Source organism: Miscanthus floridulus, chromosome 18 (genome assembly GCF_019320115.1).
Source record: "Miscanthus floridulus cultivar M001 chromosome 18, ASM1932011v1, whole genome shotgun sequence".
Lineage (NCBI taxonomy): Eukaryota > Viridiplantae > Streptophyta > Magnoliopsida > Poales > Poaceae > Miscanthus > Miscanthus floridulus.
Genome location: NC_089597.1, coordinates 128549211 through 128610158, shown reverse-complemented (window position 1 = coordinate 128610158; position 60948 = coordinate 128549211). Strand labels below are relative to the sequence as shown.

General features: G+C 45.6%; 4 protein-coding genes across 5 annotated transcripts; 3 read left to right on the top strand and 1 right to left on the bottom strand.

Annotated features, from left to right (window-relative positions):
- Positions 1–19110: 19110 nt before the first annotated feature.
- Positions 19111–24190, top strand: LOC136520858 (uncharacterized). Of its 2 annotated transcripts, none has more exons than XM_066514525.1 (4): positions 19111–22181; positions 22266–22438; positions 22725–22786; positions 23834–24190. In XM_066514525.1, exons 1-2 carry the CDS (start codon positions 19462–19464, stop codon positions 22324–22326), a joined length of 2781 nt encoding a protein of 926 aa, XP_066370622.1. In that variant the 5' UTR covers positions 19111–19461; the 3' UTR covers positions 22327–22438; positions 22725–22786; positions 23834–24190. The 2 variants fall into 2 exon arrangements, with proteins under 2 accessions (XP_066370622.1, XP_066370621.1); XM_066514524.1 differs by having other exon boundaries at positions 22263–22438; positions 23834–24189.
- A 1250-nt stretch (positions 24191–25440) lies between these two features.
- On the top strand, positions 25441–28074 carry LOC136521392 (uncharacterized). The gene is made up of 3 exons (XM_066515128.1): positions 25441–25885; positions 26471–26577; positions 27200–28074. Exons 1-3 carry the CDS (start codon positions 25469–25471, stop codon positions 27939–27941), a joined length of 1266 nt encoding a protein of 421 aa, XP_066371225.1. The 5' UTR covers positions 25441–25468; the 3' UTR covers positions 27942–28074.
- Positions 28075–28182: 108 nt separating this feature from the next.
- On the bottom strand, positions 28183–31845 carry LOC136521391 (probable methyltransferase PMT24). Its single transcript, XM_066515127.1, has 7 exons — positions 30409–31845; positions 30171–30320; positions 29791–30061; positions 29595–29705; positions 29043–29490; positions 28769–28963; positions 28183–28686 (listed from the first exon to the last, which is right to left on the bottom strand). Exons 1-7 carry the CDS (start codon positions 31771–31773, stop codon positions 28467–28469), a joined length of 2760 nt encoding a protein of 919 aa, XP_066371224.1. The 5' UTR covers positions 31774–31845; the 3' UTR covers positions 28183–28466.
- Positions 31846–42500: 10655 nt separating this feature from the next.
- LOC136522084 (MADS-box transcription factor 16) lies at positions 42501–49816 on the top strand. Its single transcript, XM_066515871.1, has 7 exons — positions 42501–42908; positions 43039–43105; positions 43297–43358; positions 43532–43631; positions 44180–44221; positions 49038–49082; positions 49211–49816. Exons 1-7 carry the CDS (start codon positions 42721–42723, stop codon positions 49388–49390), a joined length of 684 nt encoding a protein of 227 aa, XP_066371968.1. The 5' UTR covers positions 42501–42720; the 3' UTR covers positions 49391–49816.
- The last annotated feature ends 11132 nt before the right edge of the window (positions 49817–60948 follow it).

The following is a 60948-nucleotide window of genomic DNA, read 5'->3' as shown; positions in this document are numbered from 1 at the left end:
ACAACTGTGAGGGCATGGGTAGCGACGGTCGTAATGGCATCGCGGTTGAAGGTCTTAAAGTTCTCCCATGCTTCCTTGCACCTCTGGATGACGGTGTCGGGATGTTGCCGCCTGCCGTCGTGCTGAGTGGCCGGTTTCAGGTCGACGCAGTCAAGCACCGGCTTAATTGCGGCGATTACAGCGTCGAAGTTCTCCTTTCGGACCTGGGCCTCCTGCACTAGCATGTCAAACTGTGCTTTGGCTTTATGACAATAGCCTGCAAGTGTTACAATGATCCATTATACAAGGAAGCTACTTCAACAGTAATTCCGACAAGGAGGAATTCACCTTTCAGCTCCGAAGCAAGTTTGTTCGCCCACTCTGTTTCCTTTGCCTTCTCCTGGCGAAGTTGATCGACGGCCTGGTGCATTTGGCCGAGCTCAGCGTCTTGCTCTACAAGCGCAACAGTTGTCACCGAAATATGGCTATTTAGCAATACAAAACTACATTCGTTGATGTACCGTACCTGCTTTCTGTTTGGATACACTATTAAGTTGTTTGGTTTTCCTCTCCAGCTGCTCGGAAGCACTTTTTAGTTGGCCAAAGACAGCGGACAGCTGCTTAGACTAGCTCCGCACCTGCTCGGACACAGCAGCTAGCTTTTCGGTCTGGACCCCCCATTGGTATTCTAGGTCCCGCGTGTTGGACTCCGCAAGGTCTCGTTCGCGTTGGGCCCTCTGGATATTCTTCTCTGAGAGGTTCCTAGCCTCCTTGAGGTTTTCGTTCTCCTCAGCAAGGGGCTCCATTCGCTTTATCAGCTAGCGGCGCTGCTCGACAACTCAAGTTATTTCCTACAGATGCACAATGACAGTATCATTATCCAATTCTAATAAATAACTAGGACCTTTCCAGACGCAGTATTAACCTTGATCTGTTTCATCACACTGGTAAGGGCAGTCTCCAATCTCTTGAACTCCTTAGTGGTGTCCTCCTCTTCGACAATCACTATTTCATCGCCGTGTTTTTGGAGGATCCGAGCTGCTTGGGGTCAAGGTTCATCACGCATGATCTCCTCCACCTCGTCTTCCTCTGTTGCAGCCGGGGGCACCATCTGGGGGCTCGGTGGTTGGATAGCGGGTCCGACCATGCCCTCCGAAGCATCAGGGACTGTCATCTGATCCTTCGGCGCCGAAAGCTTTTCCGCTCTAGATTTTGCCGTTGCTGAAGGTGATGTCGTCGACATTTTCACCATTGTAGATAGTTGTTCACTGCCACCAAGCCCACTAGGGGTAGCGATTGGCTCCCCTGCGTGCTCCCGAGCACTCGGGGACTCCAGGATGGGGTCTACTGGCATCTCCCCCTCTCCAGCTCTAGTTTCTAGTTGCTGCTTAGTCTAAGCGGGTGGGGCTAGATCTGTTGTTCACCTTGCACTGTATCAAATCATGTATTCAGTCACCACAGAAGTAAAGAAAATACAGCAAAGTAACTTCAGCATAAGGACACTTATGGTTTGGTCTGATGGTTCAATTTCTTGAACCGGCGATGCCGGCCTAAGCCTCTAGGTGTAGTCGTGGGGTCGACTCCCATGCTCTGCGTGGGAATCCCCTGCTCTTCCTCGGTCGACCTTGGTTCCGCTTTCTGCTCTGGGTCCGCTTCCGCTTGTTGCTCGGGGACTTCTGTTGCTCGCCCCATAGGGTTTTTTGTCGTCTGCTGCGTAGAAATTCCCTCCGCCTGCTGCTCAGGGACTTTCCTCGTCGGTGCCTCACGGACTTCTTTGCCTACCCAGGGTTGCTCCCTAGCGCGTGGGCTACATGGAGGCTCTTTCATGCTCAGGGGAGGAACCGTGAGAATTTCATCGTCGTTAGACCAATCGAACACCTCAGCCCTTCATGTTCGATTGGTCTGATCATCACCAAGAGAGATGCCGCCTGGTTTGCGAGAAGCAGTAGCCGCTATTTTCCTCTTCTTCTGGGCTGGCTCATCTACCGCCGGCCTCTTCCCCTAGATTTTCGCCGACATCGGGGGAGGACTCTCCGTCCGACCAGCATCCACACCTCCAGACTTCGAGGAATTGCCAACAGAGCTTTCTTTAGGTTGAGGTGGTGGTCGTGCATCTACTGCCGGCGGCCAATCGTTTCTCAGCACGCCCGAGAAATACACTATCCTATCCTATGAATGGATCTTCACATGAGTAGGATCAGTTTATTGCTCGGCAATGACAACATATAAAAAAATTTCTCAGAAACACACAGTCGGGATATTCACTTGAGGAGGTAGATTCTTATAGTTGAAGGGCTTTGTGTACCCTGACAACCTGAATGAGGCTAGCGGAGCGAACAGCTCGGCAGTCCGCTCTTCAACGACGTTCCTGGATAGTATTTTTGGCCTCTCTCGGGTACCATCGGTCTCCCCTTTGAATTCAAAGCCTAGGTGCACCCTCTCTTTACAGGGCTGAACGCGGCGCACTATGAAACTTGCCGCCACCAATCCACCATTGGTCTTCACGCCTTTTATTAAGCCGAGGAGTTCATTTAGTTGCTCCATATGGTCTTTGCTCGATAGCTCTAACCAACTCCTCTGGCTTTCTGGGATGTGGTCGGCGTTACAGCAAACCACTGGGTGGCTTTGTTTCATGTAGAACCACCTGGTGTTCCACTCCTTCAATGATGTGTTAAGCGGTACGGTAAGGTATTCGCTCGCCATTCCATCCCACAGCTAGAGATACACCCCGCCGACCACCTTGGAACCAGCGCTGCCTCTCTTCTTCAGCTAGAATAGGTGACAAAAAAGATTGAAGTGGGGTAGGATTCTGAGGTATGCCTCACAAAAATGGATGAAGATTGAGATGTGCAAAATGGTATTGGGGTGGAGATTGCATAGAGTAACCCCCTAGAGCTCCAACAGATCCCTCAGAAATGGGTGAACAGGAAATCCTAACCTGCGCTAGAAATAGTCTTCGAATACCACTGCTTCGTCAGTATGGGGTGTTGGAAAGGACTCACCAAGGGCTGGCCACCATCCGGTGGTAGCACGATCGGGGAGAACGCTGGCTTCCACCAATCAGTTTAGCTCCGCTTCTCCTATTTGCGACGGCACCCACTCCTCGTCGCGTCGGGCCATGGCATCCGTCTTCTTGGAACTAATCTTCTTCAATTTTATAGCTCCTTTCTTCGGCGCCGTCTCTCAGATCTGGTTAGGGTTTGGCGGTGGAGGCAAATATGGTTATGGATTCGGGGTATGCGGCTACACTATTATATAGGATTTTCCCCACCGTTCCGCATTCAAGGGTTTTTTGGGAACCGTTCCTGTGATCTGCGCCGCTCCAATTTCTCCGATGCGGCATATGGGCTGTTACCTAGGCTTCTGCGCAACCGCAGCCAATGTCGCTCATTTATCACTGCCATCAATTGCCACTCGCCAAAATATCGCCGACTTCCCCGCCATTTATTGAGATTCAGTAACTGACACTTTACAATCGTTACTCTAGTTTTTTTGCCACGGTTTGATTTCTCCGATGTCTTCACCTGTAGCTCAGGGACTGGCTGCTTGCTCTGCTGGTCTTTGATTGTTTTTATATTTTTGACCCTAGCACCATATGACTACATCATCTGCTATCTGGCTCGGGGACTAAGTGGGCACACTTCACCATGCGGTGAATGTGCTTTGTCTCTTTTTGGGCCACGCCCGGGGACTGGCTGCCTGCTCGGCTAGTTTTTCTACTATTCTTCTAGTTTCTAACCCTGGCACCATATGACTACATTATCTGCTGTCAGGCTCGGAGACTAAGTGGGCACACTTCACCTCGTGGTGAGTGTGCGGAATTTTTTCTTGAAGAGTACATGCCTATAGAAGAAGATTGACTCCTGCTACTTTGTTTGGACTCTAAGTGGGCACACTTGGTCTACTACGAAGAAATTTTTGATTCTGAACTTGAACTCCTTACACCCTTATGGCAAGCCGTACTTGGGTCACACTGCTCGGCGACAGGTCATGCTGCTCGGCAATGGTTCACACTGCTCGGCAATAGGTCATGCTGCTCGGTGACGGTTCACATTGCTCAGCGATAGGTCGTGCTGCTCGGCGACGGTTCACATTGCTCGGCGATAGGTCATGCTGCTCGGCGACGGTTCACGCTACTTGGCAATTCAACACGGTGATTGGACCATGAGTTTGACTGTTCAACGTTATTCGCACCTGCTCGACGAGCTCAAGATGGCGTTGCGCAACAGGTACAAGGCGCTCAGGGACTAGCTGTGGGGTGTATGACCTTAGATACCCATGACAGGCCACATGGGCTGTGCCCCTAGGGGTGGCCCAGCCCACAAGACGAAGCCTTGCGGGGCACGATTCTGCTCAGCGCCTCCCGTAAGACATCGGGAAGATACTACGAGATCTGTGAGGATATGTATGATCCTAAGATTCCTATAATCAGTTATTACTTTCTGGTTATCTCTTAGATCTAACCGACTTGTAACCCTGCCTTCCGGACTATATAAGGTAGGCAGGGACCCCCTCCAAAATCACAGCATATCATACGATAGCTAATACAAACCAACAGACCACAGGAGTAGGGTATTATGTCATACTGACGGCCTAAACCTGTCTAACTCATGTGTCTCTGTTGCCTTCTTATTCTTGATCTCATGCTCCTTTGCCGATCAATCTACCTTTAAGGGATACCCCTTGGAGGACTGCCGATGATATTCTGTCGACAGGTTCAATATGGATGAATGTAAGCCAATTGAGACACCAATATCATCTAATGGACATCTCGACCTAGATGAGGGAGGTAAAACAGTTGATCAAACTCTCTACCACTCAATGATTGATAGCTTGTTATATTTAACCACATCTAGGCCCGACATCATGTTTAGTGTGTGTATGTGTGCTAGATTTCAAGCTAATCCTAAGAAAGCTCATTTAAGTGCCGTTAAAAGAATCCTTAGGTACCTTAAGACACACCAAGCATTGGCCTTTGGTATCCCAAAGAAACTAGATTTGAATTAATTGGCTATTCCAATTTGGATTATGCCAGTTGCAAAGTTGATAGGAAAAACATATCTGGAGGGTGCCATTTGCTTGGTAGATCACTTGTGTCTTGGTCCTCTAAGAAGCAAAATAGTGTGGCTTTGTCCATCGCCGAAGTGGAATACATTGCCGCGGTTGCTTGTTGTGCACAAATTCTTTACATGAAGCAAACTTTGCTAGACTATGGTGTAGTTCTAGAAAAAGTACATCTTTTGTATGACAATGAGAGTGCGGTAAAACTTGCTAATAATCTGGTTCAACACTCTCGCACCAAGCACATAGATATCCACCATGCTTGGACATGATCTGTACAAACCTTCCATGGAACCCTTTTTTGATCAACACATAAAGCTCACCGACTGGATATGATCATAAAGCACCACACAAGCATCCATGCAATCATACACGAAGCAAATAATAGAATTAAATTAGAACAGTACACTAAACATATGAAACAACAAGTAAAAAGGTTTTAAAGATGTTCTACACATCGCTATGAACACGCAGACACAAAAAGCACGCTAATCGAAACTACGATTGTAAAAAAACGACTACAGAGTTTTATATTATAAAAGAAAAGAGATGACTATAAGCTTGATTTATGTTAATTAAGAAAAACTATGTGAGTAGCATTAATTTAGATTAAACAAATCATATTTATACTTAAAAACTGAGTTGAAGCTAATCATATTTTATTTATAAATATTTTGATATCATTTATGCCAATTCAACTTTAACTTGCAAATACAAACTGACATGTGAGAACATCTAATTAAATTTGATATGTGTGTTTAGACTAAACATATTATAATTTAGAAACATGTTTATGTTAGCAACTAGTCATGTTAAAACTTATTTACAAAAGAGCATTGTATATAATTATGTTACTTTTATTTATAAAAACTAGCTGCATGCATATTAATCAAATTAATATTTAAGCATATATATAAAAGTCACTTGACATGAAAAACAATGACACTAGCATGTAGATCATATCGATACGAATCTAACACAATTAGAACGACTCGAAACGGACTTAAAACGAATATACGACGATGATATTACAAACTGGTGATAATTTTGTAATTACCTTGTCATCATCCTTTGGCCTCCCATACAGCCACCACACGGCCATGGCAACAGCAGCTGCGTAGGGGTGGGCTTGACTTGTTGCATGAAAGAGAGGATGGTCGGGCTAGGCAATGCGGCGACGACGACGACGACGAGAGGAGGAGAAAATTTTAATTTACTATACGAGGGATTTTTCAAACTAGGGGCTCCCCTTACGGTAGTTTTGGTGTACTTTGCTCAAGGGGTTGGTGCATATTTATAGGAAGAAAAACTCTCCATATCTACATCAACTGGCAATATGGTACTAATTGATGTTGCACCCTCCATATTTACTAATGGACCTAAATAATAAGTAAAGCCCATTAGTAAATAAATGCATGGGTCTTTGAGATTTATTAGGATTATTGCACACGGACTTTAAGAGTTGGTTGAAAAATGAGATATATTATTTATTTTCGAAATTAATTAATTTCATGAATAAAATAATTCTAAAAAAGTCCAGAATTGGTATTTAAGCCACGAAAAATATTCCGAGATCTCTGAAAATTGGGGGAAAATTCTAGAGACACTTTGGAATATGATGAACCCAAATAAAGTATTCGAAGCTTATGAAAATATTGTTGGGAACTTGAAACATAAAGATTAAGGTGAAGGAGGTAGGAATTAAATTCCAGAAAGAAGCTGGAAAATTCCTAGAGATAGATATTCGTCTCCTAAACGTATTTAAAAAACACATTTTGTACATAGAAACACAAGGTGCGACCGGCATGAATGCAACAAACACATTTCTACCTAAAGATAAATTTTAATCTAATGAAAATTTATTATTTTTCCATGTTTTCATGAGCAAAAAAATACAATATTAAATCATTTTAGCTCTATTCGAAGAGAAGCAAATTTTAGGGTGTTACAAAGAATAAAGTTGATCATCACCATATATTAATTAAGTTCGGCATAAATAAAGTACCCTAGTTTGCCAAAATTACAGTAGGTTTTAAGTAATGAAAACAATGTTGTCTCGTTGCTTCTTCCACCAAATCCACTAAGATGCGAGAGATCTGATGATGGTGGAGACTGCGGTGCCGGCTGCAGGGGGCTACATGTCGAGCCCATGATACCAGTGGTCACGAAGGGGTCCCCGCCGGCCTCATACTAGGCGAAGTCCATCTGGTCGATGGTGGTGACGGTACGGCTGCCTCCGATGAACTCTACACGTCGACGAGTCTCCATTTCGCAAGCAGCAAGATGTTGCGATGTGCTGAAAACACATGTTGAAAGCGTCTATTTCAAGTGTTTCGGATGTTTCAGAGATATTTTGCAATTATTTCAGATGAATGTTGCCAAAGTAGATCAAAATATTGCATATATTGCAATGATTGTACATGTATGTTGCAAAGGTCTGTTCTCAATGTTTCATCTGTGTTTTTGGACGTATTGTTTCAAGTGTGTTTATCTAGATTGTGCATACGTTTCACACATATGCTGCAAGTGTTTTATCTTGCGTATGTTTGCAATGGTTTTTCAAGTGTTTTTGCAAGTGTTTCAGAAGCATGTTTCAAGTGTTTTATTTGTCTTCACGTATATTACAAGTGTTGTATTTGGATGTTTTAAAAGTAGATCGGATGTTGCACATGTTGCAATGTGCATGAGAAGCGGAGAGGACGCGAGCGGTCCCTGTGTGCGGTCTAGTGGCGCCGGCGTCACGGGCCCCGCTTGGGCACGTGAAACCCATGCGTAGATGGGGGCGTGTTTTTTTTTGTGCGAGCGCGGACGTGGATTGCTGGTGCGAGCACGGAAAACTACAGCGCGAGCGTTCGAACGTTGATCTCGGGCTGGGCGCTAGTCGTCCTGTATTTCTAATCATATTTATGAGATACTCCCATAATGGTGGACGTTTTGGATGTATAATAGATATACCTGCTCAAAGTAAAAGTCCTTTTAGTACCTATAGAAATAGCGACAGAGATGTATTGGAAAAAAATATACTTTCTCTGTTCTCTTTTATAAGTCGCTTTGACTTTTTTGGAATATCTATTTTACTATGTATTAGACATAACATATTTCTAGATACATCGCAAAATTAATCTACCAAAAAAGTCTAAAGTGACTTATAATTTGAAACGAAAAGATAGTATAAGATTAAGTATTCTGGGACGAAGTGAGTAGTATAAAATATGATATACATGCTATATATACCTATTGTGGGTTTGCGAAGAAATTGGAGCTCTCAAAATTCAAACTTCTTATCTACTGCCTGAATTTTTAGTACGGGATTGCTAGCTGTCGAATCGAGTAGGACAAAACTTGGCATTTTCATGTGCGGATTAAACGAATCGCAGAGCTGCTGCGGAGGCTCCCCTGCGCGCCGAGCCGGCGGGGCCGAATTTTTTATTTTTTAAATTTTTAAAAATATTCACATCTAGTATACTTCAACGGTTTTAATTTCGTTTTTTTTTTTTGACGCACGGCGCCGAGGCAACCCGCCTCGACGCCATGAGCGATGACACCGAGGTTGGATGCGTCGGCAGCCGAGCTATCTTATCTGCAACTGATGTGGCACCAATATCGGTGCCGACATCTATGGCGCCAAGCGCACACGGCTGCGTCTTGGTCCTCGTATCCATCAACCTTTCCATCCATCAACGTCAACAGCTATTGTGCCCAGTCAAAGTTGCTTCTTTCAAAAAAAAAAAAAAAACGTGAAAAGTTGCTGCTACTATACTTCTAATGTCCACACCTAACTGGCTCGAAATTATTGCGATGAACTGATCGTACGTACCACTCCTACAGTCCTACTTAGTACTTGGAAGCAAGTATGATAAGTTTAGAATTGATTGATACAATTTATCAATCTCCAAATTCATCAAAATAATATTTCTAAATAATATTCTAAATAATACAAACACAAACACAGTGTCTAGTTCACATCATGGTTTTATTATACATTCTTTTGCACCATATTCCTTATTTTTACGCGTGGGGTCCTTTTCCTGGTTTTTGTTGTCTTCTACTCCGTATGGCAGTACTACCTTTGAAATGTAGGAATTTTTACAGAAATTATATAGAAAATTTATAGAAGAATGGGACATAAATCATGCGTTCCAAAGGGGCCTAAAAGATCTGAATAATTCAATATTCGTTTTTTAACATCAATATAAATATGGATTATAATGGGGTGTTCGGCTGCGGCATTTGCAGTGCAGAGAGTGAAAAAGCACAGCTACAGCATCAACTGCTACTCAGGCCCATTTGGCGGGGCTTCTTCACCAGCTTATTAAATTTAATTTTCTAAATAGACATACATGAATTAATTTTCTATTATTTTTATTTATCTGATTCTAGATCCTTATTTAAAAAATGTAAAATATTCGACATTGAAACTTTGTACTAATTTAACCTTGTGCGTAGCTAGCAACAAATTTATTAGTGCTGATTTAGTTAATGCATGAGTTACGTAAATGTATGGTTATCTCTCACCATTATGTAACTTTGTGCTAATTTAGTTAACGTGGGCGTCACACCTTTTACTCCATGCATGCCCCAAAGCAGCTAGTACCAGTAGCAGCTCAGAGACTCAGACATCGGGTCACGTAACCATCCAAGGCCACCATAGTAGCACAGTTGATGTTGATGGGTGCGAAAACAAAAAAAATAGCGCCAGTTGCCAGAGGTCGACGCTAACATTTGGGTGCTGTTTAGTTGCACTTCATTTTGCAAAATTTTTTAAGATTTTCCATCACATCGAATTTTTGGATTCATGTATGAAGCTTTAAATATAAATAAAAAATAAAATTAATTACATAGTTAAACGAAATTCACGATACGAATCTTTTAAGTTTAATTAGACTATAATTGAACACTAATTGCTAAATAACAACGAAAATACTACAGTATCATTTCCTAAATTTTTCGCGACCTAAACGATGCCTTGATCAGATAGTTTGGCTGGCAGCGGATCGCGCCATGACTCACGACGCCGAGACACGATACCTCGAAACAGGGAGTTAAAAATGAATTTAAAACCGTTAAAAATCTAAATGTGAACATTTTTCAAGAAAATAACTAAAAAATAAAAAAATTCGGCCGGCCTCGTGGCTCGCTCGCTCGGTCGCTGTCACCTGTTCTGATCCAGTGATCCCTTTCATCACGTACTACGGAGTAGTAGCGGCACTAGCGGTAGCTCCCATTCCCAAAGCAAGCAGGCAGGCAGCAGCGCCACAGGACGGAGACGGACACGGCCACGGCGGCTGGATCGATCGCCGCCGTCGAAAGCACGTGTCGACCGGAGGAAACCGCCGGCGGCCGCAGCGGTAATAACATGACCCAATATGACATGATCTACGGGTAGCCAAGCCAGCGTGGCCACTCGCCGGCGTGTTTCATGTCAAGGAAAAACACCGTTCGGGCCGGGCCGGGTTTGTTTTAGGCTGACTAGTGGGATGTGGGGCATGTTTGGTTGCAACCTGGATTATTTATTTGGGACAAGACGCTGCCTGCATGTTGCCCGTGAATGCTTTTGGTTTTGCCTGGTCAGGCAGCTAGAGCGATGCTTGTTTGGTTCAAACGTGTTGCCTGGAGAGTAGGACCGTGGGCCCCCCTAGCTCATTAATAGAGAGTAGTCATATTAATTGAAGCCCAGGCAAACGTACGCAGCACCAGGCGATCGATTTTGGTTGCCTGGTAGGAGAAGGAGTTGCCTGGTGGAGGCTACTGTCCAGGACACCAACCAAACAACTTCCAGGCAGGGTACAGACAACAACCAGTCCAGGCAAAATTGATCTTGCGTTGCATCCAAACATGCCCGTGATGCGTGGGGCTGTCTTTGCTGTAGCAGCGCTGCGGCTGCAAGCACTGCTCAGATGTTCATGACTTCATGCAAAGCTAGAAAAAGCAGATGCGATCGAGCAGGGCCAACAGCTCCAGGCAGTCTCCATCATCATCTGGACCAAGCCAGCCGAAAGATTCAGATGATGATAATCCCGACCACATCACAAGCGCGATCGACGAAGCCGAGGAATAGTTTGTTATACAGGTTCCAGCTGCTGCTGCTTGATGAGAATTGAGATGAGATGCCCCAGTACAGCCCAAGGTGGCAACTTGGGCAATCATGCAGGAGGAGTTTTCATGTGTGTGTGTGTGGTGTACTATTATTCTGCTAGCTCCAAGTTGCTCGTGTTATATATTCATCGTGGAGACCACAGAATTATTCCCAGATCGATGTTACTAGTAGAATTGTACTAGGAGCACTGTCTGTCAGCTTTGGTGGACATGACTGCTAGTGCTGGAGCTGTGTACGTATAGGGCTGGACATCCTAGTTTTGGTTATTATTATAGTACAAAAACAATCCCATCGACTGTATAATCTGAATTTTAATGTGGCAGTGCAGTGGTAGTTATACATGGCCCTACCAAATGTCACATTATTAAACTTATCTTCAAATAGAAAACGCAACTGCTGTCCCATCTGAAAAATAACATTTTGTCTCTTTTTTATCACTGGAGTGAGCAGGCAAGCATAACGTGCTCGCACGCACCCAAGCCCAACATCCTATTGCGTCCAGTGTCAGCTTAACTTTATTGTGGTTGGGCCAGCCAAGGTACTCGGTATGACAGTATCTAACAAGCCCAGCCCAGGACGGTGTCAACCTGGGTTCCCCACTCGATTAGCTCACAGGCCGCGCACCAAAGTAGGCCGGCCCGTCCTTCCAAACAGGCTGGCTGCCACCTCGCCAGTCGCCTCGGGCCCAAACCGAACAAGGCCGCAGCCCGAAGACACCGTCGGGAATCTCTGGGAGTGGGGAGGAAGTCGCACCGAAGTCGCGCCGGTCCAGCCTCGCCTCCCGACTTCCGACGACCGCCGATACAGCGCACGCGCACTGGAGCTGGAGGTCTGGAGGGTGGAGGGTGGAGGCGGCCGATGTCGCAGAGGCTGTTGGTGGTGCCGTGCGTGCTGCCCATGCAGGCGCACTGGGCCACCGCTACGGCGCTGACGCAAACCAGTGTCAAATCAGCAGTCAATTAGTAATTCCTTCAAGCGTCATTTGCTCATTTTGTGCCATGAATCGTGGCTGAGTTTTAATCATCGCTGTATGTGGCTTGCATCAAATGTGTCCTTGCTATGAACTTTCATCAAAGATCCTTATATTCCATCGTAATAATGCCAGGTGTATAGTTAATTTCTTTTTCTGACCAGATCAGCACTCGCAATTTGTAGTGGTTCCGTAATGAATCTGCAATCACCGTGTTCTTGCAAGTTGCAACCCCTTTTCTTGTGTGTAGTAACAATGTGAAGGGTTTCAGGTCTTCAGGACCAACGCAAACAGAGAATTCAAGCAACCATACTCCATCTCAGAGCATGTGCTTTCATTGTTGAATTGAAAAGTTTTCATTGGCAGTCTAGTGCATCTTTTAGACTCTTTTTACCAAATTCTTTTGGCAACCGCCATGTATGTTTTACTTGGTTTTGGACATTTGAAATACACAAGTGCAAATAACACTGTATATATCCTGCCATTATTTCTGTTGTGCAGGGCCGGCCAGGTTAAAGGTGAGAGCAAGGAAAGTATGTCATGTTGGGTGGTTCATAGTAGAGCTCTGATCTACGTTCTCCCTCCGTCCAAAAAAGAGTGTCGTTTTTTACTTTCAGAAATTTTGTTTGACCATCCGTCTTATTCAAATTTTTTATATAAATATTATATATTTTGTTATGACTTATTTTATCATTAGAGATAATTTAATAACGATTTATTTATTTTATAATTTACACAAAAATTTTGAATAAGATGAACGGTCAAACACGATGTCTCAAAGTAAAAAACGTCACTTTTTTTAGGAGGAAGGGAGTAGATGTTTATGCATGTTCTCCTTGTCCTTCCATGAAAGTTTTTTTGGCACCTTGTTGCAGTTATGTTTGTTCTATTCTCCACCCCACAAGGTTCTCAGCAGTCGCTGTCATGCGTCCGTTGGCACATGCCCAATGTGCTTTCTGCGACAAGGCTGCACTTAGAATCTTGTTGGCAAAAGTCTCTCATGATGTCAGTTTGACAATTTTATTTGTCAGTCTATTATGTGAGACGCGTTTTTTTATTTCACGTATTTACTTCTTGGTTGCCAATTCATGACATTATTAGTACACACACACACAAAATGAAGAAGAATCTACACCAGTAGTGACGAAAACACCCCTGAAACGCTGTGGCTTTTGCGTAGCGGAAAGAGCCCAATAAAATGGACGGCTTGGAACTTGCAACTTGGAAGCTTTTGCGTGTACCATACCAACCTCTGAAGCTGAGAGCTGAGACATTCTTCATTTCTTGTTTCGTTCAACTCATCATCAACGGGAAGCCATTTTGGGCCGTGCATAGTGGGAAGCCCAGCAGTGCCCATGCGTGCCACCTCGGGTCTTTTCCAATTCTTTTTCCTTTTCCTTTCAACGAACACGCCAGACGCTGAGCACATGGCGTGACGCTGACGCAGATGTTAGGCTGCCCGAATGTGGAAGCTCCATGTCCATGGAGCCACGGGGCCGGTTGCTTTGCCCATTTCTTGTAAATCTTGTAGTACTAGTACTGTATATACACTATAAACTAGCAATAAAGGACAAACCAAATTTTCCATCATGCTCGTGGTTTCCTTCAGCGGTACCTCTCCCCGTCCTTTTTTTTTTGACAAACATCTACGAAAGGCAGACTAGGACCGCGTTTAGTTACTTCAAAAAAAAAAAAAACTTTACGCCTATTGGCATCAAATATTTGACTAATGTATAGAGTATTAAATATAGACTAAGAAATAACTAATTACATAGATTACGACTACTTTGCGAGACGAATCTTATAAACCTAATTAGTCCATGATTTGACAATATAGTGCTACAGTAACACGTGTGCTAATGACAGATTACTTAGGTTTAATGAATTCGTCTCGTGGTTTACTGACGGATTCTGTAATTTATTTTTTATTAGTATTCGAACACCTCATACGACACCCCCATGTAACATCCGATGTGACACCACAAATTTTTACACCCTGAATCTAAATAAGGCCTAGGACGCACACACATTCACACCTATTGATCTCTTGACGAAATATTAGATTGACAAAACTATTATACGTGTATAAATATCTTGCTATCGACAAACATTTCACCTACTCCATCTACCTACAAAGAGAAGGACCTTTGGATTTCATTTATCCTCAAATACACCTAATACTTAGGAATGTGGCCAAATCTAAGTTGATATATAGATGCCTCGTAGATGAGAGAGACATCAAAAACTTGAGCCAAGCAGGAAGAGAGGAGCCAATTTCTTTGTGCATAATATGATAATAATATATGAGAGACATAACTCCTCTATCTCTCCACATCCTGTTTGTTTGGGCTTGTTTTACTTATAAGCTATACTTTTTCAGCCAATGAACAGTATTTTTCTCTCGCACCAAATCAGCTAACAGTATTTTTCAGCCATGGCTTATCAGACAAGCAAGAAGAAGCATAGCAGCATCGATTACATGCGCGAGTAGCGCAGCCTAACGCAGTAGCACTGCGTAGGAGGAGAATCAAGAATGGTTTATTACTCACTAACTAATGAACTACCTGGTTGGGCAAGGACTTTCCCTCCTGCAAGTAACCACAACGTGCATGTGTCTTTGATTTCAACAAGGCATAATTAGGTGCTGGACAGTAAGAAAAGGTGGCATTTGCCACAACACACTAAAAAACACATGTCTTTGCCCAAACACACTAAAACTCTATGGCAATAGGGTGCTAGACACTATAACACATATTATAACATATCCTCATCAAATAGGTATCAATACATTTATAAAAGACAAGTATACCCCTGCCCCTTCAAATGAACATTTCATATAGATAAAAGGGCATGATGATAGCATGTTCTTCACCATTCAGCAAGCAGTACACAAATACAAATAGCAGGTTCAGCCACATTTGGCTACAATATAGACCCTAATGACATGGTTTAGCAAAGGGGAATGATTTAGCAGGCTTAGCAAAAGAAAATCATAGATTCAAGCCATATTTGGCTATCTTGATGCTACCAAAACCATGCATGCTACTGATCTGGCACTCCCTACTCTTTCTTAGACCTGACAACCTTCAACTTCTTTGCCTTTCCCTTCTCCATGAAGGCTACTGGAGATAATGCTTCACATGCAACAGGCTCCATGGAGCCTTCAAATTCCAGCAACCTTTTTCGACTGAAATGGATATAGAAGCGTGTCAACAATTATTTTAAAGAAAGATAACAACCAGGAAAACATAATTGGAGGACTTATACCTCCTTGACATAGGGCTAGGTGTTTGCACAGGAGTGATAGCTCTAGTTGGTGTAGATGGATTTTACTGCAGCAGCCTCCTTGACATACTAAATGGAGAAAAAAGTCAAATTCAGTAAGAAGTAATACAATATGGCAAAATTTTAGAAGTTGCATTTGTACCTTCTTGTCATAGGGCTTGGTGTAGAAACAGAAGTGATAGTTCTTGGTGGTGTAGCACTGTAAATTGTTTAGATATGCATGTTAGTGGTCTGCTATGTAAGATATGTTTCAAGTTTGAGTTGAAAGCTTACAATGGTTCATCAAGTGATGGTTGTTCCTGTATTGGATTAGTAGCACTACTAGATGACACACTGGAAACATCCAATTGTTCCCATCAATAGCAGTAGCAGATGCAAGTTGACCCTTCCATTTCCCAGTCAAATGAGTGGAGTCCACACCAAGGAAAACAGCAACCATTTAGAAATCCATCCACATAAGACTTCAATGCAACAAACATTCTAGTGAACCTTATCTTCTTCCCAACTTTCTCATATTCAATGTCTACCAAACTGCCAGGATTGGTCTTCTCCACCTCTGCCTTGAAACTAAAAATACACTCAAAACTATCATCCCACTTCCCTTTGAGTTGCTCCAAAGCCTTATTTCTTCCATCCCAACTACCCAGTATGACAACTTCAGATGATACTGCTCCTCTAGCCTTTTCTTTAATTCTTTAGGCCCAATTTTATTGTTCTTTGCAAGTCAATCCAGAACTCGATCCTTGACCCACTGATTTGTTGCCATGTAGTTCTTCTTAACCTTTCCTGTGCTTTGACAAGTGTGTTCATAAGGCATCTTCTTTATCTAAAACAAGCAAGAATTAAATTCAGTATAAACATACAGTAAAAAAATAGTATAAAAAAATCTAGAAAAAGAACAAGTACCTCCCAAGTCCTTCCATCCTGCAATTGTGAAGCATGTATACGCCACCTGCACCGTTCAACTTTGCAATAGCCTCTATACCTTGTTGCCTCAGAATAGGGAGCTGCAATTTCATATTCACCTTTATTGCATATTGCCTAATAGCTTTCTTGAAAGTATCACCATCCCCAAAAGTTACACCAACTTCTATTTTTGAATTCTCCAAGTCAGTTGCATGGATAATTGTCTTACAACCCTATGCATCCTCAACAACTAATTCATCCTCCAAACCAGCATAGTCTACATCACTATCTGGTTCAGGCTCTGATAAATCAGAAATTGGATCCTCATCATTCAGACCAATGTACTCTACGTCATCATCCACCCAAGCCACTTCAGTAATTTGCTGAATTGGTGGCTCTACAAGAGATGAGTCAGTTTCAAGTGAAGGTTGTGCAATTGTTTAGTTGGCTGGGGCATCAGTGCTTCCCTGCAAAACACAAGGCATGCTCTCTAGCCGGCCAATATCATGTATGTGATCCTCATCGTCTTTTCTTATAACACGCACTTGCACGGAAAGCCTCCTTATATCCCAATACATGTCAATTGCATGAAGCAATTTCTGGTCAGAATCAATCTCTCCATAGCTACGACTCATATTATCCCAATAGGTGACACGTAGTTTTGTTTTGAGCCTAGCTTAATTTCTGTAGCAAATTCAAGAAGCAAATCATTCTAGTTTGTGCTATCCCTGTCTAAAATCTTTGAAATGTTACATGCCTTATAATATTCGTAACCATCATCATCAGTTAATTTGACATAAGCGCCTACTCGAACAGCAAGCCTGTAGGACGAATTGGGATCCATCCTACATATACAGGGGCACAAAGATGAATGGGATGAACAAGGGTACGATTTACTTTGCAAAATCAAGCCTACAGTTAGCCTAACCCTAGGGGAAAATCACAAGAATCTTACCTGTCGGGAACCCATGATAGATCGGCGTGGTTCTCTGGGAAAATGTTGCTGAAGAATCGTGGAGGAGGTTCCTCCATCTCCTGCCACGAGCGGGCGCCGCCACCGTGACCGCCGCCCAGGAGGGAACAGACCCGGCCTCGGGGCGCTGGCGAAGGGCGTGGCCATGCGTCTGGAGCAGGGCGGGGCAGCAGCAGGAGACGACCGAACGGAGGGAGCTGGCGAGCGTGTCTCGGGAGCAGCAGGAGCGGCGCAGCGAGGAAGTCCCGATCCGTTTTGGCCATCCCGTTCGGCAGCAGGGGAAACAAGAGAATAGGCTAGAATAATTTCGTCTTTTCGTGTACCTTTCTATTAAAAACGATTATAATAAGAGGTAGAGTGTCCGGGACCTAATTACCAAAGAGTTTTAGTGTGTTTGGACAAAGACAAAAAAAATTTATACGTTGCAGCAAAGGCTATCTTTTTTAGTGTCCAGGACCTAATTTTGCCTTTCAACAAACAGTGCCTGCATCGGTCTTCTTTGATCTCTGAACACCACTGCATTTGTTTGCTTCCAAATGCACCAGAGAGTTAAGATTGCCAGTGTATGTGCTCTTTTAGTGCCTACCGTGGCCAACTGATAGAACCATTCCTCCATGTCGTGCTTAGCCGTCCACTAGGAGTGATGTAGATTTGGATCCATGGATCCGGTGATCTCACAAATGACGCGATCTTAAAATCTAGGTGTAGTTGTAAATCTAGGTGTAGTTGTAGGATCTGTTTGTGTACTTGTGGTATGAGTGAGTATGGTATGAGTGTGGCGTTGGTGTGTGTCTGTTCACGAACAGATACTGCAGTTGTACCTAGATGAGAGGCGCAAAAAAAAAAAGATGTGTGGCCGTTTCCAAATTCCTTTCGCAGAGTGCACGTAGTTATTTTTTCATTCCCGGAGTTGCAGACGAGCCGTTGTCCAGAGCTTATCAGCCGGCTTATCAGCTAAAATCTACAGTATTTTTCTCTCATAACAAAACAGCTTCAGCTGGGTTATCAGCCGGCTTTAAAACCAGTCGAACAGAGCCGAACAGCTTCAGCCGGCTTTATTTTGTAGCAGCAGCCACATGAAAAATTTGCATCGTGGAGGCGCCCAGGCTCTCTCTCTCTAGACATGAGAGAGAAAAATATATAAATAAGAATACCTTATACATGAGACATATAGGATGCGATGGTATTTAAAAGTCAATATATTCATACTAATTCAATAATTTTACATATGGTTTTCTGTTTAAATAATGGCTCCTATACGGACACAACCAATAGTAATATCGGAGCGGCACTAGATACACTAGTAGTAAAAATAGAAGAGGCACACTCTTTTTTATTTCATGTGTGTTAGATCTTCTTGTCACCTTGCAACCAAACCCTCGTAATAAAAAGAATCCTCTATATATACACAACAGTTGTTCATAACTAAAACATTTTTTGTTTCAACATACTCAGGAACTCTTAGATTCATAGAAAGAAAAAAAATACAAAGAAAGTATAAGGTATGTCTCTTAAATCTATAATTTTATATATGGTTTTTTGTTTTTATGTTCGCTGTTATACTACTGATACACTAGCGGTAGTATATCAGGTGGTTCTTGATACACGAACATTAACTTTATAGATGGTTCTTGATACACCAATAATACACATAGAAAGAAAATTATGTAAAAAACATAAGATATGTATGTTAAACTTTAAATTATATATATATGTATATGGTTTTTTGTTTTCATAGCTGTTCCTCTAACACTGGCGGTAATATCATGTGACCCTAAAGCCTACATACGCCCGCAGTAAAAATGAGAGGGTGGGCTGGTGGCACTGGATCCAGCAGTAAAAACCGGAGGCAAGAGGCACACTCCCCCTCCTCTGTCCTCTTCCTCTTAGCTGTGTCGTCGGCCCCTTCTCCACTCGCAACCAAACCCTCGCACACAGCCGTAGCACCAAATCTCGTCGCCGCCTCCGGGGCTCAAGCGCGCCGCCGCCGCCGCCGCTGGCGGGGACCACGAAAGGACGCGCCGACTCCGGATCTGCGACTCGCCGGGCTCCGAACGCACGCCACTGAACGGACGCGGGGCTTGGCTGCTCGATCGCACCGCCCGGAAAAAGGGAGAGGCAGAGCCCCGCCGGATTTAACCAGACACAACGAACGCGCAGCTCCTCCGGGCCAGGGGCCGGAGAGAATCCATGCAGCCGAGGTCCCGCATTCGGGGCAGTGACCCGCCGCCGCCACAGCCGTCGGGAGGACGCTACCGTCGCCGATCCCCGGCCCCGCCGTCACCGCGCCACCAGCGCCGCCCGCGTGACCCGCTCCCTCCCCAGCCGAAGAGGCGCAGCTCCGAGCTGCCGCCGCCGCGGCGATACGAGGAGAATCCGAATCCCCTCCCCAACAGCTTCGCGGCCGCCGCCGCTGCCGCCGCCGCCGAGAGGCGTTCGCGCGGCGACATCCTGCTCGAGGCCGGCCGCCTGGCCGCTCACTACTTGGTCGCCAAAGGCCTCCTCCCCGAGCACGTTCTCCTGGCGAGGGAGGACCCAAATCACAATCCCAGTTACCGCCCCGAGCCCCCCGCTCCCGTTCCTGCTCCGGTTCCCGCTCCCGCTCCCCCTCTGGCTCCGGCTCCGGCTCCCTCCAACTACGGGAGGAAGAGAGAAGAGAACGACGGCCCGAGGTGGCGGCGGAGTGGAAGTGGAGCCGGGGACCTGGGCCGTGTCTCAAAGTGGGACGACGACAGGGAATCCAAGAGGTCGGGGTGGGACAGGAGGAGCCACAGCTTTGACGGGAGGCGCAAATACAACGATGGCGGTGGCGGTGATGCTGACCGGGGTGGCCGCCGGACACGTGACTACAATGAGCCGAAGAGACCACCAATGTCAAGGTCCTATTCCTATAACGATCGCCGGGCTTCGGCTGATGGCAGAGTAGATCGAAGGAGGAGTAGTAGGAGCAGAAGCAGGAGCAGGAGCAGAAGTAGAAGCAGGACCAGGAGCTACTACAGTGGCAGCAGGAGAGATTCAGATTTGCGAGCAGGCACTCGTGATTTGGATCGCACCAAGGTGCCAGACTCCGGCGTTGTTCCTGCTGGTGGTGGTGATGGAGGCGTGCACAATGCGGGTGTCGATCAAATACCAAGGCAGCTGAAGGTTCCTAGTTCAGTGGTGGTTATGGAGATGAATGACAGTGCTGTTGAAGCTGTGGCTATTGAAGATAAGCAGGTGGACTCTGAGACTGCTGGACTGTCTGAAGGTGAGGACGGTGAGTTTGCAGAAGAGATTTCTGAAGACGAGGATGGTGAGTTTGCAGCCTCTGACTTGAATGATGAAGATGGTGATGAAATGGATGACACCCAGAGCCAACCGTCTGATGTGCATGTTCATTTATCTGAATCTATTGAGGAACCTGTCCATAGACAGTCCCAGCTCAGCAATACTGAGGAGGGAATGGAAACTGGCAATGCACACATGGATGCATGTATGGTAGAGCCATTGGCAGAGAACATTGTTTGCTCTGAAACAAGGTATGAAATGGAGGCTCCACAAAATGGAGCTGAAACTGCTGTTGGTGTTCTTTATAGAGATGAACAAGAGCAACCATTGACAGAGGATAATGGTTGCTCTGAAGTAAAGTATGAGATGGAGACTCCACAAAATGGAGCTGAAACTGCTGTTAGTGATCTTTATAGAGATGAACAAGAGCAACCATTGACGGAGGATAATGGTTGCTCTGAAGTAAAGTATGAGATAGAGGCTCCACAGAGTGAATTTGGAACTGGTGTTGGTAATCTTGATAGAGATGAACAAGAGCAACTATTGGCAGAGAATAATAATTGCTCTGAAGTAAGGTATGACACGGAGGCTCCACAAGGTGTGGTCGAAACTGGTGTTGGTGGTCTTAGAGATGACCAAGCGCCACAATTGATGGTGACCGATGGTTACTCTGAATTAAGATATGAAACAGAGACTACACAAACTGAAGTTGAAACTGTTGTCGGTGATCTCAGTAGGGATGAGCAAGAGCTGCCAGCTTGGTACAAAATTTTCGATCTCAATGTCATTGAAACTCCAGTGGGCTGTGAGGTTTCCGAGATTTCTTGCGGTCATCCAGCAGATGATCTTTGTGATTCTGTGCCTGATTTAGTTGGTCTGGTGAACCAACAAGCAAACGATGATACTTCAGAAATTCAAGGTCAAGATGATCATGCAGGGGCCAATCAAATGTTGGAGGATGAGTCTGATTTGAATAACTATGATCTGAACAATGAGGCCGATGAACATGCACAGGATGATACTTCAGGAAATCAAGTTCAAGACGAGAATGCAGAGGATAATCACCTACTGGAGGATGGGCATGATTTGACGAAGTATGATGTGAACAATGAGGCTGGTGAGCATGCACATGATAATCACCTGGTGAACAATGCGGAAATACTTCTAAATCATAGTATGGTTGTGCGTACTTCAGATAATTGCCATATGAACAATGAGAAAATGCTTCTAAAGCAAAATGTGGATGAGCAACAGATGGAGAACGAGCAGATGCTTATAGATCAGGTCAATAATGTTCAAGTTCTGGATAGTCACCATGTGAACAATGAACAGATGCTGCTAGGTCATGGTGCGGATGATCATCACCAAATGGAGCCAAATCCCATGGCTTTTCCTTTGGGTGCTCATGATTTGGATAACTACTATCTGAGCAGCAAGCAAATACTTCTGAATAATGATGCAGACCAACATGCAGGAGATATACACCATTTGAAGGATGGGCAAATTATTTTAGATGAGGCTGCAGATGGACAAGCTAGAGTTCACAATATGGGCAATGGGCGAACAATCCCTGTAATTGATCTGGAAGATGATTATGCACAGCAATCTGCCAGCAGAAATGCAGGAGAATATCTAGAATCCATGTAAGCTTTTTTTTAGATTCTTTCTATGGTAGTCTTGATCGGGAGGAAAATCCGTGACACCTGGACATGTTTGCTGTACAGAAGTGATACCTCGCATAAATACGCGGATAATGTTCTACAAGAACATATGTGTTCTCAAGACTAGCAAACCTCAAGTTTTCCTGACAATCTTCAGGCTAACACACAAGCAGCTTCTTCTTCAACTGTCACCAGATTTTCGAAATTGGTGTACTGGAAAGGATGCTGTGAATGCACAGGTAAGAATGCTATTTTATTTAGATACCTGTTCTTATTCTTCTTGCATTGAGCAAATCATTTTCTTTTATAAGAGCATCAAGCAAAGCATTATGATTGGCAAGTAAATTGTTAGTAGATCACTTACTGTCTAATGCTAGGAGTTCGATTCTGATCTTGAACTCTTCATATGTTCAAGGCAAAATTCATGCTCATGTCTATTGTTGTTTGTTATTACTTGCAACTGTCGCTGTTCTTCTTGACTGCAGTCGGTAACATTGCATTAATCTATGTGATCCATTTCTTCAGGTGATTCCCATTTCCCAGTGATGATGATGTGCTGTATATTGGATTCAATAATACGCCATTAGGTGCGTACTCCCACTTCTTTGTGTTTTCCTTTCTCAGCATGCACTCTTCTTGCCATACTTACATATTCACGTCTATTTAGTCTAGAGGATGAAAAATGTATCACCATCCCTACTTTATTGTGGTGTGGTCGTACCACACCAGCAAGTATATAATGTTTGAGACAACATTGTAGATCTCTATTTATTTTCCAAACAAGTAATGTTGGATGGGAATGTACTCATCAGAATTGTAATGTACTAGCCACAAACCCCCATGCTAGTTGTGATGAGCTTTTTAGGCCAGACCCGCACTTCTGCATTAAAAATCTTACATGTAGCATTTCAATGCACATTGTAATATGTGTACTCTACTGAATCCACTGAAATTCATTACCATCTTTTGGAGCCACAGTGAATAAATTGAAATTTATTGGGCTCATCAATGTGTTATGTTTTTTAGATGCTGGTATGCTTGTTTTTTTTTTTTTTTTTTTTTTTTTTTTTGCTATGTTAACATTTATGTGCTTGGCACTTGTAAATAGCAGAGGCATGGAATTGTTCTTTAACTGAAGACGATGTTTAGTTGGAAACATAAAATAATGGATTTATGCTGTTTTTAGATGCTTGAACTCTGCACGCATCCACATATAGTATTTGACTATATGCAGTGAACCCTGGGTTGTATATATCTAAATGATGAAAATTGCTGTTTATTACTGATGAACAGGCATATTCCACTTTGGATAAATTGAAATCTGTTTTCTGAAATGAAGCAACCGAATGCTTCAAAGTCTATTGATTTCTCCCATTAGTTTATCTATATATGGTTCGCTAGTCATGGTTCAGGTTGCCTTACTGCGTGCATGTGGTGCTGTGGGACAATAACAAGTATACTATTCAATCTTTCTGTTCCCTAATTTTTGAACAAAAAGCTCTTTTTTCTTATTGGATATCAGAGAATATTGCAGTTTACTTTGCTATGTAATAGCTGCATTTTCTGCAGTTTTGCTTTTGTCATCATCGCCATCTGACTTATTTCCTTCCCTTTGTTTTCCCTTGTTTCCTCAGATGTTATGAATGTCTAGGACCTGCCATCCTCTGAGCTTGGGAAATCCTTATGAGCCCTGGGACCCTTGCAGTTTGTGCATTCAGACCCTACACCAGAAGACTATGGGAAGACTGCACCAAACCGGTTGCTGAAGTTAGTTAGTCGACTGGTCATTGTTCTGTATGTTGTGCAGTAGTAATTTCTTTTAGATTCCTATTGTTCAAGTTTTTTTTTTCTAGGGGTCCTCATTAACAAGTTCGTTTAGTGATACTTCTGACCCCCGAGATGTAGTTGCGATGTCAGTATGTCTCAGTAGCTGAATAGATCGTTGTTTTCACTAGAAATGATTCGGCCGTTTTGTGCTGCGCCTGCTCTTACTCTCCAGCTTTTCAATGAAACTGTGAAGTGCATAGAGAATATGCTTGACGTGCAGCTCGTCAGGCAGAGGCTGTTGCTTGCACGGGAGTAGCAATCCACTTCATTCGATTCTGACCTACTCCGTAACTGAAGCATGCAGTACACATCTGCAGTAGGCGGTTTCCTGCCTTGTCGAGATAGGTGGATTTTTATCCTGGATCTGCCGTTGCCGTTTGTGGCGTGATACGGCAACGGCATTTCTGGCGTGATCTCATCGTCTCCACGGCATTTCTATTGGCCCACTGCCGACCACCGTAGCTCTTGTCCAGATGTGCCTCGTTTGGCTCTGTGTTTTGCTGCCAGGAGACCCTTGCCGGCCGTGAGGATTCAAAGGTAGGAGTAACGTCTTTGTGAACGGGGCCCAGATGGGTTTGGTTCCATTTCCAACGCAGGTGATGAGTACACAAAAGAAAGTGCCCTCGCTTTCGTGTACCAGAAAAAATGGCTCGATGGAAGGAACTGAAAGCCGGAGTGAGGTGCAGTCTGGGACTTTAGAATCACTTGTCTTTCTTGTCTCTTTCTTACAAAAAAAAAGAAGGAATCGCTTTTCTTTAGAAGCCTGGGCGAATTTAGTTCACCTTTCATATCAAGCCACGCTTCAAAAGCTATTCCTCCTGTCTATTCTAAAAAAAAAACACGAATCCGAGATGGGCCATAACCATTTATCTTCTTTATATCTCGGAGCTTTCAAAATTAGATGTAGCTCTACAAATAACAAAAATCCCTAAAACATTTTAATTGATGTTTAAGTATGTTTTAAAAACCTTTCACAACAAAAATATGAGATGCAACTAACACAGATGCCACATACATTAACGTTAAACACATTAATTCTAGTTGCGTATTACATTTTTTATTGTGGAAAGTTTTCAAAATACACTTATACATCAATTAGAATGTTCTGGGAATTTATAGATTTTTTCAAAATATTTTAATTTTATAGAGCTAAATCTAATTTTTGAAAGCGGGTAGATATATTTTCATGAGAACTAAATATTTAATTTAGATTTTTATCCAAATCTACCTCTATTTTTTGAAACTTTTAAAAACTTAAAGAGAATTTCTGTGATTTTAAAAAATTATCAAATATTTACAGTATTTTTTAAATATAAAAAAACAAAACCGCTTTCAAATCCACTTAAAAGCAAGCTAGTGTCTAACCGGACGTGGCCCCCGAGACAAAATCCCGACCCGACCCGATCCAACCCAGCCCACATCCGAGGAGCCACTGCAACCGCATGCCACTGCGCCGCCTCGCGCCTCTCCTAGCGAGCCCGCGCCGCCGCCTGCGCTCCTCCCTAAACCCTACCCTCGCCGCCATGTCCCCGGCCGCCGCTCACCTGGCCACGGCCGCCGGCCCCGACGAGGACCTCTGCGCGGGCGCCGCGGGGTCAGAAGCGGAGGACCTCGCTCCGGCCCCGCCGCTCCCGCCGCCGCCGGTGTCCGCGGAGGAGCGGGTGGAGCGCGCGTGGGCGCACTGGAGGCGGCTGGGGTCACCGCGGCTGCTGGTGGCGCCGATGGTGGACAACTCCGAGCTCCCCTTCCGCATGCTGTGCCGCCGCTACGGCGCTGACGCGGCGTACACGCCCATGCTCCACTCCCGCATCTTCTCCGAGAACGAGAAGTACAGGTCCATGGAGTTCACCACGTGCAAGGTAATTGATGCATAGGAGCTTCCGATCCGCTACCGTAGCAACTGGGTGTGATTTTAATTTAAGGTGGATGATGTTGTGGTATACCTTATGCTTAATTTGCCATTACAATACAGACTGGTAGAAGAATAGCTTTTCTGTAGATGCAGATATGTTTAGGCAGTTTTGCAGTTTGATTTTAATACACTTCCAGATTTAAGTGGTAGAGTCTTACCGCCTGTGACCGGAAGGTCCCGGGTTCGAGTCGCGGTCTCCTCGCATTGCACAGGCGAGGGTAAGGCTTGCCACTAACACCCTTCCCTAGACGGGGAGCTCTCTGCACTGTGTACACACACTTCCAGATTTAAGTGGTAGTTCGGGATGGGCAGAATTTACTGAAGTATTAGGCCCATGTTTGGACCGGTGAAGCAAAGAATTCTTATGCTTGGTAACGATTGTTTGAACATTAGGGTCGTTTGACAGTTACATGATTCGGTTGACAGTTACATGATTCGGTCTATTCTTATGTTATTTTGCAGAGCTTGTTGTTTTTGGTTATGAGTTGTATTTATCTTGCTTGGAATGTAATGTCCATTGCACCTTATACAGGAGGACCGCCCACTTTTTGTTCAGTTTTGTGCCAATGATCCTGACATTTTGTTACAAGCTGCAAAGATGGTGGAACCATATTGCGACTATGTTGATATCAATTTTGGGTAATGTGCAATTCTTTATGCTGGTATACTGATTTTTTAATTCATATTTACTTATCTAGTGCTTGATTGTAATTTACTCCACCTCTGGAATGGCTTAAATAATTTACTGACATAAACATCATATACTCCTCTACAAAAATAATCTGCCCTGGACCAGTGTAATAGATAGACAGCTATGGGCATTTAGCGGTAGGGTTCTCCTAAGGCTAAGATCTAGGTATAGCCGGCTTAAACGGTTAAACTGAACATGAGTACAAATAGTGGCATACTGCCTAAAACAGCTATAGCTGGCTATAGCGGCACCTATAGCTGGCTATTTGTTTCCTTGTCCTGGACAAAGTCGTTGAGTAACCTTGTTAGTGGTGCCTCAAGCATGATGTTAGTGCTACACAAGATCACAGGTGATGCTAACGTGATGAAACCATGCTAGGCCATTCTCTGCACACTCGACTCAAAACCTGCTACTTTAAATTTATCTGCCGCTAACTGCTTGCTTAGAGCACTAGTGTTGAATCTTCCATGGGTACATTTCTAGTTAACATATATCATTTCCCCATATGTAGTATTGCTTGAAAATATGGTTCCATACTCTTCTGAATTGCGTTAATATATTGCCTTGCAGTTGCCCACAGCGTATTGCAAGACGGGGTAACTATGGAGCATTTCTCATGGACAACCTTCCCCTTGTAAAATCCCTTGTGCAGAATCTGGCAGCTAATCTTCATGTTCCAGTCTCAGTTAAGATTCGCGTATTTCCACGACTGGAAGACACATTAGCCTATGCAAAGATGCTTGAGGAAGCTGGTGCTTCTCTTGTGGCTGTCCATGGTCGGACAAGAGATGAAAAAGATGGGAAGAAATTTCGAGCTGACTGGGATGCCATCAAGGCTGTGAAGGATGCTCTTAGAGTACCCGTTCTTGCAAATGGAAACATTCGCCATATGGAGGATGTGAAGAACTGCCTGGAACATACTGGTGCTGATGGCGTGCTTTCAGCTGAAACTCTTCTAGAAAACCCAGCACTTTTTGCTGGTTTCAGGACAAAGGAATGGAAAGAAGATGGTGGTGAGAATGGAGATAGCGGTTTGGACCAGACTGATCTAGTGATTGAATATTTGAAGCTGTGTGAGCAGTACCCTGTGCCATGGAGAATGGTTAGATCCCATGTCCACAAGATGTTGGGGGACTGGTTTAGGGTGCATCCAGAGGTGAGGGAGGAACTCAATAAGCAGAACAAACTCACCTTCGAATGGTTGCATGACATGGTAATGAGGCTGAAGGAGCTCGGTGGAAGAGTACCACTTTACAGAAAGGAGAGTGCACTAGAGACAACATTAGATGGGCTAGCCTCTAGCAATGCTTGACAGGTTTGATATCTGCAGCCTATCATTATTGTAGGTGATAGATGTAAACTGAAGCCTAGTGTGCCAAGTTTTGACCTGTTATAGTACAGACTGGAAGATATTGTTGTACTACAATTAAACCTCTTGATTGTTACTCGATTAGTATATTTTTGAGCAGCTACAATACAACGGCTCACCTCATGTTGTAACAGCTGACATGTAAATTTTGATACACCAATACACCATTACACGTTCTCAGACTTCGCAAAGCTCTGTTACCGCATTTATGCAGGCCAACATGTTTGCACACATGACACATGGTCTGCTGCGCATATATTACATAGAACCTCTGGCGTGCAAAGTACACAAGCAGGAATCTGTAAACTATCACCAGGCTTAGAATTCTCTCTATTGGTGGTTATGAACACACTTAATACTACTGCTGCAGCAATGACAAAACCATGTACAGTACTATCAATGCTGATGGACGCAAGAAGAGAAAAGAACCCTACTGCTTGCCGATCTGAAATGAACAAATGGTGGTCATTACAACAACGGTTCTTCGAGCAGCTCCGGCCGCCAATCTGACTTCTCGGCGTACATCACCCCTTCGTCGTTCTTGGAGAAGGTCAGCCGCACGTCCCAGTGGAGCGACCTCAGGAGTTTCTCCACCTCGCCGACGGCGCTGGCCTCGTCGCGCACGATGATGCTGCCCCCCGGCCTGACGATCCTGTCCACCTCCACCACCACCGGCAGAACCGCGCATCTGAAGAAGACGGCCATGTGCGTCATCAAGCTAGAAAGAGGATGCGAAGGAGACAGACAGACTAGTGTTGCTGCCCACTGACCTCTCTTTGATCTTGGAGAAGAGGTGATCGGCATGCAGGAGGTCATAGGTTCTCGGGTAGGTGCTGAAGGACTCGCACCAGTCATGGTAGATGCCCAGCAGCCCGCGCTCGAAGATGACCGGCAGCGTGTCGGGCGCGTCGACGTTCACCACGTTCATCACCCAGATCTTCTTCTCCCGGAGCGCAGCCGCGAAGCTGAGACAGAGAGAGGCAGCCATGGCGTCAGCACGATTGTCAGAGCTGATCATGGCCAGTGGTAAGCAACAGTGATTACCCTCCGTATGCAGCTCTCATGTCCATGACGTTCCTGACCCTGGACCAGTCGATGCCCAGGCCGTTGAGGTAGGACCCGTCGACGACGCGCCGCCAGTGGTCGTGGTCCACCGTGAAGTCCTCCGGCGCCGTTTTCCCGTACACCCCTGCCTGTGAGCCGTTGAGCCAGTACGGCGGCGTCCGCACCCGCCGCGGCCACTCGGCGGGCCACCGCGCGCCGCGCTCCCACGGGCCCGTCGGCACGCGGTGCACGCACGAGTTGAGCCGGATGTACCACGCCGCGTTCGCGTCGTCGTCGTCGGCGCACATCGGCGGCTGCTGCCGCTTCCTGGCCTCGTAGCACTCGTTCGTCGTCGGCTTCCGGTAGAAGGCCACCCCGACGCCGTTGAGCCGGTCCTTCTTGATCGACTTCAGCTCCCAGCACAGGGATTTCGTCAGGGACGTCATTGCTGTACGTGCAGGTGAACAGAAACTCCATTAGCCACCTTTCCTGTCAGCTGGCTCTGATCGATCGGTTCATGGCATGGCGGCGAATGGTCGGAACTTTACGTGCCTTTCCAGATCTCGACGTCCTCCGTCAGCTTCTGGTACACCGGCGTGGCGGACCAGACGAAGAAACCGCCGGGGCGCAGGACGCGGTTCAGCTCGAGGAGGAGAGCGCCACCTGCACGGGGACACGGCAATCTCGGCATCGTCAGCAAGGGATCTCGGAGGACGCACAGTGGAATGGGGGCGGCGACGCGGCGCACCGTCGGCGTGCCAGGGGACGCGGCAGCGCGCGCAGTGGACGAGATCGAACGACTTGCTGGGGAAAGGCAGGCGCTTGGAGCCCATGACGGCGGAGATGGCCGGGATCCCGCGCTCGAGCGCCATCTGCACCTGCGCCTCGTGCTCGTCCTTGGGCGCGAACGACATGGTCACCACGTCGCGCTCGAACAGGTAGCCGCCGAAGCTGGCCACGCCGCAGCCGACGTCGAGCACCACCCGCGTGTGCTTCCCCCACGCGATGGCGCGGACGGACTGGCCAAACAATGCAGAGTAACCTCCTTACCCTACATACAATTTCTACTGGAGCGATCGAAACAGACAAACCATGGCCTGTCCATTGGCCATTGGTGGTGCATGGTACCTGCTGCAGGAAGTCGATGTAGTGCAGCGCGCCATGGATGAACTGCGTGCCACCGCCGGGGAAGGTCAGGTACTGCCCGCTCACCTTCACCCAGTTCTGGTGGCCCTTCACCTCCACCAGCTTCGTGTGCGGGACATTGCTGTACCATACCTGCACGTACGTCGCCGCCAGCACGACGAACGGACACGAGTCAGCAATGCATTGCCGCATGGGGATCTAGAGACACGGACGGACGTACCCTGTCTCGGCTCTTGGGCCACTCGATGGGGCGGCGGTAGCCACTGGGGAGCGCGACGAGGCACGTCGGGCCCTCGTCGGGGCAGTGCCGCTCCCGGTGCTCGTACCGCCGGAAGTTCTCCGGCCGCAGCTTCTTGATGGCCTTCTCGTTGTCCAGGCACGGGATGTAGTCGGCTCCGGCCTTCACGTTGCACACCCGCCACTCGTGCTCCTCGCCGCCGCCGTTCTCCGCGCCGTTGCCGTCGTTCTCGCCGCCCTCCTCGCGGCGGTCCGTCTCCCGGTGTGACTCGTCGGCCTGCGTCGCCCACGCCTTCTGCTCCTCGGCGCGGTCTTCGGCGACGAGCGAGTCCTCGACGCTGAGGCCGTCGTCCTGACTGGCATTTCCGTCCGCGCCCCTCGTGTGCTCCGACTCCGACACGGCCGGCTTGTCGCCATCGACGCCGTCGGCATCTCCGCTGGACCCCGACACCGACGACGAGCGCGTCTCCTCTTCGCCCTGCGGCTGCTCCCTGCCTCGTTGTTCCTCCTCCGTCCCTTCGTCGCCGCCGTCGGCCTGCGGGTCCTCCTGCGCTTCCCGGCGCAGCTGGTTCCCGGCAGCGGCCTGCTGCTCCTCCTCTCGCTGCCTCTGCCCCGCGTTGCTCTCCTCCTCGATGCCGCCGTCCAGGTTCTTCTCCTCGACGGCAGCGAAGGCGGCCCGGGCCCGCTCGTGCGGCATCTCCAGCTGCGGCTCCTGCTCCTGTTCTCGTTGCTCGCGGCTGCTCTCTTCCAGCACGGCTGCTTCTCGCTCCTTCTCCTCCTCCTCCTCCCCGCCGCGAGCGCTGGCGGCCTCGTCGTCTCCGGCGGCCACGTGGCCACCGTCCTCGCCTTTCACATCCTCCACGCCCGCCGCGGAGACCCTGTGCTCCTCCACACCCGCCGCCTCGTCCAACACACGTTCCTCGTCAGGCCTGGCGTGCGGGTCGTCCAGCGCTGCCACCGCAGCGACGGCGCTCCGGTCGTCGGGCCGCGGCTCCTCCTCGGCCCCAACGGCCTTCGCCGCGGCGGGCGTGTCTCGGACCTCCACCCCGCGCGGCGGCGCCGGTGCGGCCCGCTCCCTGGTGACCTCGTACGCGAACGAGGAGCGCGTGGTGTGGCGGTACGCGGTGACCGTGGCGGCGTCCCCGTCGGCGGCCGCGGCGGCGGCGGAGGTGGACGTGAGGAAGTAGGCCCCCGCGACGCACAGCGCGACGAGCAGCGCCGTGGTGGCGTAGTAGACGCAGGCGGACGCGGCGGCGGCCGACGACGCCGAGGACGACGCGGCGCCGCGCTTCGCGCCGCCTGCGCGCGAGCCACGGGCACCGCCCCCGGCCATGGATCGGTCCCGCATGCAGGGGTAGCAGATGGGAGTCGCCTGGCGCGCGCGCGGTCGAGTAGTTTGATGATTAGAGAAAAAAGTTTGGACGTGGTGGGGTTAATGGCTAATTAGGTTTGCTCGTTTTTTTGGCAAACACACAAGTGACGGGACGCGTAATCCCGGGAACATGGGGTGATCCCGGCGCGTCGGGGGTGGTCAGACGTGAGGATGACATGTGGGGCCTCCATGAGCTGCGTTGCTTAACAAGCGGGCGAGTGGCGTTTCCGTCGCATGCATGGCGCGTCGTCGTCGCCCGGTCGCCTCTGTCCAGGTCCTCTTCTTACGCCCTTCACCTTCGCATCATCTGCCTCCACACCATGTTTTTCTCTATATAAGGAACTGTTTTTGATAGGTACATAATGAACAATTTCCGTAAAAAAAGTGTAGCCAAATACAGTTGTGGTTTGCCAACCAAGTACCACACTCTTGCCTATAATGAAAGTAAAAAAAGTGTCAAGATTAGTTGACAAAATGAGTATAGTAGTGGATGCCATGGGAGGAATCCTAACACCATCTTAAACACCTAGGCGTCCCATTGCATTGCCACAAGGATAAAACAAAGAAAATATTTTGAAAACCAACACAGTACACATCTAGAAACATAAAACAGAGAAGAAAAAAAGGTATAGCAAGACACATGGTGTAAGACATTCAATTATCTTCTAGAGAATCAAAACAAAAAGGGATGCACTTCTTAGAGTTTTCCACCATCTAGTCCATGGCCAATTCAATGTGTGAATATTCTTTAGGTAAAAAAAAAGCTTATTTTCAACTTTCAGCTTGCACGACAGTCTTATTTTCACCCTAAATTATGAAATTACTAGGTACCAAGCATCCTCCATTAGTTCAAAGTGGACAAATTTGGTCCTCTAATTGGTTTCAAAGGTTATTTCCAATTTTCTAAATATAATAAAATTTTAATTTCATAGAAAAAACAAAAATATCTTACTTTAAATAAGAATAAATATGAATCTAATACCAAAAGTGGTATTCATTTGTTGGTGCTATGTTCTAAGATATTTTAGTTCTTAATTGTTCATGTTCTTATGTTTCATTACATGGGCAATAAAATAATAAGAACTTAAACAAATAAATTCTGAGTAACTCTCACTAGTGTAAAATCATCAGAGGCGACACCTGTGTCGTCCCTACGAACCAGAGATGGCATAGGCAGGCTACAGTGCCTGTATTTGCAAATAAAAAAAAGCATCACCACCCATGTAGAGCCCACAACCGAGCCATCCACCGATGAGCTCATTACCGGTTCCAATGTGCATGTTGTCGTCCTGTGTGTCGGGTTCATAAATTCATGGTCCTCAATGGACCCACTTTCCTGTAATACTTGGTCCAGCAGGCGACGTAGTGACAACGCGCGTCTGGGCTAGCCCAGATACACAATAACAGGTCAAGACCACGATCCGGTCCCCGACCGGCACCTCCGGCCATGAGACCTGGTCGGAGCCCCGACCGAGGTGGGACCGCAGTCCGACTCCGACCCCGTTCCTCCGATCGGGGATATGTCGGACCTTTGCTCGTCTCTCTTTCCTGACCAACACGGTCGTGGCCGATTGGGAACGACCGACCAGGACGCCTGCTCGGTGTGGGCCCGGGGAGCAGACGGAGCAGATAAGGTAAGGCGCTCAAGTCAACCGCAATATTGAGGACCATACCCTGCCATGCCCTGTGCACCTGCAGGATGGTGCCGCCAGGCCATGTCAGACGGACACCTTCCAGACGCGTCAGGACACAAACAATATTATGGGCGCCGTCGTTTGCCGTCCCTAGCGAACACTGTGCAGCCTACCAGGTCATGAACAGTAAGGTGGGCGAACACTGTGTAGCCTGTCAGATACAACAGGTTATGAACAGTAAGGTGGGCGATGGCGTGCCGTACCCGACGGCGTGGGCAACAAGACTAGGTAGCACACGTACACATTCTCTCCCTTTCCGTCTTTGACTTGTAAGGTCATCCCCTTCATCTATAAAAGTGGATGCGCTCTCTCCTAAAAGGAGGACGGCTAAAAAAATAGCTCAACAGCTCGACAGCTCGACGGCTCTAGAGCTCGATAGCTACACAGTCTACACGCTCTCAACAGCCGATAAGCTCGGACACACAGAGCATACGCTCCAATACTTAGCGCACATTCGAGCATCCATCACTCTCTTCCATTTGGATCAGAGTTCGACTGGTCCTCTAACACCCTCCTTCTTATTCCTTACTTGTTTGTAAACCCATAGCAAACTTCGAGCACCTGGGCTTAGGAATAAAGTCACCGATCGACTAAAACTGGATATATGACACGTTGCCTGAACTAGTATAAATCCTGTGTCATCGTGTGCTAGGCCACATCCAATCACAACGCACGGCAAAACTACAAATATTTACTTGTTGGCCATATTTCACGCTGATAGTTGGCGTCATCCGGGGGGAAGAGACGTCATGCGTTCACGCTTTTGGTTATCGGATGGCCCACCTTTCCACCATCTTCGGCATGGCGGGCTCGAGCGATATGATTCGCTTCGGCTCGCTGGAGTTTCCCATGCTCCCACTTGCTGGGATGTGGGCTCCTCCCGTCTTCGTGCCACTCTAGACCTTCCTCTTTGGGAGTCTAGACTTCATCGCCGACCAGCTCGGCGTACTCCGCCTCCATGAGGAGGCGCTCGTCCCGGTGTCCACTAAAGGAGGAGCGCCCTCCACCGGCCCCGGGCCACTCGATGACCTCAATGTTGAGACACCCGCGCTTCGTCTCGATCCCATGCTGAGCTCAAACCCCACGGTGAGAGATGTACATATTATTCTTTACTCGCTGTTTAACACCTTCCGTCAACTCTCTGGAGGAACCCCATTGTCCCCACCGCAATCGCCGTGCAATCGGCCCCCCTATGGCTTCGCGTCCCCCGTGGACGCATGCGCACGGGGGCTCCAAAGGATGCTGACGCCGCCCCCTCTCATGTACGAGTTCATGAGGATGGCAGACAACGCTCCTACCTCCTTCCATGACCTCATCGATGACGAGGTCGAACGCGATAGCACCAGCATCGGTGATGTCATGGCACTTGGCCACCCTCTATCCTGGGAGTGCGCCATGGCGGACGCTCCGGGACAGCCATCGGAGGTAGTGGAGTCTCTATAGACTCACACCCCTCTGAACCCCCATGCGTAGACCCTGGCGCGTGCGCAGGAGCACGACGAGGAGTTACGACAAAGGCGACAGAGCTAGCCGCCACCTACGCTGGCGCGCCCGACACAGCATGCTGCGTCACACGTGTGTAACCCATCGAGAGACGGTTGGGGTCATGCCCGTCAGGTCTAGCATAACATCCTGGATGGAGGGGACGATCCCCCTCAGTTTGCTCGGGCTGGCCAGAACATCGCTGCTACGGCGATGCTTCTACGCAGCCTCCCCAATCCTACTGACCCGCAGAAGCAGGCGATCCACCAAAACCTTCGGGCACTAGTGGAGACCGCCATTGTTCAGCAGGGGGAAAGCTCCATGACGTGATACCGGCACGCGGCCTCTTGCCCAGCCGGGGGATTGGGGCCGCACCAGTCGAATCACTCCGTCCACTCACCACAGTGGTTGCTGAGCGTGGAGTAGGAGGCTACGCCGTAGCCCAACCCGGCGCCCGCTCCACACCGACCACCTGTGCGCGAACGGCTCAGGCCGAACTGTGATGTTCGCAGTGTCATCAATAATCGACACCATGCCCATCATGATGATGACGTCCATCGAATGGCGGCAACAACAGGTGGTGCGGGTCCTGGTCTGACCATCGAGGAGTGCGAGGACACGCATCCTAGGCATGTCAGCCGACCAAATGACCGGAGCCCCGGGAGTGCGCTATGGCAGATGCCCCAAGACAGCCACCGGAGGTAGTGGAGTCTCTGTAGACTCACACCCCTCTAGACCCCCATGCGTAGGCCGTTGTGCGTGCACAGGAGCACGGTGAGGAGTTACGACAAAGGCGGTAGAGCCAGCCGCCACCTACGCTGGCGCGCCCGGCGCAGCACGCTGTGCCATACGCGCGTAACCCAATGAGCAGCGCTTGGGGTCATGCCCATCAGGTCCAGCATAACATCCTAGACACAGGGGATGATCCCTCTCAGTTTGCTCGGGCTGGCCAGAACATCGCTGCTGCGTCGATGCTTTTGCGTGGCCTCCCCAAGCCTACCGACCCATAGGAGCAGGTGATCCATCGGAACCTCTAGGCGCTGGTGGAGACCACCACCGCTTAGCAGGCAGAAAGCTCCGCGTCATAATACCAGCACGCGACCTCTTGCCCAGCAGGGGATTAGGGCCGCACCAGTCGAATCACTCCGTCCACTCACCATAGTGGTTGCCAGGCGTGGAGCAGGAGGCCATGTTTGCATCGTAGCCCAACCCGGTGCCTGCTCCACACCGACCACCTATGCACGAACGGCTCAGGCCGAACCGTGATGCTCACAACGTCATCAACAATCAACGCCACGCCTGACACAATGATGACGTCCATCAAATGGCGGCGAGAGCAGGCAGCGCGGGGCCTGGCCTGACCATTAAGGAGTGCGAGGACACATATCCCAGGCATGGCGGTCGACCAAATGACCGGAGCCCAGCCCAGATGGCCTAGGGCCACGGGCTTTTGGTCGCTGCATCTAGAAAGCGCTGTTCCCACAGTGCTTCTGACCGCCCACCAACATCTCTAGGTACACCAGGGAGACAAACCCCGGTATATGGCTCGAAGACTTCTGGCTCGCCTATCGAGCCAGAGTAGTGGATGATGACTACATCATCCAGTACCTCCCCATCTACGTCGGGGAGCATGTTCAAGCATGGCCTGAATTCCTTCTGCCGACAGCATCTGCGACTTGGCGGATCTCAAAAGGGTCTTTGTTGGAAATTTCTAGAGGACGTATGTCCGTCCTAGGAATTCCTAGGACCTTAAGAGCTGCAGCAGGAGCCCAACGAGTCCTTGTGGGATTACATCCATAGGTTCTCAAAGCAGTGCAACTCCCTTCCTAATATCGACGCGAACATCGTCAGCGTGTTCCTCTCTAGGACAACCTACAAGTCCCTGATCCACAAGCTCGGTTGTGTGAAGCCCCATACCACCTGTGACCTGCTCGACATCGCTACGAACCATGCCTCCGGCGAGGAGGCGGTCAGTACGGTCTTCAGCTGCGGTCGGTATAGGGGCAAGGCCAAGCGTGAGGACCAAGGCTAGTGCCCCTCCACACAAAAAGAGCAAGAAGAACAAGAAGGATCTACGCCGACCGGCCAAACCAGCTATCGGCACGAAAATGTCGATACACAGCAAGCCGGAAGGATCTACTTAGGATGAGCTCGGAGATTCGCTTGGCTTCAACGTAGGGTCAACTAATCCTGCGAATTCCTCCTGAGGCGTGCTAGTCAATTTGATCTACAATTGACAAGGAGAGAAATTTTATCAGTAATTTAAGGTGGAACATGCCGGTCTTTGCCCAAACAATTCCAAGTGTGCCGCTTCGGGAGTAGCCAGACGAGAAAAATCGACTAAATAGTCGATACGCACAGAAATCGACTGCTACAGACAATAAAGTTTATGGATCGCAATTGATTTTATGTTGATAAGTACAATGCCCTTAGATGTAAGTGAAATCATCAGCTAGGTGGATATTACCAGTGTGAATCATTGAGCCGATGAATCTAATCGAGAAAGGATATAACATGCAAATAAATCGACCGTCTAGTATAAATGGATCTACAAACGCTATGAATCTAATCTGTTACCATCAACAGTGAGGTTCGACCAGATCGATGGTAGCTATGATGATAATAACAAACTAAAACCTTAGAATCCGTAAAACTATCTACACATCGACAAGCTTTCTGAAAACACGCTATATATGTGAAAGCTCAAAGTGGATCGACTGAAATAGCTGATTCGGGTGAAAAGGGACTACAGCGTGTGAACAATTGACTATTTCATGTGGACAAACCTATGAACTCATCAGACCGAACCTGCTATCTCTAACACTGGGGTCTGACCAGATCGATCCAACCGTGATAAAGACAACAAATCAAACCTTTAAAGTAAACAGATCTATTCACGTTTAATAGAATTATGTAGACACACTGTAGGCGTTAAAGCATAGGCGATCAGCTATTTAGCTGATGCAGACATAGCAAATAGTTAAGGTCATGCCTAATCGAGAATAAATCTACTAACTAGCATCCTCCAATCTACAGTGCCATCAGTGGGGATTGACCGGATCGTTACAGCCATAATAGCGAACTATAGACCAGATTTAACTAACCAGCAAACATCTTCAAGATCATACATGCCTTAACCGCGTACTATGTGCGATCAAGATCGAAGTAAAAATAGTCGATGAAACATAACCCGTCACTCAAGGTAAGAAACATCGTGTTGTGACAAAGCAAACGACAGACTAAAAGGATATAAGGCTGATCTAAATCGATCTTGACTGGACAGATTAATGTTGCTGGAAACCAATAACAATAAGAACATCAGCAAGATCGGTAACTTAATGAATCTACCCAAAGGATGCCATCCTTAGGTAGAGCCGATAACTTGACCTTAATCTAATTCGAGCAGTGGAGGTCGACCGGATCGATGCAGCCGTACTTGAACTAGATAAGAGTCGATAACTATCTTATACTAGAGTTCGTAGTGGAGGTCGAACTTAACCGATGTAGCCGTACAAATGGAAGTATAGGCCATGACGGTACTTACAGACAAGCCAGAGGTCGGCCGGACCGATGCAGCCCTGCTTGTCGAAGAACTCACCGAGATCTACTCTACTTCTACTCCTAAGGGTTGGCACGGAGCAAAAAAAAAAGTAAATTGTATTTGATTGATTGGATGTCCTTTACAATAGCCGGGGTCCAATATTTATACCCGGAGCCTACGCATGAATCCTACTCATGTATGACTCATTACAATCTTTAGTATAAAAGAAAACATTCCTAACTTAAGATAACTTGGACCCTAATATTTTTCTTTTTGTAGAGTTCGATATGTATTTCTCGATGCCAACCGTAGCTCATTGTTGTTATCTGATGTCGTCATTCGAAGAGAGCTGATTCAGTATCACATTTAAATTAGTTGATATCGATCCTTATGCAACCGATTCCTTGATTGACACAATCTTGAAAACTTTGAGTTTCCGCATTCTTCTTCCCAAATTTTGGTGTAAACACATGCCCCCCAATTTTAGAATAAAAATAATTTTATTCCAAAATTCCTATTTGCGCCGCCACCCGATCCACCTCTTGGTGGTGGGAGGTTGGAGGCTGCACACACACACAGACACACACACACACACACACAGAGAGAGAGAGAGAGAGAGAGAGAGAGAGAGAGTGGTAGTGCAGCTAAGACCTTGTTTATATTCGTGGCCCACTGATTAGCTGGTTGGGCTTCTAGCCTATTTCCTAAGGCAGACCTCTTAAGAGGGTTCAACTCTGAAAATGGACTCTATTTTCATAGATGGCCTCTGTGAATATATTAACAAAGATGGTTGTTTTCGGACAGTCTCCATAAATTGACTGACCATCTCTAAAGTTCATTAGGTTTTTTTTGAGAGATAATCTTGGATCATCTCTATAACCAAATGTTTTTTTTTTCTAAAATTAATTTAGGAGCATCAATAGATCACCAACAAATAGATAACATTTTCATAAAATTGGTATTAGTTTCTTATTTTCTAAAGTAAAATGAATTAGTTTTGGTTTTTTAAATTAAACTGTATTTTTATTAATAATATTAAACAATAGAAAACCCACCTTTCAAAATCAACTAAACCAGCTAGAGGACTAAATTTACCTAATTTTAACAATCGACGGACGTCCTGTACCTGGTTTCGTAGTTTAGGACTGAAAATTGAACGTCCGTACAATATGGGCTGTTAGAGGTTAAAATAGTGGAGTTTAACCTACAGAATTGTTGGCAAGGTGCGGTGCCAGTACCACAGTGGCATGGAAGCGCGGTGCATGCACGCAAACATTTGAAGTGCCATTGACCAAAAAATATGTATGCATTTTTTTCCCATCCAAATAATTCATTCTTACCTGCAGGTTTAAGTCATGAAAGACAGAAGAGCACAATATATTTTGTCCACTTAGTACTGGGGGTGAACCAAAGAAAAAGAAGGGGAATAAAATAAATAAAAAACAGCAATAAATTGGATAAAGGCAAGTTGGTCGTCCTCTTCTCTGTAGTCAGTGCAATGACATGTCACTTACAAGCACCAGAAATGGCAGCGTGTGCCCAATAACTCATGCCTGGAACTAGAAAGTCGCACGAAGGATTTCCTCTTCTACTCAGAAGGCGCATGATTGACCGAGCCACTACAGCACCAGCACAGCAGCGACCAGGAAGAAGAAGCCGTCTCGTCCTGTCCGATCAGAACGGGAATACGCGTACAGGTCGCGTAAAGGGCAGGCCGGCAGCCATTTGTAAGCTTGCAAAGCTTGGATTCTCACCCCATGGTTACCGTGGTTTTTCCGCTGATACCGAAAGCGTTTAGATGGAGGTGAGGTGACTAGTCATGTGAGCTACAGCCTAGCTAGGAGTGGTTAGCTGAAGCCTGTATCTGCCGTTCCTTTGCTCTTTTCTGCTAGATGGACAATCGGAGTTCCTGTACGTATGTCTCTATCGAGGAACCCATATGGATATCAAATCCAAAATGAATAGTAAGAGATTCAAAATCAGTCTCCAACAGAACCCATATGGATATCCAAATTCAAAATGAATAGCAAGAGATTCAAAATCAGTCTCCAACAGAGTACTTATACGGAAGACCTATTTTGGATTGCCTGAGAGGCGCAACCCAAATATGGGCATCCTCTCTCCTGAAAATATATTTACAGAAATGATTCTCTTTTGGGTCTTGTTGTTGGAGAAGGTGCCGAATATGTATCGAACCTTTTGCCTGTAGCGCTACCCAAAGGACAAATGAGTTTTGTATTTTAGGTGTTGTTATCGGAGATAACCTAAGGTCGATCCATATGTATCTTGCTTCGGTCCTTCGGACGTTGAGAGAACGTAGCTAGCTACTTCTTGTTTGTCCCTCAAACTCACATGTTCGTAAATGACATAGAAACATGCTTCATTTGTAGAAGATGAGTTATTTTAAGGTAAGCATAGTATTAGTCAAGTCAAGTTGGTGAAGTTAGGGCTAGGAAGAGAATGCACCTCAAGTGCTTGATGATCCATCTAGCTAGTGTGGGAGAATACAACCAAAGGCTTAGTCGCCTCAAGTCCTATCATGTTTTGTTTGAGCTTTTGCTTTTGGGGAAAAGTGGTGTTGGATTGTGGATCCGGAGAAACTGGTTCTAAAGTATGACTTTGGAAAGCTAATCGTGGAGAGTGCTTTATTCAAGCAAAACTGATGATATTCTGTGTTATACCTTTTGAAAAGTCAATTCTGTATTGCCTTGTGACACGTAATAGCCCAAGTGGGGGACCTCAGATATGATCTCTTGAAAAAACAACTCCAAACTTCCCTACACTGTTCTTTTTTTTTTTTTTTAAAATGCAGTGTTGTGGTATCTTAGTTTCTTCTAAGGCACACTCTAGAACCAGCTTTTCCAAAGCAATGAATCAGGGGATGTATGAACTCAAGCTGTGTGTTCGGTACATCTAAAGTTGTTCGCGCGGTGGCAATAACTTTGGCCCTGTTCGGCTGGCTGGGAAAACGACTGATGCTGATGCTGATTTGTTGTGAGAGAAAAATATTGTTATTTTACTGAAACGGTATGGCTGATAAGTTCAAGCGAACAGGGCCTTTAACCAAAGCGACTTAATAATGAAGTCTAAATTCATTTGTAATGCATGTAAGGTGTTCCCACCTTGTTTGGAACAAAGATAAATAAAAATACATGAAACCTGTACACTCGAATTTCGTTTCATCAAACCCACTATAAAATACATCTTGGTAGCCCACTATATTACTTGATGACACCAATTATTCATATATTTCTTCTACAAACTTGATTGAAAATCGGGAAGTTTGGCTCAAGCCCAAAACTACAGCAACGTGCAATTTAGAACGGAAATTGCAAATCAAGAGGCAATATAATGATGGCCCAATAATGGTAATGGGTGTGTAGAGTGAGCGGGGCCGGTGACGTGACGACGACGCTAGCTAACAAAGAGAGCAGCTAGCAGACGTACTACAGTGCTTTGCTTTGCTTTCACTCGAGAGTCCAGAGCTCGGAGCTGAGACTCCAGTGCAAAGGGTACCGGTGCATCGGAAGAAAAGAGAAAGGAAGAAGGGGCGAAGATGAGGATCCGGAAGCCAAAACCGTGCTAACCGTTGTGCCAAAAGCCGCCACGGCAGACCGACCGACCACGACCAGACCGACGCATGGCACGGTGGATCGGAATGGAACGCGCCGGCCGGCCGGCGCGCGCTTACACCCACGCCGCGTCAGATCACGGGGGGCAAGGGCGGCAGGCACAGACATTTCCCAGCGACGGCCGGGGCGGGCGCGCGGGCAGTGCACGGCACCACACGGCACGGGCGGGCGGGCGGGCGGGCTGGCATGGTGCCCCACGCCTTTCACGGATCCGGTAGCTGTCTCCGTCCACGCCGCGCACCGCACCTCGTCCTCTCCACCCCGAAATGCACACGCACGCACCTTGTCCTTCCATGCTTGGCACCACCGCCCGCCCTCCTCCTCTCCCCTCCTTATTACCACCACCAGCGGCTGTTGTGCGGCTGCTCAGCTCTGCTGCCTCGCTCCTACAGGACCACTCCATTTCGTCGTCGTCGTCTTGTTCCTCCTTCTCTCCCCATCCACCTCTCCGTCCGTCTCTCCCTGCCGGCGCGGCCGGGATCCGCAGCCTGAGACGACGGTGGAGCGCGGCGGCGAGCAGCAGCAGCCGGCGGCGGAGGAGGATCCGCCCCGCCGTCCCGAGACGCCACCGACGATGGGGCGCGGCAAGATCGAGATCAAGCGGATCGAGAACGCCACCAACCGGCAGGTGACCTACTCCAAGCGCCGCACGGGGATCATGAAGAAGGCGCGCGAGCTCACCGTGCTCTGCGACGCCCAGGTCGCCATCATCATGTTCTCCTCCACCGGCAAGTACCACGAGTTCTGCAGCCCCGGGACCGAGTCAGTACTTCTTGCTTGCTTCGTCCTCTTCCATCTTCAACTCACTCGTGTCCATATCCGGCCTGCTTTTGCTTGATTGCTTCTGTGTCGGTGGCTGATTTCCATGTTCTTGGCTGGTGATTGCCCGCAGCATCAAGACCATCTTTGACCGATACCAGCAGGCCATCGGGACCAGCCTATGGAACGAGCAGTATGAGGTCAGTCATAGTCGTCGATCTCCTTTTCGTCTTTCCTTGCTTGTTGCATACCTCATCTCTTTTGTTTCACTCAAGCGAACGACTCCCTCGCTGCTTTACTCTTCACATGTCCGTCCATGAGATGATGAGATCTAAAGTTCTAAGCAATTTCCATGCTTTTTTGGTTTAAATCTCACTATATGTCTCTGCAGAATATGCAGCGCACGCTGAGCCATCTCAAGGACATCAATCGCAACCTGCGCACAGAGATTAGGTCATCAGCATAACCACTTTCCTCTTCGTGCTTCTTCCTCTCTTCGATCGGTTTATTTATTTATTTATTCCTCATGTGGATTTCTCAGCAGGATATTTTATACATGAGGGATTAGTCCTCGGGTTTACATTAATTAACTCCGACGCTTTCTGATTTGTGTGTTCATCAATCAGGCAAAGGATGGGCGAGGATCTGGACACTCTGGAGTTCGACGAGCTGCGCGGTCTTGAGCAAAATGTCGATGCGGCTCTCAAGGAGGTTCGCCACAGGAAGGCACGTACAAACCCTAATCTCTTGCTTCAGCTCCTAGCTACTTAGGTAGCTAGCTAGATCTATCTCTTCTGCCGACTGATGCGCTCTTCAGATCTGTTCATATTTCATGCTCCTTGCTGGTAGATCTTTGTGCATGTTTCCTGATTTGGTTTTGAATATTATCTTTTCACTATTACATAGATCTCTCTGGCGTGTTTGTTCATTTGTTCGCGGGGTGTTTTCTTGTACTCGTGAAGTTAAAAAAAGAAGAAGATTTAGGATACTTTACTGGGAGAGATAGATGCATCTCTTGTACACTAATTCAGTTTCAGTGTCGATGCGTCTAAGCTGTCAGGTTTCTTTTTTTATTTTACCTCAAACAACAACATTTAATTTTGCTTCGATATTTCTTTTAGTCTACAAGAATTGGTTCTTGTTCTAAAAAAAGGTGGGATCGGATAGAGAATTGTTGCTTCTAATTTTTTAAGATCTTGAATAATTTCATCTCATGTCCTTGTTTTCATCTTCCCTACCTCTTTTGCTGATCCTTTTCTCATTTGATTTTTCAGTATCATGTGATCACCACACAGACTGAAACCTACAAGAAAAAGGTAAGAAAATCAAGCATTATTGCTTAAGTAATACACTGCACATAGATTTTCTCATAGGTCAATTGGGCAAGTTTGAGAGCTACCTGCCCCCAATTGGTCAAGAAAAAGAAATATATTTCTCTGCACCTATACCTAGATCTCCCTCCTCCTTTGGTTCTTTGCCGTCACTTATGACTGGTTTCTTAATTTGGTCTAGTGGACATGCTAATGTTTCCAAAAACAGGTCTCTCTGGCCATATACTTTTATAATCATTATTTTCCCCCTTTCAAGCTATCCGGATTTTTTTCTTTTACCCTATTTAAGTATGGCTTCTTTTAAATAAATCATTTGCAGTTTAAATAAGAAATGCATAACTGATAAATTCATTACCAATTCTCCCTGTCAATACTTGTCTAGCGCATCTACTTAAATATACCAACAAAACCGAGCAGACATGCAACCACATCCACCTTCAAATCTTTGTACTTGCACATTTGACTCTTCAAGTAGTGATGAACGCAAATATCTGACAGACACCACCACGCCTCAAGCTGAAACCTGCAAGCTATTGTCCAGTGTACAATAGCATGCATGTCTGTGCATTTCCACACTCAACTCCTCCTCCATGTCAATCCGAGGCTCTACTGAAAGTGGCTCCACGTTGTAGAACTGCTAGATCTTGGTCCATCTCATGTGCTCGCATGCACGCACTCGTACACATTGTATGCAATGCTGTATTCAATCAGTAGGCGCATTGGTCTCTGTCTTTTAGAAGCTAGAATGAATTGAGGACGAGCAAGGACACTAGTGTTGGATCGGAGCATGCATCCATTGATCCATACGCATGCGTCTGCATGCATGTCTCTCTCGTTAAGCCAGCTAGCTAGCTAAGACTGCCGCCTACAGATCGTGCTTATTTGGTCCCCTTGCTATCTGGGAGTAGCATGTTAAGCACTGATTTTTATGATATTGCACCATGGCATGATACACCCACAGATAAGGACCAAAGTGTAGGCTTTTATGATTTGCAGAACTATGGAAATGGAACTCATTAGTATCGAAGTACTTTGGCTTGATTGTTACAGAATGTAGCCTGTCAATACGTACACAGCCATGTACTGTGTATATTTGTGAGACCCAGCTACTGTAGCCTGTCAATACGTACATACCCACAGATAAGGCGGGCCGGACCGAATTCCGGCTACTGTAGCGCAGAGTGCTGTAGCTGCGGTAACCACCTTAGCGACGCAGTTTAGTATCATGCCGTGAATTTTGAATTCGCCGAACCAGCTTAAATAGCCAGGCCAAAGACGCGTAGTAATCTTCGGTTAACTATTTTATGCGAAGCGAGGACGAAAACGCAAGCAAGTTGCTACGTAAGTAGGGCCCACCCCCCTTGGTAGAGTGGGCCTGTGCCGTTTGCCGAGCAAAGTTGCTCCTCCTACTCAGCCTGTAGAAGTAACCCATTACCTTCTGGGTGGAATTGCCACAACATGGGCATTCTTCTTAGCGAGAATTATTGCAGTAGGATAGTGGCTAGAAGGATTTGAAATTGAAAGGCATTATGGAATTAAGATTTTCCAAATTTAGCAAGGCTTAGCTCAGGACCCACTACTTTACAATATTGACTGAAACATTGCAGCCAGCTCATCTTCAAATCACCCAAATATTTCTCTCTCGATCTGGCACCTCACCCCCACCATGTGAAGGACACATGTTGTCCATGAGATGCAAATAGCTAGCTCACCCTTTCTTTGAGTTATGAGAAAATATTGTAGATTCTAGCTGATAAGCCAGTTGATAAGTTTAGACGAACAGACCATATGTTCGTTAAAAAACAAAATGCAGTTAGAATAATTATTACCAGAGTACAAAGAATTGACTATTTTCCCCTAGAGTTTTCTTCGACAAAAGGAAGCATTTCTGTTTCTTTTGTACAGAAACTCCAATGGGGAATCAAACTTATTATCAAACAAGCACCTAAAATTCTTCTGATGCATTGGAGCAGGCCTCAGTATGTCAGATCAGCTCATTACAGTTCAAGTTGAATAGTGTTTTCCCTACAGCATGTCCTGGTGTCATATGGGTGATATGAAGACTATATATATACAGCATTTGCCCCGCTAGTAGCGCTAGTTGATCTCTGGTCGCAAAATGGGAACGTCATGTAATATCTAACGAAGAATCCAGTAGTCTAGGTTCCCTTCTAGAGCTTGTTTTGGGACGTCTCGCGGCCATCACAGCTCTTGTAATGTTTTCAAAATTGCTATCCTCTTAATGAAAAACGGGTCAACACCCGCTCGCGAAAAAAATATATACAACATTTGTTATCATCTCCTCTTCTCACTACCCCAGATCTTCATATCACTGTCGGTAGGATTTTGAACCAACAGTGACATACCAGCAGTGATGGGGGTTTGACATCACTGCCGGTTCTTATAAACCGACACTGATGTGAACCGGCAGTGATGTGGTTTCTAGGAAAGCCAAAAAATACATTGAAAAAATAGGATTTTTTTAATACCAGGAGAAGCCCTACTGGACAACCACACGGTCGCGCGTCACAAGTCCCTAAAGCGAAAAACAGGTCACAAGTCGCGCGATTTTTCGCGCAAAAAATGAGCGCTCGAACCCCAGATCTTCTGCTTCACATCTTCACTCCCTAACCACTCCACCTGTAAGTTGTTTATGTCCAAATGAGATTTTCGTCCTAGCCATTTTATAGTCACCTAATTTTAAAATGAGTATTTGGGACCCTAAATGAATTCAAATGGAAAAGTTATCAACTATAAAGTTTTATAACTTTTTAAGATTTACAACTTTTATTTTGGTAGTTTCTCTATCCGAGTTCGTTTACAAAATTTGAATTTCAAATTTGAGAAATTCAAATATAGTTTTCCATGACAAGATGATTTCAAATCAAAAAGTTGTCAATTACAAAGTTTCATAACTTTTTTAGATCTACAACTTTCGTTTTTGCTGTTTGTCTATCCAAAGTCATTTTAAAAATTCAAATTTTAAATTTTTAGAAATTCAAACATAGTTTTCCTTGACAAGATGATTTCAAATCAAAAAGTTGTCAACTACAAAGTTTCATAACTTTTTGGGATCTACAACTTTTATTTTGTTAGTTTCTTCATCCGAAGTCGTTTATAAAATTTGAATTTAAAATTTTAGAAATTCAAACGTAGTTTTCCTTGACAAGATGATTTCAAATCTAAAAGTTGTCAACTACAGAGTTTCATAACTTTTTGATATCTACAACTTTTATTTTGGTCATTTAATCATTTATTCATCCGACATAGTGGTAGTAACATTGTTCATAAATGTTACATATCCCTCTCATTGTTTATGAAACTAAAAGAGAGAGATGTAAATTTTGTAAACAATGTTACTACCACTTTATCGGATGAAAAATAACCGAAATAAAAGTTGTAGATCTTGATAAGTTCTACAACTTCTATGTTCATGACTTTGTCAGCTGAAATCATTTAGTGTTCCAAAATAACGTTTGAAGTTATCATTTTTTGAAATTTAAAATTCAAATAGATGAAACACAATCACATGAAAAGATTGATAAAATAATAGCTGTAAGAACACAATAAATTGATAGAGCATGATTTTAGAATTTTTTAGAAAAAAAATCATCAATTTAAAGTTAGTACGAGGGAGAAAGACTAGTTACAAGTTTTAGCCAGAGATTAATTCTTCAATAATTTCAAAATTTAATTTAAAATAGTATTTTGATATAGTAAATGATTTTTAATAAAAAGGTTGTCAACTATAAAGTTGCATAACTTTTCGAGATCTACAACTTTTATTTTGGGTGTTTCTCCATCCGAGATCGTTTGAAAATTTCAAATTTCAAATTTTAGAAATCAAACATAATAATAAAAATATTTGGACATTCAAACAATCTCAAATTGAAAAAGTTTGAACTATAAAGTTGTAGATTTCATCGAGTAATACAACTTTGATATAAAGTTCGTCTTCATCGGACATCATATGAGAAACTTATGAAGTTTTCTTGCTGCATATCACTGTCGGTTCAAGCTATGAACTGACAGTGATAGTATCAGTGTCGGTTCTTGACTAAAACCAACAGTGATGACCCAATATCACTGTCGGTTCTTGGCTAAAACCGACAGTGAAGATCCGAATATCAGTGTCGGTTGTTCCTATCACTACTGGTTTTAGCCAAAAACCGGTAGTGATGGGCTATCACTGTCGGTTTCTTAAAATCCAACAGTGATGAGGCCGACAGTGATGCCCAATTCTGTAGTAGCGTCTATTTGTAGTGTAACGCATTTGAGTTGTCCTGTTGCTATATACTCCTTAGTGGGACTGGCTAGTCATCACTCACCAGCAGGCAAATATGAGTATATGACCACCAAGGCACCAACACATATACATGACCATGTATATAGTTGTACCACACTAGCTAGAAATGCTGCACGAAAACATAAATGGCTGCTGTTTAGAAGCATAGTCAAGGGAGAAGCGTAGTCACCGAGCAAACAAAGAGGACCTTGTTTAAGCTATTCCTATGAACTGAGCTAGCTTCATATATCCCAGCAAATGACATTGCTAGACGGTGGTTGCTTCTTCCTAGCAACTGCAAAGAAGGGAGGCAGTATTTTCGACTTTCCTTAGGTCTATTCATTACTCTCTTTGTCCCTGAATATAATTAGTTAGAATTTTTAAGTTTGATCGAATTGTATAGAAAAAAGACTAATATTTGTGACATAAAATTAGTCCCTGTAATATTTTTTAAAGTTTTCGAATTGTATAGACCTTGCAATATTACTGAATTACACTGCTCGTGCATACATGCAGGTGAAGCACTCGTATGAGGCGTACAAGAACCTGCAGCAGGAGCTGGTGCGTGATCATTACAGTACACTAATAAATCTCAGCTAGCGCTGGTAGATGTGTCTGTTAATTAATTTATTTACTTACTGATCATATGCATCTAATCACTCCATTACTGGACACGTGCGTGCGTGCAGGGCATGCGCGAGGACCCGGCGTTCGGGTTCGTGGACAACACGGGCGCCGGCGGCTGGGACGGCGCGGCGGCGGCGGCGCTGGGCGGTGGCGCGCCCGACATGTACGCCTTCCGCGTGGTGCCCAGCCAGCCCAACCTGCACGGCATGGCCTACGGCTCCCACGACCTCCGCCTTGGCTAGCATCCATCACCAGCCAGCGCTGCCTGCTGCTACCTATATATCTACCTGCATTGCCGCCGCCATGGGTGCTGCTCCGGCCTCCACGAGAGCACGTACTGCATGCACGCCAATGCAAGTTATTACTAGTTCATGCATCACCAAGCAAGCAGCAATATATATAATGCATGCAACCGAGGTATTGTAATAACGAATAAGAATTACTGCAAGCCCAATGCTGCGGATGATGAACCCGCTTATTTACCGCGCGCTTGTTTGGTGATAGCATGCGTAGTCGTCCCTGTGGCTCTAATCTAATAGACATGTATATGTTGGTCCTGTTCATCTGCATGCATGTCGTTTGTGATTGTATTGTTTGTGTGTGTTCGAGAAAATGGTTGTCCTACTTTATTATGATCGTGTGGCATTATATCTATATTGTTGACTCTACTCCTATGTGAGACTTCATTGTCACTGTTCATCCAACAATACATGCTGATGGTTCGTTTTTTTTTTTTTTTTGGTTTGATACTTCCAAAATAAAGAAGAAGAGGCATCGATCCTCACAAGACAGATACGGCCCACGAGTGGATTTCTCATGGGCAAAGCATCATGCGGCCCATCGTGGCCTGTTCCGGAACGTAGGCCCAACGGTGGTCGTTGGTTGGGGATTTATTTTTGGGCATAATTGGATACTAAATGGGCCTAAAGCCCTAATACATACCACCAGTTCTTTCTTTCTTTCTCTTATAGTCTGTCTTTTTCAACTTGTTTTTTTAGCTGGAATAGTATTTCGGTTTGTTTTTTCAGCGAAGCGAACGGGGCCTAGGAGTATATATATTTTACTCGTTTTCTTTTGCACCTGAACGTCGAGTTCTTGCCAGACTTACTCTTAATAATAATAAAAAATGGCATTTTTGACTCATTCTAGTCCCTAGGAGAGGGTGATGCTACTTGTCGGCCTACTCCTACTTTGGAATCCACTGTGGTTCGTTGCTCCTCCAAAAAGAGAGAGAAATGAATGCAGTTGAAAAAGAAGAGAGAGCGAGACCCAAAGCAAAAGAGACAAACAGTGTATTTTCGGCGCCGTGTGCTTTAATGTCGTGTGCTAAGCATATGCTGCCACTCTTAATCATGGGAACTGATTGCGGAATCATCATCATGTTGATTGCTTTTTTTTTAATTAAACACCAGATGCTCATTTATTTCTTACGAACACTCAAAAACTCTACCGAGGTCTACGGTAACGACTGTAGACTAGAAATTTATACTGAGTCCAAACAATTGTCATAATAAAAATATTTACCTAGAAAAAATACAGTATTTCTCTTTGCTAAAAAGGAAATTTTCTCTGCGCTTCGCCGATGAATTGGTCGGGCGATGGCTTCACCAGTATATGTGTAGAGTAACGAAGTCACTAACTCAGTATATTCACATCATTTATCGCTCTTATAAGCATCTTCCAAATAATCATACTGATTAGTAGCTGAAAATGAAATAGCCCAGTGCTAGACAGCCTCCGAGGAATCTAATCAATTGGCTCGTCATGCTGGTTGTCCGCGTACAACAAAACAATAAAAAGGCTGCTTGGACCGAGACCGGGACGGACTGGGTGGGCTTTGGGCTCAAAGGTAACAAACGCACCGGACTTTCTGCAAAAAAGAGCACCAACAAAGGCAGATGGGCCCATCTGCCGGCCAGGATATAATAACGAAAATTAAAGCGGACATCACATGACCCCCAACATCTTCTAATTCCAATATCCCATCACAAGCAGAAAGTATGTAGTATTTGACACTCTGATACTGATGGAGATATACACATCATAATCATACTGCATCTCATCATAAATAAAACTAAAGGTCTTCTCTCTTTCTTTCTCTCTTAAAAGAGAGAGAGAGAGAGACAGTCATGTTCTGTTGCTTCTTTTGGTCTTGTGGCTAAATGCAATGACCGAAGGCTGGGCTGACAGATTCAAACCTCAGCATCACAAGACCAGGATTTGTCTTTTCCACAAAACAAGACGAGAGCTTGGACAGGGCTCACGTTATGTTCAAATAAAAAAAGAGGATCCTGGAGTAAGTAATCTTCTTTTGCAGAGCCACAAGTCAAGGTGTTATAATCGGAGCCGGGCCCACCAGTCGGTGGGACTTTTCTTTCTCTCCTCATCTTTCCAACAGTGACCCAAGAGACCTATCTATGGGTTTCTTTGTCCCTTCTGTTTTGGCCATCTTTGAAGCTGCATCTATCTATCTGTATCAGCATTGCCATCTCCCAATCAGGAGCTAGAGTCAACACAAATAAAAATCTAAAAAGCTCTATCTGGATAGTATGATCGATATATCTTAATGATGTATATATTGCACTTCGGTTGTAAGATTACAAACTTCGGTTGTAAGGTTAACTGTTTTTCTAGGGAAACAGGAGAGGGTGCTCCCCCTGCTTTGCTTTTATTAAAAAGGAAAGAGCTCTTACAACGTGAATCAAGAGACAAAGAAAGAAATGATTTTTTTTTTTTGTAGAGTTATGCATAAGCTTCTAGCCATTGAGCAAACAAAGGTGCTGAGCTTCGTTTTGCTCTAAGTATAACTTCAGCAAATTCCCTTAGAGAGACTGCCTTGCAGTGATGAGCTGAGGGTTGCACATGCTGGAAAATTGCATCATTTCGGACGGTCTCGGTGGACCAGCACATCGTGACAATAATCTCCATGAAAAAGGTAACTGATTTTTAAAGGAAACCAAGGTTCCAAACGGATCAGAAGGCTGCTGAGAATAACCAAACCAAGGGTTGCGCAAACATGATCTTGCAAATGGGAAGGCCAGGAAGAGATGGACAAGAGATTCTTCCAAGGCAAGGTCGCAAAGAACACAGTTGTAGTCATCCAACGCCATCGCTTCCCTTCTTAAAGGTTAACTTTGCATCTAGACAAGTGTTTTGTTAGTTCGTAATCACAGGTAGCCATGCATAAAATTTACGATCCATACCCAAGTGCAATGAACACTGCATTTATGAGCAGTGCCATTTCCCAATTACAGGCTATAGCAGTAGCAGTGACACGCCTTGCAGAATCTCTGTCGAACAACGCTCGTTGTCTCTGTTACGAACAAAAGTGGCTGCGGCATGTGTAAACAAAGAACACGTACGTTGTTGAAGACCTTAGGCTTAGCAATGTGTATTATTAATTGGCTCCTCGCAGTCGGTGTAGCTTTTGGTGCTCTCAGCTCGGTGCACTTATCATGAACCCGGCGCCACGGACGGGCCGTCGTACAGTACATGCACGCGCTCGTTCGTATATACACATACGTACTGTACATGGCATGCCACTGTACCTCCTTCGCATGCATGAGCACACTGATTGATCGATCTGGCCCCGCCTTCATGCATGTCTGCAGCTAGCGCCTAGCGGCACCGCTCCATTCCATCAGCCCTGTTTGCTTTGGCTCTTGGCTTATAAGTTATGATTGAAAGGTTGATTTAGTGTGAGAGAAAAATACTATTTATTGACTGATAAGTTCTAGCTTATAAATCAAATATGACCACAGGCTGTTCGCCAGCTCGGCGGATGTGTCGGCAATCCGGTCTGGATGGATGACCGAGACGAGACCCACACGAGTCTCCAGCGGGAGTAGGGAGGTCGACGACGACGATTTTTATGAAATAGAGATGCGAGCGGAAGATGTAGTCGGACCAAACCACAAATATGTGATTACATTACCATTTCTCAATGGCTGGTAGTCAAGAAATTTATTATCATTAGTCACTAACCTACGACCTGCTGGATTGTTTGAAAGCCACCAACTAGAATTTTGTTGTGCATGTATTATATTAATAGAGTAGAAGCAAAGTACGACAAAACCTTATTAAAAAAACAAAACCAACCACCCTCACAAAGTGTAACACCTCTGGTGTTACGATCTTGCTTAGTGCTTAGATTAAGATCTAAAAAAATTAATAAAATAAGTTTTCAGGTGTTAAAATTTTAAACTCGAAAGAAAGGATGATTAAATTGTAGGTCTCATTTTTTTTACGAAGAGAAAAGCGAACGGGATATTGCGAGTTAGTTCAATTAATGTGTAAACATGCGTATGAGATTCTAATAAGAAAAATAGGATAAGTTGTCTTAGATGTTCGGTATGAAAAACGATTTCTATAAATAAAAATGTGACATAGCTTATAATTAGGAAATGCCATTTTTGAAGAATTATAATGTACAAAATACTTAAATAGTGCTTTAATATTTTGTTCCCACGAGTTAGTACGAAATATGGACTAGGTCATGACATGTTGTCTAGTTGAAATTGACGAAGTTCGGACCTTTTAAAAATTCAATAAAAAATGTTAATGGTTGTTTAGTTCTAACGGGACTCTTCCTTTCTAAGTCTGAAACGCTGATAGACAATGCCATTTTGGCACTTAGATTTCAACAAAAACGGATTAAGCAATATATCTATGCTTCTACACGCTTGGTTGCATCAAGGTGTGTACTTGAACGTGGTGCAGGTCATAGTTGCGATAGAGGTTACGATGTTCACTCGACAGCTGCCGAACTTCACTAGAACATGTTGTAACCATATCGTTAGCACTCAGTTCGTGAACTGGGGTTCAGGGCGACGAACTCATCTTGGCATACTTGTATCTTTCCCCCTAGTCATTCGCTGGTCACGCAGATTGCTTCGCTTGATAGCTGGTGGCATGGACCTTAGGTTAGTGAGGTTGGTCTTAGCCGCACTGTTTGGCAGCCTTGACGTCGCTTCAAAATTCGTGCAAGCGCATCGTTTGGCCGTTTGGCTCTGTGGGCGCGGTCACCGTGCGCTGCTGTTGCCTGGCCGTTCATGGCCACGGCCGCGTCGTGGACCGATCTTGTTGGCTGCCTACCACGCACTGAGCTAGGCTAGCCGCGGTCGCGTTTCGCAGGGCCGGGCTAGCCACTGGGCTGCTATTGTGTGGCCGTCATGAGCACACGGCCGGCCACGACGAGCGCGAGCCAGGTTGGTGCCGCGGCGGCTGCCGTGTGGTCGATGTGGCGCCCGCCTTGCCGCTCAATCCAGCTACCACGTCGCGACCCAGCATGCCTTCTGTTCGTCGTATCTGAGTTGATGGCCCTGGTCGCTGTGGCGAGGGTGATGCCCTCTGCCTTGGCTGTCCCTGCTAGCCGGTACCGACATGACCGATCGAGCTTGGCTGCTCTAACACTAACGCGTCGCGCCAAGCACCCACGCCGCGTTACCGAGGCGTAAGTACTCACACTGTCCCCACTGGTTGGAGCTGCCACGCCTTAACTTGCTTGGCTCACTCGTGCGCATGCTCCACGGCTTGCCGTGTGCTTCACCACCGCATCTCCATCCCTTGATTCTCTTAGCTCAAAGCTTTCCAGTCCAATTCCTCGTGTCTGTGAGTAGAATAGGAAGTTAGCTGGACGTCCCATTCTCGTCAAGCTTAGCCATGGTCTTTTGGTGGTCAATTTTGGGTTTCCTCGCCGCCGGTCATCCCGCCATCGTGGGATGGCACGTTTAGGGGTAAGGCATTACGCTTGGTTTTAGTTTGATTCAATCCGGATATAGGCTCATCTTGATACCCTTGTGTCGGTGCTCGCCTTAGCGCCGCCTGGGATGCCGCCGGTGGTGAGCTGACGCGTCGGTGTCCGCCCTGAGCACCGTCACCCTGTCAGCTCGCACGTGGCTAGCACTACGGGGGCTGTCTCCGACTTCACCACCACCTCGACCATGTTCGTTGTAAGCTGCTGATGCTCAATCGCCCCCTTTTAGTCTGTTGATTGCTTTAGCTCGCTAGACCGCTCGCGCCGCCATGGCGGTTGGGCCGCCGTCATGGGCAGCACTGTAGAAGTCACCGTTTAACTCCTAATCGCCGCCTAGGGTTGCGTCTTGGCTCCACGGCGCTCGTCGGCTCGATTGCGGGGCTGGTGTTTCGTTCCGGTGGTCGGTGTATGCGCGTTGCGCCGGTCGGAGTCGTGCCGTCGTGCATAGGCCGTCGGGGACCATCCCGTGGTGAGGATGAGATAGTTCAGGGGCTTAGCTGCAAAGCGCTTCTGTTGCTGAATAGTGCGCAAGTGCTCCGCGTAATAACTCGCTAGGTCAGGGGCTCTTTCGCAAGATGCGCTAGAGCGCTCACGCTGCGGGCCTGTCGGGCCGGCCTGCTACACGCGTGGGCTCCCCGTCGCGGGCCGTTTTAGTTGCTGGGCCGAATAGTTGGCCATCGACCTTTCCTTTTTCAAAAGCATTTTCCAAATTAGTTTCTAAGGCAAACTTGTAAATTCAAGATAAATTTATGTATATGTTAAAAAATAGTGAGACTAATTTTGTTGGACTCCTAAAATCACGATCTATATGCTAGTATATTTTGTTCACATAGTTTTATAATATTATTAAGAGTTATATAGTTAAATTGAGATACTTAATATTGTCAAAATATAAACTTGTAGGAATTATTATGACAAATTGGTGATAGTGTTGGCTCTGAAATTTTTATAGTAGATTCCTAGCAATGTTAGGTGCTCATCATAATTTTTGTAGCTCCATGGAAACTAGTTTGTTAAGGTAACTAAATGAGCCCTAGTATGAAAATATATAGTTAATCAGTCTAATGTCAAAAATAATTAGAGGTTTGTAGAACGAAAACATTTTCTAGGAACGAGCCTTACTTGGTGACGTGGATACGTAGACTAGCACGTTAGCGCTATCTCGTTAGCTTGTGAGGCGTAATCGAATTTCTAAGAGTTTTGGTTGTCGTTGATTATTTACATCTATACGTTGCATCTACGTATATCATAATAGGAACAGCGATGGATCGTGGAGATGGACAAAGTAGCAGAAAAGAAGGTGCCTTGATGATCGTGGCACCATGATGGAATGCTAACTTTTGGTTATATCTTACCTAGGCAAGCCCCGATACATAATCCCTACTTTTTTGTACTTTATCTTAGGTTTGTGCATTAAGTTTTAAGGAGTTGAATGAAACCCACTTTTCTATACTATATATATATATATATATTGAAAGTGCATTTGCCCCCTATGTGGGTTTTAGTGTATTGATGACATCCAAATTAGGGACTAATGTGATCTTAAAGAGATACGTTGCAGCTATTAGTCCCATGAAAGAATCAAAGAGTTGATAAAGATGAAATGGTATCCCTCAATTTTTGAAGTTCTAAAGGTGGACGAACTCAAAGCGCTCTCCAAAAGTTTTATTTTTGCTTTTGAGTTTAGGATCCGCCACACTATAAAGAGTGATGCAAATTTAGTTGGTCTGAGGAAGATAGAGTGCTCAAGCATAATAATTAAATCAAAAGAGAGACACTCTAGCACTCCACGAGTACGTAGATTATTTTTCTGTGACTGTTGGTGTCGGAAGTCCCAACGTATACCGGAACTCCCGATAGTCGGAAGTCTCGACCCAATCCGGGAGTCCCAGTATCGGTGGTTCTGACTGTCTGGCTGTCTGTGCTCGTCAGGAAGTCCCGACGTACGTTGGCACTTCCGACTGTTGAAATTCCTAAAGCTTGTCGGGAGTCCCGACACCTGGAGCTTTACTAGCTGTTTAACTACGCACGTCGGAAGTCCCAACATACGTCGGAAGTTCCAACCGTCGGAAGTCCCGATGTTTGCCGGGAGTTCCGACATTGACTTGCATGCGTGAACTTTTGACCCTATGTGAACAGTCCTTTCTATTAACGTCGGAAGTCCCGAGATCTGCGTCAGAACTTCCGACGTAGATCTGAACGGTTAGATTTTCACTTGGAGTATAAATACCCCTCTCTTCACTTCTAACCGTTACAGACTCATTCACACCTGACCCACTTCGTGCTCAATAGCTCCTAAGCAACTAAAGCACCTCTCTCCTTCCCCCTTTGCTCTAATCTTCGATTCCCTTACGGTTTTGAGTGAAAGGAGAGTGGATTAAGTGAGAGCATCACTTTGGCAAGCTTGAGCACTTGATTTCTTCATCAAGCCGATTGATTTTGCGTCTATTACTCTTGGGGCTTTGCCCCTAGCCGGCTAGGCATTGCCCAAGAGCTTTCATCTTGTGAAAGAGCCTAGGGAAGTTTGTATCACCCTTTGATTTCTTAGTGGAAAGCTCAAGTGACCTTTGTGGTCGCTTTGAGATTGGCAAGGTGGAAGAGACTCTGACCTTGGTAGTCACCTCAACAACGAGGACATAGGAGCTCCTTTGTGGGGTTGCCGAACCTCAGGATAAATCCTTAAGTCCCGCGTGCTTGTTGTTGTCGTTGTTGTGATTGCTAGAGATTACTTGTATTTGTTTGTCTCTTTCTCTCCCAAACTTCCATTTTAGGGTTTGGACTCGATCTACGGTTTGGAGGCATTACGACGTCAAGGGAGTGACTCAACATCTTCACCAAATCACTAGGAAGTGAGGTTGTAAGATTATTTATCTGCAAAGTTAAAATTGGCACTGCTTTTGTAGTTCACATAGGCGTCAGAACTGCTGACGTTTGCGCCAGAACTTGTGACAACGTCGGGAGTTTCGACCCAAATGTCGGGACTTCCGACATTGATTGACAGATTTGAACTTAGTATTTGCAGTAAATTTTTAGATACGCCTATTCACCCCCCTCTAGACATTGTTAGATCCTTTCAATTAGTATCAGAGCAAGGTCTTCTCTTTGTGCCTCACAACGTGAGAAGAAACAATGTCGGAGTCCGATAAGATGCAAGCCGTTGCCATCGAAATGGCCAAGAAAATAGCTGAAGAGTTGATGAGTGCTCAAGCCAAGCTCTTTCAAGATGAAATGAAGAATATGCAAGATGAGATGAGCAAGATGAAGGAAGAATTGAGCAAGAAGGTTGATGATGCAATAAGTAGCAAGAATGATATGAGTGATAAGAATAAAACAAACAAAGATGCCGCTAGTGATATTGGAGCCGGTGAGCATGCTCATGGAAAGGGAATATTCAAACATGAGCTTTGACTATGGACAACTCATGAAAGGTTCAACACTACATACTCCATCCGTCAATATTGGCAAGCCACCTCACTTTGATGGAACAAGATACACCAATTGGTCTTACAAGATAAAGATGCATCTCATTGCAGCAAGACTTTGGGAAGTTGTGGATATTGGTGTGATGATGCCTACCGATGAAGATAGAGAGATAACTCTAGAAGAAGTGCACAACCTCCATCAAAATGCACAAGCCGTAGCATTGCTTGTGTCAAGCCTAGCTCCGGATGAGTTTAGAAAAGTGAATGGAATGGAAAGTGCAAAACAAATTTGGGATACTTTGAAAGTGTCATTTGAAGGAGATAAAAGTGTGAGAAAAGGCAACATTGAGTTGCTTCATGGTGAATTGAAAAGATTTGTATTCTTGCAAAATGAAACAACATAATCCATGTTTGATAGGCTCATAGCATTGGTCAACCGCATAAGAGCTCTTGGAAGCACCGAATGGGATGACAATAAGGTTGCTAGAAAGATGTTGAGAACCTATAGAGCCAAGAACAACATGCTAGCGTCTATGATCATGGAAAGGCCCGGTTATGATGAGATGACCCCTCAAGAAGTTCTTTCAAAACTCAAGCATCATGAGTGTCTAGATGAAGATGCAATCAATGCTCACAATCAAAATCCTAATGCAATGGGATTCAACAAGAGTGTAGCCCTTAAAGCAACTCAACAACATGAAGGTCTAGGTTTAAGTCAAGAAAAGAAGAAGAAAGTGAAGGATGATTCCTCAAGTGGAGAAGAAGATTCCGATGCGGAGGTTGCATTTGTGATTAGAAATCTTAGAAAGTTTATGAAGAAGAAAAGCAACCGCAAGACCTATGGTAATGGAAAGAGAAGGTTCAAAAAGAGATTTTGCTATGGATGTGGTCAAACCGGCCACTTCATAGCCGATTGTCCTAATGAGAAAAAGAAACACAAGCACGACAAGGATAAAGACAAGAAGAACAAAGGCAAGAAGAGAGGTGACACTCATCTTGGGGAAGAATGAGAGTCAAGTGATAGTGACTCAAGTGATGATGAGAAGAAGAAGAAGAGAGTCGCAAACATCGCCATCCACCACTCTTCTTCACCAACCATGATATTCCCCGACTCAACTTCACCACCAAAACTCTTCCCCAACCTATCTTCACCACCGAAGCTCTTCTCCAACCTCATTGACAATGACTACTACACTCCAACTTGCCTCATGGCAAAAGGAGAGAAGGTACATACTACACCTGTTTCCTCTAGTGATGAGAATGATAGTTGTGATGAGAACATAGAAGAAATTGAAGCAACTATGATAAAGAAATTTAGTAAAAAGGCCTTCACTAAAATAAAAACGTTAATAAAGAAATTAGAGAAGAGGGATATATGCTTAGAGATGCAAGAAGATATAATTACTCAAGAGAGAGAGAAAAACCTTGCACTTGAAGCATCTATCGCCGTGGAAAAGATGAAGGTTGAGGAGTTAACCGTAGAATTATCTTTAGCCAATAACTCAATTAGGAAATTGACTAAGGAACATTCCTCGGTTAATGATCAAGTAGCTAGCCTTAAGAATGAGAAGAGTATAGCTCAAGAAAGCCTCACAAGCTTGGAAGAAAAATACTAAAATCTTGAGTTAAACTATAGTACTCTTTGGGCTAGCACTTCAACTTCTCCTAAGGCAACCGAAGACTCTAATGTCTCCACTAGTGTTGGTTGTAAAAGATGTTATAAAATTGATGTGAATGCATATACAACTAACCTTGTTGAGTTAGAGAAGAAAGACAAGGAGATTCATAGGTTGAAGATGATATTGAAGAATGGGTGCAAGTGTCAAGAGCAATCTAACAAGACTATATACAAGTCATCAAGGCACCCATCAATCAAGGAAGGCATTGGCTACAATAGGTATGATGAAAAGGCCAATGGAAGAAACATGATCAATGGTGTGCCTTGTGTGAAGTTCAACAAGGGCATTGCTCTTGATGAGCTTATATGCAAGGCCAACAACAAGGTCTACATTCCAAAGATCCAACCTACAAGTATCAAGACAAAGCAATCCAATGTCCCCAAGCCACAAGCACCACTTCCACGGTGCTATGCTAGTGACTATATGTGTTGTTGGGGGGGCAAGGATGGCAAGATTGTGGTTAAGTATGTTGGTGCCCAAAAGAGAAAGGAAATTATGAGGAGTGTTTGGGTGCTCAAGTTTTATGTGACTAACCCCCTAGGACTCAAATCTTTTTGGGTACCTAAAACAAAAGCTTAATTTGTCTTTGTAGGAATATTTCTCCGGTGGAACAAGTTGGGTGTTGGATAGTGGATGCACCAATCACATGACCAAAGAAAAGGATATGTTCACATCATTTCAACCAAGTCATGATCAAAGTGGAAATATTGTGTTTGGTGACAATGGAAAAAGAGAAGTCCTCGGTTTGGGTAAAATTGCTATATCAAATGATAATTCCATTTCTAATGTCTTACTTGTGAATTCGTTGAGATATAATTTGTTGTCCATTTCATAACTTTGTGAGATGGGTTACAATTGTCTCTTTACGGATAAGGATGTGGAAGTCTATAGAAGGGAGGATTCCTCTATTGCATTTACGGGTCATTTAAAAGGGAAACTCTATC

Excerpts from the sequence above, each read along its gene's own strand:
- LOC136520858 (XM_066514524.1), top strand. The coding sequence starts at position 19,462 with ATGCAGCCGAGGTCCCGCATTCGGGGCAGTGACCCGCCGCCGCCACAG. Across the intron at positions 22,182-22,262 it reads GGAGAATATCTAGAATCCAT|AAGTGATACCTCGCATAAAT; the intron begins GTAAGCTTTTTT and ends TTTGCTGTACAG.
- LOC136521392 (XM_066515128.1), top strand. The coding sequence starts at position 25,469 with ATGCCACTGCGCCGCCTCGCGCCTCTCCTAGCGAGCCCGCGCCGCCGC. Across the intron at positions 25,886-26,470 it reads TGGAGTTCACCACGTGCAAG|GAGGACCGCCCACTTTTTGT; the intron begins GTAATTGATGCA and ends CACCTTATACAG. Across the intron at positions 26,578-27,199 it reads TATGTTGATATCAATTTTGG|TTGCCCACAGCGTATTGCAA; the intron begins GTAATGTGCAAT and ends ATTGCCTTGCAG.
- LOC136521391 (XM_066515127.1), bottom strand. The coding sequence starts at position 31,773 with ATGCGGGACCGATCCATGGCCGGGGGCGGTGCCCGTGGCTCGCGCGCA. Across the intron at positions 30,062-30,170 it reads ACATCGACTTCCTGCAGCAG|TCCGTCCGCGCCATCGCGTG; the intron begins GTACCATGCACC and ends TTGTTTGGCCAG. Across the intron at positions 28,687-28,768 it reads TTCTCCAAGATCAAAGAGAG|ATGCGCGGTTCTGCCGGTGG; the intron begins GTCAGTGGGCAG and ends CGTCTTCTTCAG.
- LOC136522084 (XM_066515871.1), top strand. The coding sequence starts at position 42,721 with ATGGGGCGCGGCAAGATCGAGATCAAGCGGATCGAGAACGCCACCAAC. Across the intron at positions 43,106-43,296 it reads TATGGAACGAGCAGTATGAG|AATATGCAGCGCACGCTGAG; the intron begins GTCAGTCATAGT and ends ATGTCTCTGCAG. Across the intron at positions 49,083-49,210 it reads AGAACCTGCAGCAGGAGCTG|GGCATGCGCGAGGACCCGGC; the intron begins GTGCGTGATCAT and ends GCGTGCGTGCAG.